The sequence below is a fragment of the Lissotriton helveticus genome, chromosome 3_1 (genome assembly GCF_964261635.1).
Source record: "Lissotriton helveticus chromosome 3_1, aLisHel1.1, whole genome shotgun sequence".
In the NCBI taxonomy this organism is placed as follows: Eukaryota; Metazoa; Chordata; class Amphibia; order Caudata; family Salamandridae; genus Lissotriton; species Lissotriton helveticus.
In genome coordinates this window covers 1204899924-1204972012 of record NC_136061.1, presented here as the reverse complement: position 1 = coordinate 1204972012, position 72089 = coordinate 1204899924, and the positions used below count along the sequence as shown (strand labels likewise).

Below are 72089 nucleotides of genomic sequence, written 5' to 3'. Positions count from 1 at the left end.
ATTTTTAATGCGCACAGCTGCTCCAGCGAAGGAGCGTCCTGGCGCAGAGAAAGGCGGACATAACACAACACTAAAACCAGCAAAAAAGCAGGAATACTTAAAAGATAGAATTAAAACAAATAGGTTTTCAGAGCCCTACGAAAAGATAAAAGGTCATCCAAGAGACGGATTTCCAAGGGGAGTGCATTCCAAAGAATCGCAGCTTTCACCCGAAAGGAGCGCCCACCCATCCGGCAGAGCCTGAAGCGGGGGACGACCACAAGGGATTGACCAAGAGATCTGAGTGAACGGGTGGGAACGTAGGGAGAGATAAGTTTATTGAGAATCTCTGGAGCCGACTCTCGAAGGATTTTAAAAACCAAGCTAAGGGCCTTGAAATGAATTCTCTTTTTGATCGGTAGCCAATGCAAGGACTGCAGAGTGTTAGAAGTAGGACAAGTCCGTGGCAAACCGACCACCGCCCTAGCTGCTGCGTTCTGTACCCGTTGTAAACGAAGGATCTCAGCTTGGTTCGCTCCTAAAAGGAGTGAGCTAGCGTAGTCCAACCGGGAGATGATCATTGCTTGGATGACCAGCTGTCTTGTTGGAGCATCAAAAAATTTAAGCAGAGGTCTTAACCCGCGTAATACCCCAAAGCAGCAAGCCGCCACTCTCTTGGTATGGGTCACAAAGCTCAAAGAGTGGTCGAGCCATACTCCCAAATTCCTGAGCTCCAAGACTGGTGCCGGGGCCGGCCCCAGCTCAGGTGGCCACCATCTGTCCCCCCAATGGTCCGCATCCCTTCCAACGATCATCACCTCGGTTTTTGTTGCGTTCAGCTGGAGACAGTTGTTATTCATCCAGCTGGCCACCTCTCTCAGTCCATTACGGAACCTGGGGGCATCCTGCTCGGCATCCCCGCTGATCGTAACCGCTAGCTGAGTATCGTCGGCATAGGAGACCATGGTTAGGCCCCACTGCCTAGCGACCTCAGCCAGCGGCTGCACGTACAGATTAAAAAGCGTGGGACTCAGCGAGGAGCCCTGGGGAACCCCCAGGTCCAGAGGATGATACTTGGACTGGAAAGGAGGGGTGGCAACGCAGAAGGAGCGATCACTGAGGAAGGAGCGGAACCATTGCAGAGCCGAACCACAGATGCCAATGTCCTCTAAGCGGTGTAGAAGGATGCGATGGGACACGGTGTCAAAGGCAGCGCTAAGATCTAATAGAATAAGCGCTGCCGTATGACCTGCATCCAACACAGTCCGCAAATGTTCAACCATTGCCAGAAGGGCCGTTTCCGTGCTGTGACCAGCACGGAACCCATTCTGCATGGGATCTAGGACATTGGCTCGGTAAGTCCTCCACGCAAGTTATACTAAGTAATGCTTCGCTCACTGAAATAGCCATCAGTACTTTGCTTAATTAGTACCTCTAGGGTACTCTAAGCACAGTAGTCAGTTGAAGTTTGAGTACTGCACCTCGGCAGAAGTTGTACATTACTGGGTGTAGTCTGCTGATGCTTTGCGTGAAGGTGTGTGTTGGGTCTCAGTGGCATGCGCTGGTTCTCCTATGGTGTAGATTAGGGAGCGATAGCAGCAGGGGGGCCCTCCTCATCTCTTGGGCCCTTTCCAAGGGTATGACCTCACGCACCTGGGATAGTCCACACTATTGCTGTAGAGGGATTTCTTCCCGGGGGATATGCTGATTGTTCAGAGGGGCTTTTTGTTCAGTGGGCGTGTCGTGATGCAGGTCAGGATCTTAAGGGGGCACTTGGTTCCAGCCCCAGCAATCCCTTGTTGGTGGTCCTAAGTTATCCTCTCTGACAAGCTATCTTAGAGGTAGCATGGCCTAAGCTGCCTCCAGTATACAACCCGAGAGGGCAGGTGTTGCCTGCTGTTAATACCTGTCAATCCTGTAGTGGCATATGTAAGACATCGCCCAAGTTATATAGTATAATATGTACTGTTCCCTTCATTGTCCCTGTGCTCTCTTGAGTGTAGCTGCACAAGCGTTCATTGTAAGCACACTTTCTCCATGTTATGCGGAGAACGGCGTTACACCAGTAGTGGTAACTTAGCTGGGTATGCCTGTTGACGCTTGTGGTGAAGGGTGGGGTTGAGTTCCAGGGCATGTGCTGTAGCGCCTATTGTTCGATAGCCTAAGCTGCCTCCAGTCTACAACCCGAGAGGGCAGGTGTTGCCTGCTGTTAATACCTGTCAATCCTGTATTGGCATATGTAAGACATCGCCCAAGTTATATGGTATAATATGTGCTGATCCCTTCATTGTCCCTGTGCTCTCTTGAGTATAGCAGCACAAGCGTTCATCGTAAGCATACTTTCTCCATGTTATGCGGAGAACGGCGTTACACCAGTAGTGGTAACTTAGCTGGGTATGCCTGTTGACGCTTGTGGTGAAGGGTGGGGTTGAGTTTCAGGGCATGTGATGTAACGCCTATTGTTCGATACGAAGCGCCTTCAGCTGTAGGGGCCCCCGCTCTTCACTTTGTCATTTACCTGGAAGTATAACTTCATGTAACCGGGTATGGTTACACTATGGTTGTAAAACAATAAAAAGACCCGGGGTATCTGCAGATTAGGGGCAGAGGAGCCTGGGTTTCTTCAGGCATGTAATGTTCATGTCAGGATCAGGTCTCTTCGAGGTGGAAAGGGTCCACCGCTCACCTGTCGTTTTGGTCTTGTTCCTTGGACTGACAAAATGCCCTGCAGAGCAAGGGTTGCAGGTTTCCCTAAAAAGCGAAGTGGTGGGGGGCCCGGACGGCGACGGTGGCCGCCGGCTGGGCTGTGGCGGAGTTATAGGGCAATCCGGAAGCAGAGAGGTGCAACAATGTACTTCAGCGGGCACATAGGGGTGCCAGAGCCTAACCTGGAACCTCATGGGAGGTCCAGGAACTCGTGTCGGCGCCCCAGTTGTGGGCCTGTGCAACCGGGGGTTTGCCTAGATACGCCCCGCAAGGGGCGTGTGTAGTTTTATTACCATAATGGTGCAGCAGTTGGGTGGTTCGCCACTGTGCTGATTGGCTCAACAGGCGGGCAGGTGGCGAGAATGCGGCCTGCCCTTGGATCGTCCGTAAGATAACCCACCGTGATTACATAATGTTGTATGTAATAATAAACCTGCAGCAATTTTTTCCCAATCTTAACACTTGTGTCTGTGTGTTATTTGCGGGATGTTGTATATGTTGGGGCGGGGGGTCCTGTGGCCCTGAAGTGACTGTGCGCCTGCCCGAGGCCACCCTGTGGCCATCAGGAGGGCGGGCCCTTAGTCGCAGAGGGCTGCCCCCGTCCCGTAATATGGTTAGCCACTCCTCCCCAGGGCAGGCGTTGCTCTGTGGGATGTGGGCGGGTCAGGTGACGCGCGTCCGGGGCGGCAGGCAGGGAGAGGGGGGTATATCTCTCCCCCTCGCCATTGCTCAGGCCTCTTTGCCGCTCCGGACGTTGCCCGCTCCACGTCGGGGACACTCTTTTCCCTCCCTACCTCTTACCCAGAGTGTCAGCTTGGGGGAGGCACTCATAAGGGAGTTTTTAATGTGTTCCTTTTTCGTTGCAGGCGGAGTTACAGGGCGATCCGGAAGCAGAGAGGTGCAACAATGTACTTCAGCGGGCACATAGGGGTGCCAGAGCCTAACCTGGAACCTCATGGGAGGTCCAGGAACTCGTGTCGGCGCCCCAGTAGTCCTTCGGGCGGTTGTGGGCCTGTGCAACCGGGGGTTTGCCTAGATACGCCCCGCAAGGGGCGTGTGTAGTTTTATTACCATAATGGTGCAGCAGTTGGGTGGTTCGCCACTGTGCTGATTGGCTCAACAGGCGGGCAGGTGGCGAGAATGCGGCCTGCCCTTGGATCGTCCGTAAGATAACCCACCGTGATTACATAATGTTGTATGTAATAATAAACCTGCAGCAATTTTTTCCCAATCTTAACACTTGTGTCTGTGTGTTATTTGCGGGATGTTGTATATGTTGGGGCGGGGGGTCCTGTGGCCCTGAAGTGACTATGCGCCTGCCCGAGGCCACCCTGTGGCCATCAGGAGGGCGGGCCCTTAGTCGCAGAGGGCTGCCCCCGTCCCGTAATATGGTTAGCCACTCCTCCCCAGGGCAGGCGTTGCTCTGTGGGATGTGGGCGGGTCAGGTGACGCGCGTCCGGGGCGGCAGGCAGGGAGAGGGGGGTATATCTCTCCTCCTCGCCATTGCTCAGGCCTCTTTGCCGCTCCGGACGTTGCGCGCTCCACGTCGGGGACACTCTTTTCCCTCCCTACCTCTTACCCAGAGTGTCAGCTTGGGGGAGGCACTCATAAGGGAGTTTTTAATGTGTTCCTTTTTCGTTGCAGGCGGAGTTACAGGGCGATCCGGAAGCAGAGAGGTGCAACAACGTACTTCAGCGGGCACATAGGGGTGCCAGAGCCTAACCTGGAACCTCATGGGAGGTCCAGGAACTCGTGTCGGCGCCCCAGTAGTCCTTCGGGCGGTTGTGGGCATGTGCAACCGGGGGTTTGCCTAGATACGCCCCGCAAGGGGCGTGTGTAGTTTTATTACCATAATGGTGCAGCAGTTGGGTGGTTCGCCACTGTGCTGATTGGCTCAACAGGCGGGCAGGTGGCGAGAATGCGGCCTGCACTTGGATCGTCCGTAAGATAACCCACCGTGATTACATAATGTTGTATGTAATAATAAACCTGCAGCAATTTTTTCCCAATCTTAACACTTGTGTCTGTGTGTTATTTGCGGGATGTTGTATATGTTGGGGCGGGGGGTCCTGTGGCGCTGAAGTGACTATACCTAAAGAAAATAACAGCACGTGTTATCATGTAGGCACGTGTGTGGTGATGACATCACAGCCCCTACGTTCTTCTCTTTATCCATGCTCCTCTGCATTGGGGATACTCTGCAGCATCCCTAACAACCCGTGGCGAAGCCAATAGACCCCAGAGGCGAGACCTATTGGCTTTGGCAAAGCTTGTTTACGGTGGAGGGAAAGTGCACTTCAAATAAGGACCGCACCAGACTTTCTGTCCAAGATGGAACTACGGCACAAAACATATTTTTGTTGTTAAATATGAAAAAAATTGATATATCATGAACGATTAAATAAATATTTATTCATTTATATAGCAGAGGAACGATTTAATTTTGAGCCTAAACATTGTCTAAAGGCAGTAGTAATGGCGAGGATGGACTCTACTGGAATAGCGATGACTGGAGAGAATCGCAAACACTTCCATCTCATCGGCACGCCTGATTTGCGCAGCCCCACAATGCCCCAATAATTCACATGCCTGAATTAATCTGAGCCTGCATTACCCGAGAGGAAAACCTGCTTCTAGGAGCTAAATGCACGTCGCCATGGGTGCACCTACACTCGGGGCAGTTAACCAGTCCAGTCCTGAAGACTTGGGTCTTCTCACTCTCAGATGTGGTCTGCAGGGCATTAGTGTAAAGCAGCAAGCTGTTGAAGTCGCCTTCTGTTCACCAACCTTTTCCAGCAGGGTTGGGTGCTGAGCGCCAAGATGCTTCCTGGAGCGATAGCAGCGCTATACAAGTGCGATTTTACATTACATTACATTACATTACATTACCAGTGTAAATTAAAGTCAGACGTTCATAAAATGTGCTTTTGCACTCCCACATCAATGTATGCGAACATTGCATTACACCATACACTGTAATTTTATGTGTGAGTAAATGTGCATCCAGGGGCAAAGAGTGAGCATTTTAGAGCAGGAATACATGAAGACAGTCAACAGAGGAGAGGATGTGTCTTAACAGCCAGAGCGACCGACTTGGAAGCTGGGGAACCAGGTTCACAGGTCCAGTTTCTGGTCTTGAAGTGAAAGTTGTGTCCTAGGAGCAGCACATTGCCTAGTTACACTGTGATGTAGGTGCCTGGGACCTCGGTGGGCTGGAGAGCAGAGGGCAGGCTGACCTGAAGAGTCGTGTGCTGTGAGCAGAGAAAGCGGCTGTGTTGATAACCATGACTATTCATAATTATTTCGAATTCTCAGTTAAATATGTGAAACTCCCCGATTAATGACTTTGCACGCATCGCCAACTATTACCACATGTATACAGCAGGGAAAAGTAATTCCCTTTTGACAACCCAAAGTAGAGACCGAATTTATTCACTTCTTACACCAGGTACTAATTGAATTACAGTATGTAAACAAACACACCCTGTGAACTGATCAATAGCGCTGCTGGTTTCACTCAAGACTGTAGACTTTGCCCGAGCCGACTCTATTGTCGGAGCTCAAGTGTGGTGCTAAGGAGAGCAGTGAGTATAAAACACTCGGCTTAGTGCTTCAGTTGTATGATTCACAGTTTCACACACAATTCATGTTTTCTAAAAACGCTAAAGAGGGACTAGAAATAAAATGTAAGAGGTCAACTGGGCAGGTTTGCACACCGGGCTTGGATCGTATTGCACATGCGTGTTTGTTTTTTCATGCTGCATGTCAGGATTAGTTGCGTGTTATGCTCAACAGAGTCAGCGGGCAACTAATCCTTACATGCAGCATAACAAAACAAACACGCATTTGTAATACAATCTCGGCACTCGTGCTTTAGCTGTAACATCTTAAGTTAAAGCGCGGGTGCCTCTGCGCTGGATGTACGGAGAGAGAGGGACAGAGAGGAGGAAAGGTGGGAGGGAACACGGTCTGGGGGAAGCTGGCTGGGGAGGGGGAGGAGAAATCCTGGGGAACAGATGGCTGGGCAGAAATGCGAGTCACGGCCGTGAAGTGTGAAGCAGTGGGCGGGGAGGCAGGAGCAAGCAAATGGTAAGGGGAGCCTTGGAAGAGCAAGGCAGGGGGATAGAAGCGCGTTCACGAGCATGTGCACTTCTACAAATCCGCATCGTGAACTCAGCTTTGTGGTTTGACGGCAATAGGTCTCTCTGCGAGACCTAAAAATAGAGAAAAAGACTAAAGAATTACAAGCATTTGCAATGCAATAGGTCTCGCATTATGAAAGTTTGAGCTATTGGTCTTGTAAATGACAATTTTTTTATTTATGTGTTGGTTTTGATAATAGCTAAATTATTAGCTTTGTCATTTACAATGCCAATAGTTATAACTTTCGCAAATGTGACACCTATAGCATTTGTAATGCACCATGTTTTGTATTTACGTGTCTTAGATGTATTGATATTACAAATAACCACGGCTTTTAATTTTTTTAAATAATTAATACTTAAATAAAAGTGATTGTAATTTATAATGGCAATAGCTTAAACTTTTGTAAATAACTTTTGTGAAGATTATGTTCAGTGTATTTTATTGTGATGAAAATCCAAGAACAGAAGTGAAATATTAACATATTTTTGTGACATTTGTAATAAAGCTTGAAACATTGAGAGAACATAATTGAACCAGTTGTTGTTGAATGGTTGCACAGATTGATGCTGTGATGGCGCCGAGTGAGGTTGTGGTGGCGCCAAGTGATAATGTGGTGGTGCTGAGTGATGCTGTGGTGGTGCTGAGTGATGCTGTGGTGGTGCTGAGTGATGCTGTTGTCGTGCTGAGTGGTGCTGTGGTAGTGCTGAGTGGTGCTGTGGTAGTACTGAGTGATGCTGTGGTGGTGCTGAGTGATGCTCTGGTGGTGCTGAGTGCTGCTGTGGTGGTGCTGAGTGATGCTGTGGTGGTGCTGAGTGATGTTGTGGTGGTGCTGAGGTGTGCTGTGGTGGTGCTGAGTGATAATGTGGTGGTTCTGATTGATAACGTGGTGGTGCTGATTGATGCTGGGGTAACGCTGAGTGATGATGTGGTGATGCTGAGTGGTGCTGGGGTGACGCCGAGTGATGCTGTGGTGGTGCTGAGTGATGTTGTGGTGGTGCTGTGGTGGTGCTGAGTGGTGCTGTGGTGGTGCTCAGTGGTGCTGTGGTGGTGCTGAGTGGTGCTGTGGTGGTGCTGAGTGATGCTGTGGTGGCGCTGAGTGATGCTGTGGTGGCGCTGAGTGATGCTGTGTTGGTGCTGAGTGGTGCTGTGGTGGCGATGAGTGGTGCTGTGGTGGTGCTGAGTGATGCTGTGATGGTGCTGAGCGGTGTTGTGGTGGTGCTAAGTGGTGCTGTGGTGGTGCTGTGGTGGTGCTGAGTGATAATGTAGTGGTGCTGAGTGATAATGTGGTGTGCTGAATGGTGCTGTGGTGGTGCTGAGTGATGCTGTGGTGGTGCTGAGTGGTGGTGTGGTGGTGTTGAGTGGTGGTGTGGTGGTGCTGAGTGATGCTGTGGTGGTGCTGAGTGGTGGTGTGGTGGTGCTGAGTGATGCTGTGGTGGTGCTGGGTGGTGCTGTTGTGGTGCTGAGTGATAATGTGGTGCCGCTGAGTGATAATGTGGTGGTGCTGAGTGGTGCTGTGGTGGTGCTGAGTGATAATGTCGTGTTGCTGAGTGATAATGTGGTGGTGCTCAGTAATAATGTGGTGGTGCTGAGTGATAATGTGGTGGTGCTGAGTGATAATGTGGTGGTGCCGAGTGATACTGGGGTGGTGCTGAGTGATACTGGGGTGGTGCTGAGTGATGCTGGGGTGGTACTGAGTGATGAGGGTGTGTGGGGTGTGAGGGGTGAGGGTGAGTGAGGGTTGTGAGGGTGAGTGAGGGTGAGGGGTGTGAGGGTGTGTGAGGGTGTGTGAGGGTGAGGGGGTGTGAGGGTGGGTGAGGGTGAGGGGATGTGTGAGGGTGAGGGGTGTGGGGGAGTGTGGGGTGTGAGGGTGTGGGGGTGTGAGGGGGTGTGAGGGTGAGGGGGTGTGAGGGGGTGTGATGGTGTGAGGGAGGGTGAGGGGATGTGAGGGAGTGTGAGGGTGAGGGGGTGTGAGGGTGAGGGGTTGTGAGGATGAGTGGATGAGAGGGTGTGTGAGGGTGAAAGGGTGTGTGAGGGTAAGAGGGTGTGTGAGGGTGAGAGGGTAAGTGAGGGTGAGAGGATAAATGAGGGTGAGAGGGTGGGTGATGGTGAGTGGGTGAGAGGGGTGTGAGGGTGACTGAGGGTAAGGGGGTGAGGGGATGTGATGGCGAGGAGGTGTGAGGGTGAGGGGGTGTGAGGGTGAAGATGAGGGGGTGAGAGGGTGTGTGAGGGTGAGAGGGTGTATGAGGGTGAGAGTGTGTAAGGGTGAGAGGGTAAGAGGGTGTATGAGGGTGAGAGGGTGTATGAGGGTGAGAGGGTGTGTGAGGGTGAGAGGGTAAGTGAGGGTGAGAGGGTGGGTGAGGGGTGAGAGGTTGTGTGAGGGTGAGAGGGGGTGTGAGGGTGAGAGGGGGTGTGAGGGTGAGAGGGGGTGTGAGGGTAAGAGGGGGTGTGAGGGTGAAAGGGGGTGAGATTGTGTGTGAGGGTGAGAGGGTGAGAGAGGGTGAGGGTGTGTGAGGGTGTGTGAGGGTGAGGGTAAGGGTGAGGGGGTGTGAGGGTAAGGGTGAGGGGGTGTGAGGGTGAGGGGTGAGGGGGTGAGAGGGTGTGTGAGGGTGAGAGGGTGTATGAGGGTAAGAGAGTGTGTGAGGGTGAGAGAGTTGTGAGGGTGTATGAGGGTGAGAGGGTGTGTGAGGGTGAGAGGGTAAGTGAGGGTGAGGGGTGAGAGGTTGTGTGAGGGTGAGTGGGTGTGTGAGGGGTGAGAGGTTGTGTGAGGGTGAGAGGGGGTGTGAGGGTGAGAGGGGGTGTGAGGGTGAGAGGGGGTGTGAGGGTGAGAGGGGGTGTGAGGGTGAGAGGGGGTGAGAGTGTGTGAGGGTGAGAGAGGGTGAGGGGATGTGAGGGTGAGGGTAAGGGTGAGGGGGTGTGAGGGTAAGGGTGAGGGGGTGTGAGGGTGAGGGGGTGTGTGAGGGGGTGTGAGGGTGTGTGGGGGTGTGAGGGGGTGAGGGGGTGTGAGGGTGAGGGTTTTATGTGGGACTTCGTCAGTTACAAATGGAGGCTTTGCAGAGTGTGCACATTTTCGTGCACTAAACCATGCCAAGGTGTGGAGGCGCAGGCGTGCACAGGATAGAGTCATGAAAGCGGGCCGTGTAAACACCCACAATGTGCATGAACATTTTCAATTTCTTTCCCTCGGTTTCACATATTTTTAAATGTATGCTGGGTTGATCCAGGTGTAAAAAGTGCTGAACGGCGAAAAGCTCGTGTGAAATCCCTGCGCTTTTTAGAAAGGTATGGAGTGGAAGGAAATATTGACTTTGGATGGTAATGAGGAAGGAAAAAAGCGTTGTTTTATATGTAACCTACGCGCACACCTCCACATTTGAAGGATACGGTCTGGCACTCAATAAATATTGTTACTTTCCATTTTTGGAGGTGTTAGTCTATTAAATCGAGATTTGAGACTTTTTATTTGTATTGGGCCCTGTGGCCATATTTTATATCAATTTTTCTTTTCAACGCACGTTCATTCAAGCATGAAAAAACGACCACTAAGGGAGGGTAGTTCATTTATTAATTATGTATTTATTTATTTATGGCTCTTGTGTCACAGAAGCCTTAAATCCCCAGCAACGAAACCAATGAACGGATGGGGAGGAGTTTTAACATTAATCCTCCCCTGAGCAGGTGCTCTGCACCCCAGTGGATAGAGTTTCCAATCGGTGGAAGACTTCAGTTTGCAGAAAGCAACTTTTCATAATACCCAGTTCATGCAAGTGCCTAGAGGTTTGCAGTGTTAATAATACAGCACCTCTCAACATCGTCCATTTAACACAAGCTCCTAGTGGCCGTTCAGGTTGCAGTGTCAATAACTCGGCGCTTCTCACAGCACCCAGCTCAAGCAAGCGCCTAGAGGTCCTTCAGCTTGTTTTGCTGATAACTCTGCATATGGAATGGCCTCTAGGTGCTTGTATGAACACGGTTCTGGTGAGACGTGCTGGTGTATTAGCACCACAGTCTCGTGGTACTGTAGACGCGTTTGTGATAATTGTGTGATGCTGAGAAGTAATTATTAGCGCTGCATAGTGAATGGCCTCTAGGCGCCTGTATGAACAGGGTGCTGGTGAGAAGGGCTGATTTATTAGCAGTGCAGTCTCAACCCGCCGTAGGCATTAGTATGGTAAGCGTATGAAGTACCGAATTATTAGGACTGCATATCGTAAGGCCTCTTAGCGCTCGTGTGAAACACGAGCTACGAGAGGCACCGATTAATTAGCCCTAAAACTGAATGTCCGCTACGGGCAGGGGTGAATTGTGTGTAGGTGATAGGTAGAGACGTGTTTACCAGGCAGAAGCACTGAATGATAGGGAATCTGAAAGGCCTCTAGGAACCTGTAAAAAAATCGGTTGTGGTGACGAGAGGTGCTCAGTTACCAGCAATGCAAACAGAATGAACTCTAGGCGCTTGTTTGAACTGGGCGCTGTGCGATAAATCCGATTGTTACCAAGATAATTTGAACGTGCTTCCTAGATCACACAAGGATGACAGGCTGAGGGAACACAGCAGTAGCCAAGCCTGTGGCCACGGGGCCACACACGTCCCTGCACTGGGGCAGCAAGTAGTCCGGTCATCTGTCCGACCCAAAGGAATGTGCCTGTGGAGCAGAGGTCTTCATCTGTGAGCTGGAGGGGTAACCAAGGGGGGTGAGGCTGTGGCAAAGAGGAGGGGCAGGCGGGTGGTAGGGTTGGGGTTTCTAATGGCACGGCTTTCGCAGTCACTTAACGCCTCTCTCTAAACAAAGAAGTGAGGCAGGGAAGCCCAGGTACAAAAGCCTTCAAGGCAGCGCTAGGAGTGGGGCTGGTAATGAGGAAGGAAAAAAGCGTTGTTTTATATGTAACCTACGCGCACACCTACACATTTGAAGGATACGGTCTGGCACTCAATAAATATTGTTACTTTCCATTTTTGGAGGTGTTAGTCTATTAAATCGAGAGGGGTGAATTGGTGTAGGTGATAGGTAGAGACGTGTTTACCAGGCAGAAGCACTGAATGATAGGGAATCCAAAAGGCCTCTAGGAACCTGTAAAACAAGCTCTTGGCATTGCTGTGGGGAGGGGGAAGGAGAAATGCGGAAGTGTGAAGCAGTGGGCGGGAAAGCCGATCCCTTTGAAGCTGCTGGGCAGAAATGCGAGCTCACGGCCTGGCGGCCGTGAAGTGTGAACCAGTGGGCGGGGAGGCAGGAGCAAATGGTAAGGGGAGCCTTTGAAGAGCAAGGCAGGGGGATAGAAGTGCGGTCACGAGCACGTGCACTTCTACAAATCCGCATCGTAAAAAGTCAGCTTTGTGGTTTGTCTGCAATAGGTCTCTCTGCGAGACCTAAAAAACGAAGGTTCTTTTGCAACAGGCTTATCCTCCTCGTTCTGCTCAGCGTTCATTCCAACAGCCTCCCCAGTTTCAAAGGTTGTTACAGAAACCTGAACACTTTGTTCCGCGACCTTTGCTAGGTCCTAATCAATGTGCCTGTTGTAAAGAGGAAGGTCATTTTAAGAATAGTTGTCCGGTTTTATCGCAGCGTAATGGTGGATTGCCAGGGCCGCGAGGCCGTGGTGGTTTTCAGTCAGCACCCAGGGGTAGAGGGCACGGTGCTTTGTCTCAGGCACAGCGTTCCTTTCCCCCTCAGACTTCTATGAATTATTATGACCAGCAGAATACTCAGTCTGCACAATATTACAATGACGACTACTGTGATGAGAGCGAGACTTAGGCTTTTCACACTAGCTAGGACAGCCATGGACAAAGCAAGGGAGTCGTATCAGTTCCAGTGGATCAGAATGGGCCTTATGTTGAAGTTGTTGCATTGGGTGTTTCAGAGCCTTTTCTTTTGGATACTGGTGCAATGAGAAGTTCTATCATCCACTCCAAACTCCCTGGGGTACCTTTGTCTGGCTTAACAAACGTTTCTGTAAGATTTTATGGCGCCCCAGTTCGTAACCCGGTTTCTTACCCTTTGCCTATCTCAATTGGTCCTTTGGAGGCCCCGCTCATTTTAACGACCGGTTGCGGCGAGAATTTGTTGGGTTTGGACTTATTGAAACGTCTTCATGCAACATTGCACTGTTCCCCCTCTGGGGTACATCTTACTTTAGGTGAGAAATTGGTTTCTCCTATGTATTTATCTAAGGACCAACTCCCACCCGAAATGCATTCCCTTCCTGCTACGCTTTGGGCTACAGGTCCGAATGATGTTGGTCTGCTCCAAATTCCACCTTACGTGGTTACTGTTAAGCCTAATGTTAAATTACCACGCATTCCTCAGTATAACATTTCCAGCGATGGCGAAAGAGCTTTGTTGGCTATCATCTATGATTTAGTTCAGAAGGGTGTGGTTGAAGAAACAAGAGGAAATGTTTGCAATAGTCCTGTTCCACCTGTTCTTAAACGAACTGATTCTTCTCAGCCTCCTGTGTATCGATTTGTGATCGATCTTCAGGAGGTTAACACGATTGTTGTACCCCAGTTTCCTGTCGTCCCAGATATCACTGCCTTGCTCACAATGATACCTGCTTCGGCTGCCTGGTTTTCAGTTATCGATCTCAAGAACGCTTTCTTCAGCATTCCTATTGCTGAGGAGAGTAGAGATCTTTTTGGCTTCTCTCTCGGAGGCCGAAGTTTCCGATTCAAACGTGCACCTCTAGGGTATTGTGAGAGTCCCTCCATTTATAGTCAGGCATTGAAATCTCAACTTGATGCTTTCACTTTACCCCCAGGTGCCACTCTTATTCAGTATGTGGATGATTTGTTGGTTGCTGCTGATTCAGAGGATGTTTGTAAGAATGTGACTGTTTCATTGTTGCGACATTTGTCTGATCTGCATCACAAGGTGTCACCCTCTAAACTACAATATTGCCGCCAAGAGGTTACCTATTTAGGTCATCTCTTGTCGAAGGAGGGAAGGCGATTGACCCCAGAACGTATTCAAGCAATCGCACAAATGTCTGTACCATCCACAAAACGGGAGGTGCGTGCTTTTCTGGGCATTACCTCTTATTGTAGACAGTGGATTCCAAATTTTTCTTTGTTGGCTAAACCTCTGTTGGCACTTACTCTAAAAGACACACCCCAACCTCTTCCTTGGACTGACGAATGTCAGAAAAGTTTTACAGATTTATGTACTGCCTTGTGTTTTGCCCCGGTGTTAGGTATTCCGGATTACAGTAAACCTTTCACACTTTATGTCCATGAGAGAGAAGGTTGTGCCTTGTCAGTTTTAACGCAATAATTTGGAGACAAACAGCGGCCATGTGCCTATTTTTCTGCTACATTGGATCCAGTAGCCAAGGCATTGCCTAGTTGTTTCAAAGCTACAGCAGCAGCAGCGATCTCCATTCGTCAGTCTGCTGGATTGGTACTGGATAACACTCTTGTTGTTATGGTGCCACATGCAGTGGATACTCTTTTGAACCGAACGAAAACACAACATCTCACGAGTGCTCGCTTGTCTGGGTACGAGCTGACGCTCTTGGCTAGTCATATACACATCAAGCGATGTAATACTTTGAATCCAGCAACACTGTTACCCATTCCAGAAGGGACAGACACCCCAGAACAACATGATTGTTTTCTCCGTACAGAGGAGGAAACAAAAGGCAGAATAGATTTAAAAGATACACCACTCGTGGACCCGGATGGGAGCCTATGGGTGGATGGTTCTTGTTTCAAACTTCCAAATGGCGAGACTACTTCAGCCTATGCTGTTACCACCTTGTATACAGTAGTGGAGACAGCACACATTAGACAGAATTCAGCCCAAGCAGCTGAGTTAATTGCCCTGACAAGAGCGTGTGTGTTGGCTAAAGGAAAGAGAGTGAATGTTTACACCGATACTCAATACGGGCCTGGCTCATAGCTTCGGCCCCCTATGGAAGGAAAGAGGATTCTTTACTTCCCATGGGACTAAGATACAACATGGTCAGTTGGTAACTGACCTTCTCGAATCACTTGCTTTGCCTACTCAGATAGCAATTGTGAAGTGTAGTGCACATAAAAGGATCACTGATGATGTGGGTCGCGGGAATGCTTTTGCAGACGAGGTAGCGAAAGAAACAACGAGAGATGCTACAAGTCGCATGTATGTTGCAGGCCCTGCAAGATGGGTCAGAGAAGGAGGAATGTGTGAGGACACAATAGAAAGTGTAAGAATGATTCAAGAAGAGGCTACAGAGAAGGAATTGAGTAAGTGGAGAGAAAGTACGAGAATGTTGGACGCGACAGGGTGTTGGACGGAATTGTCAGAACACCAACGTTGGCTGATACCAGACGCCTATGTATTGGCTGTAGTTACTATGGCGCATGGTCCAGCCCATATCAGTGCGAAAGGGATATGCAAACTTCTGGCTCCAGTATGGCAGAATGAAGGTATCCCTAAATGTGCGGAAAATGTGGTGAAACATTGTATCGTTTGTTTGATGCATAATCCAGGAAAGGAAACCCCAACTCTGGCAGGTCATTTTGCTCCCCCTACGTATCCTTTTGAGGTATAACAAATCGATTACATTCATATGGATAATACTGCTTTGTCCACTGCCAAAGCCCTCTTGAAGGAATTCTTCCAGAGGTTCGGTTTGCCGCGAATTGTCTGGAGTGACAATGGAAGTGAATTTGTAAGCCAAATTATGCAAAAGGTGTGTGCAGGTCTCGGTATTAGGCAGAAATTCCATGCGGCAAACCACCCTCAGTCAGCAGGCTTGGTAGAGTGCTATAATGGCACTCTCAAGCTCAAACTGGCAAAGATTCAGGCCAGCACGGGTCTTGCTTGGCCCGATGCTTTACCTTTGGCACTTCTATCTACGAGAACAGCTGTACACTCTCGCTTGGGACTCAGCCCATTCAAGGTTGTTTTTGGGCGCCCAGCTAACGTCTGGGGAGTCCCTCGACCTAAAAAGTACTCTGATATTCCGTATCCTATGTTGATTGACTACTTCCATGACCTCACCACTAAATTGCGTGTTGTTCATCAGCAGGTTCAAAACGCTTTGCCGGAGGCTTCCACAGACCCAGGCCACTCCATCCAACCCGGGGACTGGGTCTGTCTTAAAAATTTTCAGTGGAAGAAGAATCTAAAACCTCGCTGGGGGCCGCCTCGACAAGTTCTTCTTGTAACACGTACAGCAGTAAAAGTTGTCGGAAAGAAGAACTGGATCCATGGCGTGCACTGCAAAAGGGTACCTTTGCCTTTGCCTTTTGACCAGTGGGTCCGCAAGGGTGTAGGTGATAGTGAGGGCGAAAGGGTCCCTCGGTTGGTACCTTTCAGTAGTGCATGTCTGGACCGGATGAGTTCTTAAAAAGAAGATGACAACGTGTTGCAAGAAGCTGTACCATCACATCTGCAGTTGAACACAACAAACCCAGAGACTTTGTTTCGGGAGCAAACGGTACCTGACAAGACCCGGTACAACCTGAGACCTAGACTGACAAAGAACAATTGAACTTTTTTCCTGGTTACACTTTTAAGAGACATTCTTTTTACTATCCATCAAGTTGCAGGGTCACGGTAGGAGTCTTAGGCTGTGACCTGAGTAGTGACAGTAGGTCTGCAGGACTTGCAGTGTCATAGGACGGCTAATAACCACAACTAAGTGATCTAGGAAGATTACCGTGAGCAACGCCTTAGAGAATGGATATTGAATTTGAAAAGAATGATATAAAACAAGATATGAATAGTAAATATAACTATAAGACATTATTGTTTAATCCATGTGGCGTAACTTTGTGCATTCTAATATGTTCATGTATTTTATTGGCTTGTGTGGGTTGGGTTGTTCACACTATGCAGCAAGCACCCGTTCCTACTTCTGTTTCTTTGTCTTTTTCTACTACTGCCTTTCCGCATCAGTTTTATACACTCCCAGAACACGAACAAATTAGAAGAACAGAATACTTTAACAATTCATTCATCCAACTGTTGCATCAGCATCAACTGGCAGTCAATATTACTGACTGTTGGGTTTGTGGACTCATGCCCCATAACACAGAGAAAGGGATGCCATATTTAGTCCTTCCGTTCTCTTATGACGGTTCCGCTTGGGCCTATTTGGCTATGTTTTCCAATGCATACCAGAATCAACTTCGACATCCTCTTATTGGTCCATATGGTGGTGGAGCAGATTTTAGTCATAGTTCCGTGATATAAGGAATAGTGGCTATGGCTAGAGTTGCCGAAAGTGGTAAAATTCCCGTTGATGAGAAACGAGCGTATGAGGGTTGGAATGTGACTCGCTATGTTACTAGCCTCACAGATAAGGCTAGACGAGGGAGATCACCACCAATTTGGACCATACCTCATCGAGGGAATTTGTGTCTACAGATTAATGGTAAACATATCAAAAATGAACAGGAAAAGAGTGCTTGTTCCCGTACATACATTTATTCATCTCATATTTCTTTACCATTAGTACCATCTCAGGGCATATACTTTGTTTGCCATGATAGAGCCTACACGTGGCTTCCCACCAATTTTTCGGGAACGTGTAATGTGGCTTTTCTTCTCCCTCCGACATACACTGCTCCTTCAGGTCATCACAGAAATAGATATGGCAGAGGGGTTATCGATTCCAAAGACACAGCAGGACAAGAGGGAGGGGACTTTTTCAAAGGGTTCCTTCCTTTCTGGGGCCCGATGTCAAATAGCAGAAACATTAGACAGTTAGTTCGTGTTGTTGAGGCTACCATTAATGTGACTTCCGGAGCCTTGAGTAATTTAACAGCCGAACTTCAGGCGGACCGCCTTATGACTTTGCAGAACCGGATGGTTCTAGACATTGTCCTTGCAGATCGCGGAGGAGTCTGTAAATTGATCGGGTCTAGTTGCTGCATTTACATTCCTGATAATGCCCCTACAGTATACCAAGCCATCTCTAAGTTGCACGTAATTTCCGAGGCGATTCATCAGGACACAGGAGATTGGTCTGTAATGGAATGGTTTTGGGGACTACTGTCCACATGGGGATGGAAGGTATTAACCTTTCTTGAAATGGTTTTGGCCATCATTTTCTCTTGTTGTCTTTGTTTACAGCGTGGCTCTGCCATCTGCGGTTTTTGTGCCACCATGTGTGTCCCTAGGCCTGTGTCACAGAAAACAGAGAACATTAGAATGATGTTGCAGCAACAGCTCGACGACCTCATGGCCATTGATATCGACTCAGACTAACTTGAGTCCTTTATGTTTTGCCTGAGTAATGGCAACAGGAGGGTCTGAGGTTCTTTGGTTTTTTACTTCGTCTCGTATGCGGCCGCCATTTTGTGGCCCGCCGCCATTTAGTGTTGCCCTCACTCAGGCAGCACGGCGAACGGAGTGTTTTTGCCTTTTCCAGCTGCTACGTGTTCCTTCTGTTAAAAAGTAACCCTCTGCCCTTGTTTACGAAACCGATGTCAGGGTCTGGCCGAGTCCACTAATCCATGTCTGGGCTTATTGATCCCTGTCTCAACTGACTGTTGGCTCTCACCATTCTTCCCTTACTTTATCTTATCTGACTGGCCTTCGCTATTCTCCCCTTGTATTCTATTGTTACACAACTATCCTTTGAGGCACACAAATACGTCCTGCCACCTGCAAATTAGATTACAGGCACTAGCACTGATTAACCTGTGGGGAGGGGTGACACACAGGGTCTGAAAGAGGGGCGTATTTGGGACACTTGATAGCTTGTTTTCCAACTTTTCCTATTGGTTAGCCTTGTATGTATTGGGAGTATATGTCGTAAATATGTGTGCTATAAAAGATTATGCGCTACGGATCAAAGTAGCAGTCTCCTGAGAACCTACTTTGTACTTCTGGGACAACTGTGCTTAGCTACAGCTAATAAACCCTGTTTTCTACGCCTAACAGAGTGTCTCGTGTCTCTGTCTGACAAAGCAGGTGAACCCGGAGATTCAAGGCGTGCCCTGCGCCACCAGGCCCATAAGGCCCGGTTCTTCAGTTGATGCAAACAAATATCTACTGACATACATAAACCAATTCCGCCTGGCTTAGGCCTGGTTCCTTCCAGAAGGTGGAGATAGCTTTGTGGAAGGCAGCCACAGTCCATTCAGGGGCAAGTAGCAACTCCTCCCACTACTCTAAATGCAACCAGGTCTATTAAGCCTTGCTATGAATCACCCAGGAAATGCAGGACACACCTCAGCCCCTTTTGTGTCCCGGTCTAGTGTGAATGCACAGACCTGCCCCTGTCAGTCTAAAACCCAGACAGCTAATACACAAACAGGTAGAGGCACATGGATGCTTAGAAAAGGGAATATCCACTTTTTAAAAGAGGTATTTCCAAACACACAATATAAAAATCATCTTTACTGAAAGATGCATTTTTAAATCCTGAGTTCAGGCATTCCAAACTCCACTTTTCTAAAAGCTTCCAATGGCAAGCTACATTTGTAAAAGTGTCACAAAGCAGCTCCCCTGTTAACCTATGAGAGAGATAGCCTTTCAACTGTAAAACTGAAATGCACAGAATTTTACCATCAGGACATTTAACAGACACCAGTACATGTCCTACCTTTCCCTCACAAAGCACCTTGCCCACAGGGGTACCTTGGGCCTACCTTAGGGGTGTCTGATATGTGAAAAAATGGAAGGTTAGGGCCTGGCAGGTGGGTACACTTGGGAGTTCGGCATGGCAGTAGAAACTGCGAACAGACTCTACAGTGGCACGTCTGAAAACCCTTTGAAAGACTGCTCTGTGGGTGGCACAATCAGTGCTGCAGGCCCACTAGCAGCATTTGGTTTACATGCCCTGGACACACACAGTGCACTGTAAATCAAATAAGCCAATCATGGAAACACTAATCTATCACCCAATTTACAGTAGGAACACTTGCACGTTAGTATTGATATGCAGTATTAAAATGTGCAGAAACACTAAACCTGCAAAAACAAGATCCAGAGTACCACCAAAACCAGGAGGTCAGAAGCAAAAAGACAGGGGAAACACGCCAAAAGATGTTAGGTCTAACACCAGGGGAAAAAAGGTCAAAAGTAGAAGGAGTCCTCCAAAAACCCACAAAAATCTGAACAAGGAGGAGGGGCCTGAGCCAACCCAAATTCAAAGGGAGGGCATATCAGGGAAAGAATGGTAGGTTCTTTGATCCCTCAAAGGTGGGTAAGTGCTTTGACTGTAACCAGCCAGGGCACAAAAACGGAGATGCTGCCTGCACCAAGAAGCCCCCCACTAAGGGGCCATCCCCAGGGATTGCCAGTGTAAGTGTGGGTAGAGAGTGCCCCACAGAGGGATCAGCAAGTGGTAGAAGCAACCTTAGTGTCCCTGGGCGGGAAGCAAATTGCAACCCTGGCTGCCTTACCTCCAAACATGGATAAGTACAGGCAGTGGCCTAAAGTTAATAGGGCTGAGCTGAAGGCTATCAGAGACACAGGGGCTAGACTAGCCGGTGCCTCAGGAGAGGTTGCTACCTGGTGAGTTTCACTAGGTAACCTATGCAGACAGCACTACTAAACTCCATCCATCCTATAGCTGTGGTGGATTAGGAATGGGGATGCGTGACAGGCTCTATGAAGGTAGCTGTGCCCCTGTGCTCCCAGTCCAGTGTTTACTGGGCAATGACCTCGAAGCATCTGAGTGATCAGAAGTGGAGAGGGGTCTCCATATGAAAATATTGGAGCTCCCTGACTGGGTATGCGCTGTGACTACGTCACAGTCTATCCAGAAAGGAAAGGCTGGACACTTGGACCCTGGAACAAAGGGCAAAGCATCCAAGGACAAGGGTATTGAGCCTGGTGAGCCAGCCCAGGGAACTCCAGAGGTACAGGAGGGATCTGGCCTATGAGAGAGGGACTCCATCCCTGCCGGGACTGTCAGATTTGGCATAACTGACAGGAGCAGATGGACCCTCCAGAGAGGAGTTTAATAAGGGGCAGAGAGACAGTCCCACCCATGAGAGCTTGTGGAGGATTGCCTCTAAGCAAGAGGATGAAAATGACAGTGGGTTTCACCAAATCTACTGGGAAGATGGACTGCTTTACACTAAGGCCAGAAATCACAAGGAGGGGCCACTAGAAGGTTGGTGGTGCCCCAGAAGTACAGAGAGTTTATCCTGACCTTAGGTCATGATATCACCTTGTCAGATCATTTGGGACAGGCAAAGACTTGGAACCGGTTAGTGAAATATTTCTACTGGCCTCACATGTCTGAAAAGGTAAAGGAGTTTTGCAGCTCGTGTGCCACTTGTCAGGTCAGTGGCAAGGCAGGGGGCAGGACAAAAGCTCCCCTAATACCACTGCCAGTGGTTGGGGTTTGTTTTGAAATTGTGGGGATGGGCATTGTTGGTCCCCTTGACCCATCTACTGCATCAGGGAATAGGTACATCTTGGTGGTAGTGGACTAGGTACCCTGAAGCAATACCTCTGAAAACCATAGATGCTCCTGCAGTGGCTAGAATGCTGCTTGGTGTGTTCTTAAGAGTGGGTTTTCTGAAAGCGGTGGTATCTGATAGGGGCAAAAACTTTCTGTCCAGCTATCTGACTGTGATGTGGGATGAGAATGGTGTCAGCTACAAGTTCACTATCCCCTATCACCTGCAGACAAATGGTCTGGTGGAGAGGTTCAACAAGACCCTAAAGGGCATGATCAATGGGTGTCTGAAAAACTCAGGAGGAGATGGGATGCTATCCTCCCATGCCTACTGTTTGCACAGATTCAACAGAAAGGGGTTGGTTTCAGTTCCGTTGAGTTGTTGTTTGGACACCCTGTGAGGGGGCCAGTGTGCCTGCTGAGTCTTTTGAGAAGCCTCTCAAAGAAGCAAAGGACAATGTGCTTGGCTATGTGCTAGGCCTGAGATCCAGAATGGCAGAGTACATGTAAAAGACAAGCAGAAAACTGGAGGCTAGCCAGGAGCTCATGAAGCACTGGTATGATCAGAAGGCTACTATGCCTAAGTATACTACAGGACAGCTGGTGTGGAAGTTGGAGCCTGTGGCTCCCAGGGCCCTCCATGAAAAGTGGAGTGGGCAGGAACCCTCAAAGGGTCCTGCTTGTGAACAGATTGAAACCCCACCATGACAGGGCAGGTATGACCATGTTACTGGTCACTGATGAGGGAGTGGAGGAGGAAATGGAGCCAGTGCCTGACCTACTCTCCAGTAATGTGCAAGATGGATCAATGAAGGAAGTTATACTCTCTCCCAAATTGACAGACTAGAAACACAAAGACTGCAAGCAGGTGCTGGAGCAGTTTGATGGCCGGTTCTTTCTGACCCTAGGCATTACTGAGTGATGTGTGCACCACATTGACACTGGTGAGAGCCTACCTGTCAAAGCTAAACTGTACAGGTTGCTAAAATGCTGGAGTAGGAGGTAATTGAACCGTCTGACATTCCAGTGGTGCGGGTGCCCAAACCTAATCCCCAGGGGGACCTAAGGAGTTATGGCTCTGTGCGTACTACAGAGCTGAATGCAGTCACAAAGACTGATGCTCACCCTATACCTAGAGCTGATGAGCCGATTACCTGGGTACTTTTGAATTGACTTCAGGCTGCTGGCAGATTTCTATCACCGATGGAGCAAAGAAGATGTCAACATTTTCTACCCCTTAGGGACATTATCCGTTCAAGGTAATGCCCTTTGGCTTAAAGAATGCACCTGCCAAAGGTTGGTGAACAGGGTCTTGTCTGGGTTAGAGCAGTTCAGTGCAGCTTACCTGGATGATATGGCTGTATACAGTTCTGCCTGGGAGGATCACTTAAGCTACCAGAGGGAATTGCATGCAGCAAGCAGTCCTGGCTATTAAGGCAAGTGCCAAATAGGACGCTTTTTAAAAGAAGTATTTCCAAACACACAATATAACAATCATCTTTACTAAAAGATGCATTTTTAGATCCTGAGTTCAGTTATACCAAACTCCACTTTTCTATAAGCTTCCCCTGGCAAGCTAAATTTGTAAAAGTGTTACAAAGCAGCTTCCCTGTTATCCTATGAGAGAGATAGCCTTTCAACTGTAAAACTGAAATGCACAGTATTTCACCATCAGGACATGTAACAGACTATAGTGCATGTCCTACCTTTCCCTCACACTGCACCTTGCCCACAGGAGTACATTGGGCCTACCTTAGGGGCGTCTGATATGTGAAAAAAGGAAAGGTTAGGGACTGGAAGGTGGGTGCACATGCCAGGTCGACATGGCAGTAGAAACTGCGCACATATACTGCAGTGGGAGGTCTGAGAACCCTTTGAAAGACTGCTGGTGTTGGTGGCACAATAAGTGCTGCAGGCCCAATAGCAGCATTTGGTTTACATGCCCTGGACACACACAGTTCACTGTACTGGAAACCAGGTGGCGTACCTGGGCCACCTGGTAGGTGGAGGCTATGTACAGCCTCTCCAGGCCAAGATTCAAACTATTTTAGACTAGACAGCTTCTATTACCTAGACTCAGGTCAGGTCATTCCTCGGACTCACTAGTTACTATAGAAGGTTTGTGCAAAATTATGGGACCATTGTGGGACCCCTACGAGATCTGGAACAGATCTGACTTCTAAGAAGAGGCCTAAAAAGGTGGATTGGACCCCAGAGTGTCAGATAGCTTTTGATACTCTGAAAGCTGTTATGTGTTCATCGCCAGTGCTGATGACCCCTCACTTCACAAAATAATCTGTGGCTTGGACAGATGCTTCAGAACAAGGGATTTGGGCTGTGTTGTCACAGTTAAATGAAGAAGGCCTTGATCAGCCAGTTGCCTTTATTAGCAGATGACTTCTTCCCAGAGATCAGAGGTGGAGGGCTATTGAGAGAGAGGCTTTTGCTGGGGTTTGGTCCCTGACAAAAGCTGAGACCATATCTGTCTGGGACTTACTTTCATGTTCAAACTGACCACAGGCCTCTCAGATGGCTCATGCAGTTGAGAGCGGAGAAGCCGCTCTCAACTGCTAAAGGGTTCCATTTCACTACAGGGAATTGACTTTACACTGGAACACAGACCTGGGGTTGTCCATGCAAATGCTGATGGGCTTTCCAGTTTTTTCCACTTAGCTGGTGAGGACAATCAGGGTGTAGGTTAGTAACTCGTCACCTTTCATTTGGGGGGGTTGCTGCAAAATCATCCTTGTGCCCTGGGCACCCCTCATTTATTTTGCTGACTGGTAATGGTGGCAATTGACTCTGACTGTCCCTGGGCTCTACCTAACCGTGACCAGGGCCAGTGTTATGCTGAAAGCACACTTAGTATACAGTGACAACACCTACAGACACTGTAGGTTAGGGTACCCCTCTGATTGGCATGACCTTCCCTATAAGGCCTTAGTACTTAATAGGGGAGGGGGATCACAACTACCTTTACGTCCTAGTATATAATAGAGCATGGCAGATTAGAGGCCAGCAGCCCCTTCGGTACTTGCATGCGTGCACTGCTGAAGCCTGAGGTCTGTTTAAAAGCAGCCCTGTGTTGCAGGACTGCTTTTAACATGTAAATTGTGCCCAAATGTGATGTTGGTGTCTGGGGCACTTACAAGCTAATACACTACAACATTTTGCATATTAGGTTCCCCCAGGTGCTCCCCTAGGTGTCCCGGTGGTGGGGGGCCATGTACCTATATTGAGGACCCTTAAAAAATAGGTTTTATATACCTTGGGTTTATTGAAATTGCACATTTCACTTCCCACATTGTAGTCAAGTGCTTCCCAAAATCGACTTTTGTGCTAGGAGCACTGTGGAGTGAGGATCTACAATAGTTTTACATATTCAGAACCCCATAAGTCACCCCTATGTGTTCCAGGTGTGGGGGTCCTGTAGATATAGGTAGGGTTCTTATAAAAGATGTTTTATAATCCCCGGTGTTGGAGAAATTGCCCAGTTCATTTTCCACAATCCAGATCCCAAGCCACATAGGATAACACGGCAATAGGTTTTATCCTAAAATGAGCAAACAAGGAGTTACAAGGCATTCTTGTCTATAAGCCAAAATTGTGCCTTCCAGTAATCTGCCTTGATTGGTCAAAATTAAGTGGATTAGCCAGGCTGCTTTGATGAGGTGATAAGAAGCCCCTGGTGTGGAGGAGCCATTCGGGAAGGAGAGGGTTCTGCTACATAGGAATACCAGAGCAAGGGGGAGCTGTCATAAACAATGATCTTCAAATAAAGGAGACAGGCATTAGAGGTCAGTTTCATTTACACCCCTGTTCTTTGACTCCAGCTAGATGGCAGGCTTAAGGAAGGGATGTGCCGGGGGAGGAAGAATATGGAGATGAGAAGAAAACAAGGGAGGTCTCCTTTATACCCAATGTGGGACAGGGGGAATTGAAGTAAAGCAACAATGTCCCTAACACAGACTGAATACAGAAAACCTAACAGTAGGATAGTGTTATGTTTATCAGTTCTGATACACATAACACTATCCTGCTGTTAGAATATCGAGATGAGCCATCCTGGAGGTTGGTTTAGCCTCTCTGCTGAGACTTCAACTATATTGAATTTTGGAGAAATAGTGCTTTCTGGGAGACCATTGTGACACACTTCGGAGGAAATGGTCATGCTCTGGGGTGCTGTCCTGCATCCCATTGGACAGGAGTGCTCTCCTGTGTGACCCCAGAAAACACTGAATAAGTATCTGAAAGGAGCAGTGTCTCTCAGCTCTGCTGCTTGAAACTGGGAGAAGAGGAAGGATTGCCAAGCTGGAAACTTGATTTGCAACATCAGACCCTGCATTCTGGTTGACTGCCCCTGCTGTATTATCTGGAACTACAGCTGTTAGGATGTACCTTGTTTCAAGAGGAATAAAGAGTGGGCTCCTGCAAGCTAAAGGTTAACAGAGCTCGCCTGCATCGAGTCCACCAAGAGTTCCCAGAGAATGAAGAGCGGGGGCAAGCAGACCCCCTGAAAATGTTTGGTTGGGGGGCGCACAGCAATTTTTTGTGAGATTCTATCAATCAGGTGTATCAAGGTTGGGTGCTACATACAGGTGGCACGTCCGTCCGGCGTGCGTCTATAATATAAGTAGTCACTGTGTCACCATATAGCTTGGTGGCATCCCTGTCTTTTGTGCACAACGTAGGTGCTCATACAAACGAGCTTTCAAGTGGTAGGTTGTTGATATACTTTAATCGTGGTTCAACATTAGTTTCAAAAGGTTGCGTTTCTTTACTTCTCTTATTTACATGTTATACATTCTCGAAATGGCTCCAATGCATTTCGGGTAACATACCCTTCGTCTGGGAGCTCCTGAAAACAACAATATGAGATATAGCTGAGTGAGGGTTCATGCTCTAATATATAATGGTCGTAACATGCAGGTGGGGATGGTGGTGGGTGATCGGCTTTAATGGCAGAGTGATCGGGTGAATTTATGGTGATTTTAACCTAATCGCGCAACGGTCGGTACAGCGTAGGAAACACTCACGTGTACCCGCACAGACGCCCCATGATAGCGGGTACACATGAGTGTTTCCTACGCTGTACCGACCGTTGCGCGATTAGACACATAACAGCACAACCGTTCACATTGAAGTTTTGAACGTTGCACCGTTCCACTTTATTTAGACACAACGAGCACGGTTAAAATCACCATGAATTCAGTCAGAGGCGACCAAATATCCAGAAGTGGCACTATTGGTTCCTAAGCACTAGAAAATGTTTAATCTTTAAAAATGACTATCCCTGCTCCCCTACATTAATTTTTTTCTGTTTTGGTGTCTTTTCAAATATAACGATATTTCCTATTTTTATAAATTGATGTTGGACTTTTATTGTGTGTTGTGTCTTAAATGTTTACTGAATTGGTGTTTTTAAATGCTTTACATACCTGTCTTTGAAGTTCAGCCTGCCTGCTTAGAGCCAAGTTACCAAGGGTTCTGAGACCTATTTGAAGCCCTAGATTGTGTTAGTGGCAATATTGCCAGTGAAAGACACATAATTACATCTTCTAATAATCCATTTTCCAACAGTGTGTAAGGACAGTCGGCTACAAGGCACTAGCCCTAAAGAAGAGGAAGCTTGCCAAGCTTCTCAATGATGTGTTGTGCATTTGAAATGATGTGACATGCACTAAGCATGATCAAAGTGATGCTAAGAACTGGCTCATGGAGAACTTTGGGGCATATTGCCAACGTTAAGCGATATTTATCGCTAACGATGCTTAGCAACGAATCTTTTAACGCTAAGCATCGTCAGAAATTATCGCAGATAAACCTTGCTATTATCAAGGTTTATCGCAAATGCGATAAAAAAACGGCCGCAATGCATTAATATCGCTGAAAAGTCAGCGATATTCATGCATTACCGAGCTAATGCTCTTAGCCATGTTATCCACCTCCCATTGGATAACATGGCTAAGAACTGCTCAGGGCAGGTGTTAGTTTTTGGAGATATTCGCGCTTAGCGCGAATATCTCCAAAAGTTGGTAATAGGAGATAGCGATGTTAGCGACTGTTTCCAGTCGCTAACATCTTGGCACGCCCACTTTGCATGTCATTAGTGATAAATATCTCTGACATGCAAAGTGGGGCCCAAGATGGTCGCTATCTCCTACTAGCTGTCGCTAACTGGTGTTAGCAACAGCTAGGTAATAGGGAGATAATTTTATCTCCGCTTTCTTGGCTTTTAAAGCCAAAAAAGCGGAGATAAACCCCCTTGATAATATGTCCCTTTCTTTCTAGGTGATAAGGGAAATAAGGAACATCGGGCGTATTACCAACGTTAAGCGATATTTATCGCTAACGATGCTTAGCAACGAATTTTTTAACGCTAAGCATCGTCAGAAATTATCGCAGATAAACCTTGCTATTATCAAGGTTTATCGCAAATGCGATAAAAAACGGCCGCAATGCATGAATATCGCTGAAAAGTCAGCGATATTCATGCATTACCGAGCTAATGCTCTTAGCCATGTTATCCACCTCCATTGGATAACATGGCTAAGAACTGCTCAGGGCAGGTGTTAGTTTTTGGAGATATTCGCACTTAGCGCGAATATCTCCAAAAGTTGGTAATAGGAGATAGCGATGTTAGCGACTGTTTCCAGTCGCTAACATCTTGGCACGCCCACTTTGCATGTCATTAGTGATAAATATCACTGACATGCAAAGTGGGGCCCAAGATGGTCGCTATCTTCTACTAGCTGTCGCTAACTGGTGTTAGCGACAGCTAGGTAATAGGGAGATAATTTTATCTCCGCTTTCTTGGCTTTTAAAGCCAAAAAAGCGGAGATAAACCCCCTTGATAATATGCCTCATCATTTGTTTGTAACACTATTTCAATCCCCAGTGCTGGCCTGTTCCCCTAGCTTATGTACTTGTATGACTTAGGGTCTCTCTAAAATGTGAATGGCCTGGAGTCTGGAGAAGCTTTCTTTGTTGAAGAAGCTGTACAATTCACCATGCTGCTGCAGCTGTAAACAAGCCCATACCCAGGATGCATTGACTTTGGGGCGCATGCCCCTGAGTAATGTTAAGGACATATCTGGGGTCTTGGGCTCGGTTGAGTAGCTTATCTCCAAGTTAACAAAAAAGGTAGACTTTTTTAAGGCTTTAAGTTTGATGGCATTTTTCAATAACTGCATGTATTCTACACCAAGAAACATCTGTGGAAAGTTATTAGTTCGCTCTGTATTTTAAAGAACAGCCTGAAACATCGGTCAAAAGTGGATAGAATGTTACAGTGGGAAAGGGATCTCCCAATTGAATTTTTGTGAGGTTTGTTGAATATGTTGTGTTTTAATCACATCAGTTCAGTAACATTTGCAAACAATGGCATAGACTTTAAAGGATTTATTTTGAATAACACCAGCAGAGAAAGATTGGTAAAAACTGGATAGTTTAAAAAACAAGTAAAACTAGTTGATGATTCTCTATCAAATGACTTTTCAGGTAAACATGTCAAATTAAGCATTTTTAAGCACATTCAATTATCTGACAGTGTCGTTAATTCAAACAATTTTTCTAGGACTTATTCCTCAAAAAGGGGGGTTCACTATAGGTGAGGTAGGAATTGCCTGTTGGACAAAGTCCCACAGTTTACTCCACAAAGGTAAATAGGGATTATCACTAGATAACCTTGGCACACTTTTGGAAACGTTGCTCGAGCAACAGGGCTGTATGCTGACAGATACTGTATATTGTATATGAATCTCTTAATTTATAGCTAACATGGAGACAAAAACAAACAAACTCATGAGCAAAAGAAATGGAAGTTTAATCAATGAATCATTGAGCATTATTTACTGTTGCAATGTGAAAGTATTATGGGGCATGGCAGGGTGGCTTACCATGTAATACTAGCATAATACACGAAGGCGGACCCTGGGTACTTTCTTGTAAACCTTCCCTCAGTCCTAGAGGTAGAGTGGCAAAGTGCAGACAACCTACTAAGAGGAACATGTGTTAAGCATTGCACATCACCAACATGGATCCTAAGCAATATACATGACTCAAGAGAAATCTGGCACCAATTTATAAAAATAGAGCTGATTTTTACCTAGTTCGAGGTGATTCACTACGCTGAATTCCGTGAACTGGCGAAAAAACTCTGTGGAGTTCTGCAAGTGGGGGGAGTATAGTGCGAACTGCCGTTCGCACTGATCTTCCTGCTGCACGAGTGGAAATTGTACACAAGCGGCAGCTCGCACTTGCCAACTTACCGTTTACAAGCACAAGCGGGCAAAAAACTCTGCTGCTCTACGCGGTGCGGGGTTTCTTGCACTACGCGAGCTCCGAAGAGAGCGGAGTGCAGAGAACTTCACAAATTCCACGAACGGAGCAGAGTTCATACCCCAGGTCTAGTAGGCACCAAAATGAAGTTGATACATAAAGGATAAGCAGAGTCATTGTTAGAAAGGCGGTCCCTGGGGGGGGCAGAAGGTGTCTGACTGACCACCCCGAGACCCACCTCTCCGTATGGAGTTGGCCGAGCGCCGTCGAGAGGCCTCCTGGGTGAGGCTCCTCTCCTAGAATCGTAACAGCAGAGCAATCACACCACTACAAAAGGATACCACACAAGAGGATAACTTCTTAGGATCTTTATCATTCACAGCAATGGTTCTCTTGGTAGTATATACAAACGGATCGAGGGATCCTTGAAAGTCTCGGTAACTGGGGAAAAGGGGGTAGCGGGACAGTCTTAGGACCAGCAAGGTCGGGCCGCGGCAGCGCCAGCAGGCTTCGAAGATGGTTTCAGTGAGGTTGGGCCGCGGCAGCGCCAGCAGGACTCCAAAGATGGTTTCAGCGAGGTTGGGCCGCGGCAGCGCCAGCAGGACTCCAAAGATAGTTTCAGCGAGGTTGGGCCGCGGCAGCGCCAGCAGGACCCAAAGATAGTTTCAGCGAGGTTGGGCCGCGGCAGCGCCAGCAGGACTCCAAAGATGGTTTCAGCGATGTTGGGCCGCGGCAGCGCCAGCAGGACTCCAAAGATGGTTTCAGCGTTCAAGGTGGTGAGTTCTTCTCGGGGTCAGCCGCGACAGTGTCAGCAGGGCTCTCGACTCCAGGATACAACTGCCGATCCATTCCAGAGCGGCCCCAGATATAGGTCTGGAGTCCTTTGATGTCCGGACCCTCACGCCTGGGGGTCAGAGGGGCCGGGATGAGAGCGTCCAGACACCCAGCAGGGGGGTGGAGCCAGCGTCCCGGGAGGCCGGAGGCCGATTGAAACCAGGCGTCCGGGGACGGCTGGAGGGCCATCGAAACTCCCCTCCTCCTTGATCCGTCAAGTGGCCGCTTTACAACCTGGTCGGATCTTGGTGCCTCGATGTCGGGGTTTCGCTGGGGCCGCGGCCGAGGACGGGCAGAGGCCACGTGGTCGGGACGTGGAGGGTCCAAGATGGAGTCGGGGCCTGCGAGGGTGGCCCGGGTAGGGTCTGGACCAGTAGAGTGGGGCGAACAGGGGTCGCCGTGTTCCGAAGGGGGAGAGCCGGAGGTTGCCAGGCGTGGGGGCTCTCGTGAAGGGTAGCTTCGTCGGGGAGGACCGGGGGCATGGCTGTCCTGAGCCCACCATGCGGGGAGGAGCGGGACCGCGCCACGAGGCCGGGTCCAACAGTCATCAATTTTCAAGCTTTAAATAAATCAGTACTTTAAAGTGTAAAACAATTAACACAGTTGTCAATGGAAAAAACACATGCATGCAATCGGTTACTTATAGAATGGGTTTAATGGAACCCACTTAGAGTTAAGTTCTCGGGAGTCCCTAGGCCAGTTCACAACAGCTAACACAATTTTACTTTGCTCAGGGGAACGGGGTTCAGATGTGCATTCTAGCTATCAAACAGAGCTGTCAGTCAGGCTTGTGGTCTCTCAATCGTTACTTTAGTAAAAAGGTACTTGCTGGTGGAGTTGAGCAAAACCTTTTGAAACTTGAGCAAGGAATAGGCCTTGGACCAGGCGTCTCAGGCAGATCGGATCCACCTGGTTCAGAGGACTCGGTGCAGAGGGGCTTCTGGCTATCCGTGGTTCTGAACAGGATCCGCTGAAACCGGTGCTGCCAGGCGGGCCAAGAGAGGGTGAAAACAAATGCATGATCTTCATGATGGGGCCAGAGTAGTGGTTGGTCAACTGTACAGGTGTATCCCTTCTCTTTAGAGTGTCAAATAAAGTTGGTAGTAGTTGGACTGCCTACCCACAAGCCTTGGTTCCTGCAAGCACTGCATTTGAGGAAAACTTCTTCAAGAGGATCAGTGGAACGGTGTGGACAGCTGAACCTTGCTGAGGGTGGGAACTACAGTTCCCAGAAGCCACCTGCCCAGTTACTTTCGAGGGGCCATACCAGACGGCTCAGTGGACAGTGCATCAAGGTCCTGGACTTAGCGGATTGTGCCTTGTTCCTCTAACCCAATGAAGTTCTTGTGAAGTCTGGAGTTTGCAGAGGGGTTCCTCTTCCTTCTGGATCTGGCCTCTTGCCTTGGTTGAGTGTTTAGTGACTTTCTTTCCTGGAATCTTGCCTAGTCCTGGAAATGGGTCTTTTCTGTGTATCACTTCAAATCTATGGTTCTGGTGCCCAGGGCGCCCCTTAAATCCTAGATTTAGGGGGTGTGAGGACTAGTAGCCAATGGGCATCTACTCCTGCAGCTAATCCGCCCCTTTAGTGAACACAGCTTGTGGGTGTATGTCACTAAATCAGTTAGAACCTACTTTTTATACTAAATTCAATATGGTCAAAAGCATCCTTGGCTATACACATCAGCTGCTGCACCCTGGAGGTATGGTCAACCTTGTAGATGTGTACACCCGAATAGATAATCTTCCTGCCTGCTAATGGAAAATAGTGCCTGCCTGTGGCAGGGGGGGCTTTGTCCTCGAGTGGGGAACAAGTTCCTTAGAGGCTCACCGCCGTGATGGCCCATTCAGTAGCCATCCTGTGTGGGCAGAGGTGCGCCTCCTGCACACACAGGTCTATGTCTCTGATCTCTGGGAGTGGCACACATTTCTCAGCATGAGGTCAGAGCTCCGTCTTGGTGGCAGACCTTCAGAAAAGCCTCAAAACACTGGGTTAACTTGGTGGCGACTGTCTAAAGTGCCCCCTAGCTACATGCTGGTTAAACCTGGACACCAGCACGATGTCCGGGATTAAAAGGCACGGTGTTTAATGCCAAACACAACAGAAATCGACTGCTCAATAATGGAGCTCAACATCTGGAGATGTCTAGTGTCCAGCCCATGTTATCCTATAAAGGGTCGGTCACTTGTGATAGAATTACATTTAGAATGCTACCACAGGGCAATATATGCTTGTACATATATTCCCACGCATACAATATAATAAACACTGCCTCCTGGGCTATTGGAGGCCTACCTTAGGGTTGCGTGATATATATTACATGCAGTGAGGTGACCCTGTCACACATGGTGAGTGCAGGGTCAAACTTGAGCAGGCAAGCTACTCATGCAGGCGGTCATAGCAGGCCTGTAGCCTTTGGTTTAACTTGGGTCACTCAGTGTGGCACAATAATTGCTGTAGCCCTGGTACCCCTTTTACATCCCTGCCCTGGGTACCACTCGCACCATATACTAGGGTCTTACAGGGGTATAAAAGTACTTTGCCAATTGGGTGTACAAATTCACAATTACAGTTTAAGGGAAAAAGCACTGGTGCTGGGGCCTGATTGGCAGGGGCCAGCACACTTTCAGAGAAATTACCCACAAAATCTAGCAGTAAAAAGCAGGGGATGACTATCCAGAAAAGGTTCCTTACAACATGACCCCCTCCCCCAGATGAAAGGTGATGAGCACTGATCTCCCTCTTGGTAGTTCTCATAGTCTAAGTGGAAGAACCTGGAAAGGCCATCTACATTGGCATGGTCAGTCCCTGGTCTGTGTTCCACTACACAGTCCATCCCCTGCAGGGAAATGAATTACCTCAACAATGTGGGGATGCCTGTGGTCAGTTTGAACAGGGAAGTGAGTCCCAAACAATTAGGGCCTCAGCTTCTTCAGGGACCAAACCAAAGCAAAGGCTTCCCTCTCAATGGCACTCCAATGCTGCTGTCTCAGGAGAAGTAGCCTGCTACTGTAGGCTACTGGATGATCTCGGCATTCATAGTTGGTCTGTGCTAACACTGCCCCAATCCCATGTTCAGAAGCATCTGTTTGAACACTGAACTGTTTCCCAAGTCAGGCGCTTTTAAGACAGGTGCTGAGCACATGGCTACTTTAATGGTTTCGAATGCATTTTGATAGATTGTGGTCCAAATGACCTTCTTTGGTTGCTTATTTGAGGTTAACTCTGTGAGAGGGTCCACAATGGTACTGTACCCCTTCACAAACCTCCTATTTATCCAGAAAGGCCAAGGGATTCCCTGACCTGAGTCTGTTTCTTGGGAGGCTACCAGTCCAAAATGGGCTGGACCTTGGGTTGGAGAGGTCTAACTTGGCCTCCACCTACAAGGTGGCCCAACTAGACAACAGAACAGAATCTGCCCTATCTGACACTTACTGTCCTTGATAGTGAGGTCTGCCTATTACAGGGCTGCAAAACATCTCTCAGGTGGACCATGTGATACTCCCAGGTAGAGCTAAATACATCTATATCATCCAGATATTCTGCACTAAAGTCATCCAGGCCTGAAAGAACTCTATTCACCAACCTTTGAAAAGTGGCTGGTGCATTCTTTAACCCCAAAGGCATCACTTTGAGCTGAAAGTGGCCCTCCAGAGTGGATCATGCATATCTCTCCTTGGCTCTCTGGGTCAGTCCAGTCTGCCAGTACCCTGATGTTCAATCTAAAGCATTGAGAAATGTGGCTGTCCCTAGCTTATCAAAAAGCTCATCTACTCTTGGAATGGGGTGTGCACCTGTCTTTTTCACTGCATTCAACCCATGGGAGTCCACACAAAATCTCATCTCGACCTTGCCACCCTTTGAGTGAGGTTTGGGGACCAGTACCACAGGGCTAACCCGGGGACTGTCAGAGGGTTCAATTACCCAAAGTTCCAGCAGCTTACTGACTTCAGTTTTAATGCATGATTTGACGTGATCAGGCAGTCTGTGAATCTGGTTCTTGACAGTGAGCCTGTCACTTGTGTCCACATCATGGGTACACCATGTTGTCTGGCCAGGTGTCAAAGAGACGAGCTCTGCAAACCGGCTGAAAACATGTCTGCATTCAGCCTGCTGCTGTAGAGTTAGGATGTCAGAAAGATCAACACCTTCCACTCTATAATCTTGTGGATTTGTGAACAATAAATCAGGGAGAGGTTCACTCATTTCCTCCTGATCTGCATCAGTGACCATGAGCATGGTCATGTGAGCTCTGTCCTGGTGTGGTTTCAGGCGATTCACATGAACTACTCTGCGAGGACTTCTAGGGGTGCCATAATCAACCAAGTAGGTGACTTCCCCTTTCTTTTCCAAAATTTGGATAGGGCCCAGTCCACTTGTCCTGGAGGGACGTAGGAACCAAAGGCTGCAACACCCACACCAACTTTCCCAGTTGGTACTCAACAAAGGATGCTTCCTGGTCATCCCAGTGCTTCACAAGTTCTTAGCTGGCCTGCAAATTGTTTGCTGTTTTCTTCATGTACTCAGCCATACATGAGTATAGGTGAAGCAAATAGTCGACTATGCCTTCCTTGGTTTGCTTGAGAGGTTTCTCCCAAATTTCCCTCACCAGACTTGGAGAACCCCTTACACTTGTCCAAACAAAAGTGAAAAGGGGCAAATTCCCCCTTCTAATGAACCTCCCTGTATGCAAACAGGAGGCATAGCACTAAGAAATCCCATATTTTTCTAAGTTTGTCTGGGAGTCCCATGACCATGCCTTTAATGGTCTTGTTTAATTTGTCCACCAGGCCATTAGTTTGGGGGTGATAGGGGTAGGGAATTTGTAGCTCATACCACATTCATCCCATATAGGTTTTAGGTGTGCACACAAGAAATTGGTTCCCCTGTCGGAGACCATTTCCTTAGTGAACACAATCCTGGTGAAGATACCAAGGGAGGCCTTTGCCTCTGCAGGAGCAATTGCATTCCTAAGAGGGATTGTCCATGGAGACCTAGTAGCATGGCACACTACTACTAGAATAAATCTGTTTCCAGATGCACTAGGTGTGTTAAGGGGATCAGCCACGTCAATTCTAAACCTCTCAAAGGGGGTCCCAACCACAGGTAGTGGGACTAAGATAGCCTTTGGAGATGCACCTGTCTTGCCACTGGCTTAAAGGTTGCACAGGAGTGACAAAACTCCTTCACTTTCTTAGACATTTGGGGCCAATAGAAATGGGCTACTAAATGGTCCCAAGACCTTGACTGACCAAGATGTCCAGCCAGGGGGATGTCATGGGCAAAGTAAGAAGGAATTATCTGCATGTTTGGAGAACTACCACTTTCCTGGCTGTCCCTGGTTTGGGGTCCCAGGCCTCAGCATACAGCGATCCATCCACCCAATAAAACCTGTGTGTGCCACTGGCATCTTCCTCTTTTTGCCTGGCAGCTTGCTGCCTGAGGCTCTCAAGGGTTGGGCATGTCATGTGCTCCTGGCAAAGTTCCGCTCTGGAGGCCCCCCTGCACTGAGAGGCTCTGCCAGGTCAAGCCAGGCTTCCTCAGTTGTATTTCCCTCCTCAGGGCCTACTGTTCGGAAGAGTTCTCCCCCTAATCCTGTGGATCTTTAGAAGCTGGTTTAGCAGTCTTCTTGCCCTTTCTCTTGCTTGTTCTGAAAGAGCATGGCACAGTTTCAGGTTCCAGCTCTTTATCTTTACCCTGATGTACAGCCAGTGCCCTAGTTGTCACACCTACACACACAAACACTCAGGGAGACCCGACATTTCTGAATGAGCCCTCTTTTCAACTTCTGCCCATGCAGAAGTCTCCAGATTGTTGCCTAACAGATGCTGTGCTGGTATGGCAGGAGACACAACCACTTTCTTCTGCCCAGTAACTCCTCCTCACTCTAAGTTCAACAAAGCCACTGAATGAAGCTTAGTTTCATTATCAGTGTTGGTAATTTGGTGACTGATACCAGGCATCATTTGGTCTGGGGAAACCAGCCTTGCCGCTAGCATGGTAACACTGGCACCTGTATCACTCATAGTCCCTACTTCAGTCTCATTGATTCTTGGCCTTTGTCTGTACTTCTGCAGGCTTGGAAGTAAAAGTGCCAAGGCGTCAATGTCCACCCCTCCCAGGGAAACCAATGTTGCCTCAGTGTGTTCAGTGGGTTCTCTGGACCTTCCAGAGTACACTTCTGTTTACCCTTGTCAGTGCTCACCTCCTTCCCCTGTTGGGAAGTTTGAAAACCCTTTTTAGAGTCACCTCCACCTTGAGTCTTGTTCTGGATAACCCTGGATCTGACCCATTATTCTACAATCTTTCGCAGCTCTATAGGAGGAGATAACTCAGAATCTACCAGATGCTGTCTAAATTGCTGTGTGGCATAATTTATTAGAATGTTCTCTTTCATCAATAGATAATACAGCCCTTCATACATTTCCACATCATTACCGATAATCCACCTTTCCAGTGCCTTAACTGAGGAGTCAACAAAATGTACCCACGGTTGGTTTCGTCCTTTATGGGTGTCCCTAAATCTGATTATGTACTCTTTTGTAGTGAGTCCAAAGCCTTCCATTATGGTGCCTTTCATGTGATGACAGACTCAGCTATTTGTTCATCTAGGGTCAGAAGTCTATCCCTTCCCTTAACTGTTAGTAATTCCTACAGCAGTGAGCCCCAGTGTTGGCGACCTACTCTTCTCATGATGCAGGCTCTCCCAAAAGCTGCGAAACATATTGAAATGGCATCTCCATCCTTGTTACTGGGGACTATAAACTTTGGAAATTGAGGGTCACAGGATTCCTCTCTGACCCTATTAACTTTGCTGCCACCATCTTTAGGCTCTAGGCCTAGATTAACCCTTCCCTCATCTAGGGATAGTCTCCTCTCCTCTCCATAGGTTCAAGCTTTCTCTCATCCAAGGAGATTTGTGCACGCTTGTTCTCAGGGTCTCCTACTACCCTACTCACAGGTTTTCCGCTAGTGTGACCTCTCCCACTACCTGCAGGTGAGGGGAGTCTTGGGAAGTTCATGACATCTTGGGTCCCATCTTCTTCACCTACTCACTGAGCCAATATATCCTCCTCTGCATTAGTCTCACTGATGAGAATTTCCCTATTCAATCTGCTTCCTCCTCATACTCTTGGAGCGCCTGTATCTGATCCTCCTTTCTGGCAGTGACTTTGTAGTCAATGCCCTGAAGTTTACAAACAACCCTAAGATCCTGGATCCTTAGAGTTGGGAGAGTGAACACCTCACCCTCTTGCGCACTCTGCATTGTGCTTAATCATATAGAAAGTGAGTAACTCAGTAACATTTCTAAAACTTTTAAGATGATTTGACCTACTTTCTAAAACATTTTAAACATTTTACTCTTTAGTTTACTATTGCAATAGGGATGTAAAACAGGGCCCTGGCAATTGAAATTAAAACCAGATTTTTTTTTTTATCTGCAAAAATACACTTCTGGCGTCTAAAGTCAATTGAGGATTTCTCGTGCACAAAAGATATACTTATGCCTAAGAGGTGAAACGAAACACAAGTTCTGGAATCCCACCGCTGAATCCCCAATGTTACTAGGTGAAAGTATTATGTGATATGTATGGCGGGGGGCCTTACCATGTAATACTAGCATAGATGGACCCCGGGTACTCTCTTTTACACCTTCTCTCAGTCCTGGGAGAATGGCAAAGTGCAGACAGGCTACTTAGAGGAACACGTGTTAAGCATTTCACATTACCAATATGGACGATAAGCAATTGACACAACTTGATAGTAATCTGACAAGAATTTGTAAAAATAGAGATCATTTTTGCCTGGGCGTACATGCATGTAAATCGAGAAGATAATTGAATAATTGAACTCTTGAAAGTGTACCTAGGGACCATATATGTACCCCGTTGAGCTAAGTCTAAACAAAACAACACATAAATCCTGTAAAGGATAAAACCTGAGGAAACAGGAACATCATAAAATGTGCAACAAGCCCAAACATAGATGCATAAGGTAAAACAGGCTAAAACTACCATTAGTATAAAACATGTGATTTGAAGAGAGTTACAACTATGTGTGTATGTGTCACCGTATACATATGACACACACACCAATGTGGAAGGACAGGTAAATGTCGTAGGAAGGAAAACAGTGGCATAGATATAAATGACGTGACATTGAATGAGACTCCCACACTTGAGTTGTGCTGCTGTAAACAGACAATAGAACACTGCCCCCATAAGAAACATGCTAAATAAAAGTCACTAAAAACACCAAATGCGAATGATGAATACATGTATAAGGTGAGCGTGTCGCCATTCTTGATTTGTAACACGCCAAATTCTTTCCTGATGTGCGTGTCACCGCTGACCAATACCTTAAAACAATAGAGTTGTGGAATCCTCCTGAATTGAACTTTGAAGAAACTAAGGCCAACGTGAGTCTTTAGCATGTAACAGCTAAAAAGGAGAGTCAACTGCACCACTGGTGCGACGCAGCATAAACAATAAAATGCTGACTCCCATGTGGCACAAACTGATAGGGAGCTAAGATGGTGATTCCCGGATCCAGGGAACTGAAGGATATTTTCTCGTCATTTCTCACTTCCCTCAAGATGGTGGCATACATATGACATTGTGCCGTGTGGCAAAAGGCGTGACCATGGATGGGGCTTAGGTTCGTTCACAGGTTTATGATAGATCTTGGACACCCAGATTATTATACAAACCCTAGCTCTATAGCTGGAATCTCTTGAAAAACTTTGAAGAAAGAGGACCTTGCTATGTTGGGATTATTAAGAGTAGCCAATGAAGCCGTTAAACCGACAGTTATGCAACATCAGTTAAGGCTCACTTCTCTGACTATGGAACCTTATTTAAGCTTTGTCCCTAGTGGATATCATAGAATGCTTTTGACCAGATTTAGACTAAGCACCGTACACAGACTAGTGACTACACCCAAGATGAATGACTGGTCAAGACCTCTACCCCGTGTGTGTGCGACTCAGAGCAGTCCACTGTTCACTTATTCCTTTTTTGTACGCTGTTTTTTTAATTAAGGAAAGTATGGTTACTACCTCTTCTAAGACAGCAAGGCCTTAGGCAATACCGCCCAGCTCTTGTTCGCTTACAATTACTAGAGAATGAGCATGTCGCGTGGAGTGTCTCCAAGTTCTTGAAAAAGGTCATGTGGCATAGGAAAAGCATGCTATTTGAGGCCTTGGAGGCCTCTTTCTAGGTGGAATAGTGGGATCTGAAATGCTGTTGTATACTATTTGATGTAACTTTTTAAACGTGAGCTTTGTATTTTATTTCTCCTAATCTATGTATTGTAACAATCCTTTTTAACTTTAATTTTACTCATTGTGTGATGTGCTTTTATGACTGTGAATATTATGGTCGAATAAAGCTAAATATTGAATTGAATTGAATTGATTCCTGGATCCAGGGAACTGAAGGATATTTTCTTGTCATTGCTCACTTCGCTCAAGATGGCGGCATACATATGACGTTGTGCTGTGTGGCGAAAAGCGTGACCATGCACCAAGACATCCATCAGCAGCATACAATGATGGGCAAAGAGGTGTCCGGAGACTAACGCATGAGTGATAACAAAGGTAAGAACGCGCGTGCACTGTTAGTCTCGCGGCAACTTAAAAAAAAAATGTCATAATAGAGGTTGAACTGTCAAATGTCCAGGTGAAGCAAGGTACTAAATAAAACACAAAATAGACATACCTCCACAATCCCATTAAAGCACGTGTGGTAAATGACTGAGAGACGATCATCAACCAAACAGCCTTCACCAGACCGACATCAATTGCAGTACAAACATTGAAATTACCAAAGTTAACAGTACATATGTGAATTCCAAGAGTTAGATGTGCAGGCCATAGATGTAGGTATCACCGCTCCAGCAAAGATAGGAAACATCTCATAGACGCTAAGGAGAACATAAAACATTGTATAGACTACTCCCTTATAGGATAAACAAAAGCAAGTAGACAAAGTTGGTGCAGGAAAAATATCCATGTAATTACAAAGTGTGACATACTGTACTTGAAGGTGCTGTTGTTGTTGATGTAGTCACATGACACAGATTATAGCACGCTTAAATTGCTTTGCTAAGGAAAGGCGCTTGTTAAGAAACTGTCAAGCCACACTGTACCTGTGGGACTTGCGTGAAGTGGGATCCGGCACGCAGAGGTTGGGGGCAATCGGTGTAGTGGTCACTGGTGGGGCTCGGGGTGCCAGAGTCCTTGTTCCAATTGAAGTTTGATGTTTGTTCTCAACTTCTTGACTTCCTTGACATTGACTTCTTTTGTTGAGCACGTAGAACGAGGGTAAGATCAGATCGTCGCCTTAAAAATGTAGTAATGAAGTCCAGACAGATTGTTGAGTTCAAGATGATTTATTGTAGATATGTAGATGACTCCCACCAGGAGCAGCCAGCATGTGCTGCTCAGCCCCATCACAACTGTGGCTTTTCTTGACAGACACCCAACATTCTGTAATGCATCATTATACTGTAACATTCCAATAGCAGAGCATGTGGTGGAAAATGGCATACATAAGCATAGACAGTAAACTAGGATACTACACTTAAATCCTGGATTTAGGGGGTGTTAGTGGGTGTGAGAACTATTTAGCCAATGGGCATCTACTCTTGTGGCTAATCCTCCCCTTTAGTGACCACATCCTCTAGGTGTATGTCACTAAACCAGTAAGAACCTACTTTTAAGGCTAAATTCCATATGGCCAAAGCCATCCTCGACTATGCACATCAGCTGCATCACCCTAGAGCTGTTGTCAGCCTTGTGGGTGTGTACGCCTCCTGAATAGCTAATTTACCCACCAGCCCACGAAAAACACTGCATGGGGTAGGGAGAGGCATTGAACTCGATAGGGACAAAGTTCCATTGTCCAGAAGCGCTGGTGAGTCCTTGGAGGCTCACTGCCATGATAGCCCATTGACTAGACATCCTGTGTGGGTGGAGGTGTCACCTTCTGCACAGACAGGTCTTTATCTCTGACCTCTGGGAGCAGCACACATTCCATAGCATGAAGTCAGATCTGTGTCTTGGCGGAAAACCTTGGGAAAGCAGCCAAGGCACAAGAACACTGGGTTAACTTGGTGGGCACTGTCTAAAGTGCCACCTAGGTACATGCTGATTAAACCTTGACACCACTATTGTGTCTGGGGTTAAAAAGCAGTGTGCTTGACACCAAACACAAAAGGAATTGACAGTTCCATAATGGAGTTGGACATCTGTGTCCAGCCCATGTTATCCTATGGAGGGTCGGTCACTTGCGGGTAATTGCACTCAGAATGCTACCAAAGGGAAATATATACTTGCACATATATTTCCACACATACCAAATAATGCACTCTGCCTCTTGGGCTAAAGGGAGGCCTACTCTAGGGGTGACTGACATTTATTACATGCAGTGAGGTGACCCAGTTGCGCATGGTGTGAGCAGGGTCGAACTCGAGCAGGCAAGCTGCTTGTGCTTGTGCAGGGCTCACATGCCAGTTCTGCAGCCTTTGGTTTCACTTAGGACCCTCAGGGTGACACCCTAAGTGCTGCAACCCAGGCACCCCTTTTACATCCCTGCCCTGGGTATCACTGGTACCTTATACTAGGGCCTTACAGGGGTGTTAAAGTACTTTGCCAATTGGGTGTACCAATTCACAGTTACAATTTAAGGGAAAAAGCACTGTTGCCGGGGCCTGGTTTGCAATTACCACAGCATCTAGCATCAGTAGGCTGGGAGTGACCATTACACTTTACATTGACACCCTCGTCTAGCCCTCCAGAAGTATCTTAGTTGTAAATACCTCCTCCCACCCACCCCACCTCTCTGAAAACAAGCCAAACTAGTAGATTAACTGGTATTTTGGCTTGGGTCACCAAAGCCTTTCTTCTATTGTACTTTTTCGTAACTGGAGATCCAGAGTTACCAAGGAAAGGGCCTGGTGGATGTTCCCACCTGGGCATGACCTTCCCCTCTTTACCCCAGCTCGCCACGTGGTCATTCGATTCCCAAAAGGCCTTACTGGTGTACCCGTCGCCCCCCATCCCTCAGTCTCACCTCTGACTTCATGTGACCCACCCTCCAAGATACATTGTCTGCTCATTGCAGCCTGCCCTCTCTGCCCTCTGACGTCACAGACTACAAAGTAATACTGTCTAACTTTACGGGGAAAAGATAACCCTGTTATTGTATATTTTGTTTTGAAACTCATGCTTTCCCTACAGCGCCTCTTCTGGTCGCTATGTGCAGCAATCTATTGCTCCAACTGCTGGAACGGCACTTCAAAAACGACTGTAGATAAAATTGAATGAGGTGAGCCCTGGAAGAGGGTCGAGCTCTCACTTTGCGCTCGATTGTTGAAATGTGGGACGTCTGCGCCACATGTTACCATCCGCTGTTGGTTTGCAGTCCAGTCATGATGATTAATGCCCTGCGCGTCACCTGCTGAGGGCACCAACGAGGGCTCCAGCATCACCAGCAGATAAGGCACCGTCCAGAGGTGACACGTCTGCCAGGTCTAAAGTCCAGGACGGCGCCTTCTGGTCTTCCTCTGGGCGCTATACCCAGAGAAGAGGGTGTGTGCTCTCGTATAAATACCAGCGAGGCACAAGGGGCTGGTACCGGCAGAGGCCAGCCAGCAGCTGTAGAGTCCAGAGGTGAGTTGTGGAAGAGGGGCTTGCGAGGGTCCGGTGAATGCCAGAGACCCAGATGTTATGGTGGGGGGCTATTCGTGTCCATGGAGGTGCACATCTGCACTCCAGGTACAGGATAGGTGAGGCCCGCTGCTTTAAGGGGGTGGAGGCACAGAACCGGAAGTGGCACTTCCCTGATAGGGGCTTCTGACTTGGCGGCCGGTGGAGTATGGGGCAGCGAAGCTACAGACACAATTCAGTGCTGGAGCGAGGTTTCTAGCTGAGCAGGTTGTGAAAGTCGACATCTGGGCTGTGAGATCCGACACTGTAGACTGGGGCTCTAGGGAGCTGAGTAGGGGTGCGGGGGCCTGCCCTGAGCTCCGGGGACACGTCAGTGAGTCGGGGTGCTGGCTGAGACACGAGAGCTCCCCATACACCGCAGTGATGAGCGAGGCTTCCTGAGGGGTGTGTGTATGAAATCATAGTCGCTTCAGGGCCACAGGAACACCCCGCCCCCAACATAACCATCATCCCGCAAATAACACAAAGACACGATGTTAAGATTGGGAAAATTGGCTGCAGGTTTATTGTTACATACAACAATATGTAATCACGGTGGGTTATCTTACGGGCAATCCAAGGGCAGGCCGCATTCTCGCCACCTGCCCGCCTGCTGAGCCAATCAGCGCCGTGGCGAACCACCCAGCTGCTGACCATTATGGTAAAACTACTCACGCCCCTTGCGGGGCGTATCTAAGCAAACCCCCGGTTGCACAGGCCCACAACCGCCCGAAGGACTACTGGGGCGCCGACTCGGATTCCTAGACCTCCCATGAGGTTCTAGGTTAGTCTCTGGCACCCCTATGTGCCCGCTGAAGTACAGTGTTGCACCTCTCTGGTTCCGGATTGCCCTGTAACTCCGCCACAGCCCATGCGATGGTCCCCGCTCCCGCATGGGCCCCCCACCAGCGCTATAGCTTTACCTGCAACCTTTGCTCTGCAGAGCCTCTTTTAAATCCAGGAGGAATAAATCTAAGCCCACAGGCGTCAGATGAATTCCATCGGCCTCATAATAACCTTTGACTTTGTCCTGAATCGTTTCATGTTTGAAGAAACCCAGACCCCTCTGATGGGTAGATTTTTTCATGGCGCTGTGCTTTTCTTCCAACAATTGCTTGGCACAACTTAGCGCCCCACCAGTGACCTGATCCTGACTTGACAATACATGCCTGAGGAAACCCAGGCCCTTCTGCCACTAATCTGCAGATACCCCCGGGGTCTTATTCCTTTACAACATTAGTGTAACCATCCCCGGTTCGTGAAGTCATACTACCAGGAAATGACAAAGTGAAGAGGGGCCCCTGCTGCTGAAGGCGTTTTGTATCAAATAATAGGTGTACCAGCACCAGCACTGACACTTAAACACCCTTCACGACAAGCGACGGCAGGCTACACACAGCTAAGTTACAACTACTGCTGTAACGCCACTCTCCGCATAACATAGCGACAGTGTGCTTGCGAAAACGCTTGTGCTGCTATACTCGAAAGAGCACAGAGGCATAGAAGGGATAAATACATATCATACTAAAAACTAGGACGATGTCCTTGCATGTGCCAATACCGGATTGGAAATGTATGAACAGCAGGCATCACCCACCCTCTCGGCTTTTAGTCTGGAAGCAGCTAGGCCATGCTACCTCTATGATAGCTTGTCTGTAAGGTGACTTACGACCACCACAAAGGGATTGCAGGGACTGAAACAAAGTGCCCCCTTACGATCCCGACCTGTATCATGACACGCCTGCTGAAACCAAAAGCCCTTCTGACACTAATGAGCATATACCCCCGGGAACAAACGCTCTACAGCAATAGTGTTGACTATCCCAGGTTCGTGAGGTCATACCCCTGGAAAGAGCCCCAGAGAGGGGGCCTCCCCTGCTGATATCGCTCCCTAATCTATACAATAGGAGAACCAGCACATGCCACTGAGACCCCACCACACACCTCCACCCAAAGCATCAGCAGACTACACCCAGTAATGTAACTTCTGCAGAAACTCAGTTCTCTAAGTTCCACTGTAACTGTGCTTTGTGTACGCTTGTGCAACTATACTCAGCAAAGTACAGAGGGATATTTCAGTGCGCAAAGCACAATTTAGTATCACTTGCGGGTGGACTTACATTTTGTACACAGGATTGCAAAGGTAAACAGCTGGTATCACATGCCCCCTAGAACCTGGAGGCTGCTCAACCATACTACCTCAAGCCTCAGGCCAACTACTCACCTTGGGAGGAGCACAAAGGAAACTAGAGGTTACTCAGGATCAACACGAGGCTGTTCTACGCAAGCCGGGGGAGCCCTACCACGCTAACCCTGAACGAGAAGCCGCGAGTGCATGCCACTGAGACCCAACACTCATCTTTACGCAAGGCATCAGCAAACTGAACCCAGAAATGTACAACTTCTGCAGAGGTGCAGTACTCAAACTACAACAGACTACTGTGCTTAGTGTACGCTAGAGCTACTAATACAAGCAAAGTACTGGTGGCTATTACAGTGTGCGAAGCTTAATTTAGTAACTTGCGTGGTGCACTTCCATTTCATATACCGGATTGTAGAGGAAAACAGCTGGTAAAACATGCCCCCTAGAAACCAAGGGCCGCTTAAACCAAGTTACTTCAAGAATAGCTTCTCTATAAAGTTGCCTAACCCCTCGCGGCTGGAACAAGGAGCTCCCAATGATGGCGATATGAAACCTCGGGTCAACTTCTCACCTTGGGAGGTGCACGAGGAAGCTAAAGGATACCCAGGTTCAACACGAAGCTGATCCAATGCAAACCAGGGGAGCCCAACCACACTAACCCTGAACACAAGCTGTGTGTCAAAATCCTGATGAAGCCCATCGTACCCAGCCACCCCCAAAATCGTGAAAACGAAGAACGGGGGGGGGGTAGGAATACCAGATAGACATTCTGAGTTTCCAAGCAGATGCCACTTCACTTCTTGCACAAACAATACAGAGTTTTCTATGTGCCCACTTTTTCAATTATGTGGCAAGTGCTTGCGTGCCTACAGCGCCTGCTGCCTAAGTAAGTGAAGGCGTAGGCCTAATACTAACCAACAAGATCTCCCCTTACTTACATTTCTTAGTAATTCTACTTGCCTCGGGTGTGAGTGAGATCTTGTTGTGAGAGTCTGACAACTTGTCAAGAGATCTTCTACCAGTGTAATAACTCAAAGTGACATACACTTATAACTAACCTCTTGAAACCGCTAAGTGCTACCAGGAAATGTGCTTAGGAAAATTAGCAACTCATATGCATAAGACTCCTCTTAGACAAGTAAACGGGGGCATGCGCGCTAAGCTATATCCCGCCACTACTGCGCTACTCCCTGGTGCAGCCTAGCCCAGTTAGTTAAGGTAGCTATTCTGTAGTACTATGTTATATTGGTTATTAGGTTGACCGTGCTGTCAATGGCGAAGGATTAACTGTATGGAGCTTTATCTAGGCCGTGCTAAAATTAGGATAATTGAGCAAATATAGGTCTTGCCCTTTGCCAATAGGATCCAAAATAACCCCAAGCGCATTTCAATCTCCTGGGGCCTTAACCAAGAGGTGCAGTAGAATCTTGTTCTATGAACAAGCCCGGGACCTGCACTATTGTTAACTTAAAGTATAGGAAGAAAAGGTCACATGACACTAGTCAATTCGCTCTTCCAAATACTTCTGTTGTCTGTCTGTTGTCCAAGCTCTGGAATCTGGAAAGCAGCCCAACTGCTGTGCCATCTGTATAGGAGCACGTGCTGCCACTCAGTAGAATGTAGGGTCTACAGCCTGCAATGTTAACTTATTTCACATACAAGAGGAGGAACTGTTGCAACTGCCAATAAAATACCTGACGAAGTAGATCCCTGAAAGACTGACAATACAAAATTGCTCGGAAGTGATTCACAGCCGTCAAGAGAACCAGGAGTAATTCTCTTGCAGGGGCTGTAATACGCCCCGTTTATAGATGGTCACCAAAAGTATTTTTTTTCATGCAGGAGCGCTGGGCCTGATATACCTCAGCTACCTCAAACACACTTTAAAATATAAATTACTGGAGGAACTGTTGCAACCTCAGCCTGAGCCTGGACTGCCAATAAAATACCTGACGAAGTAGATCCCTAAAAGACTGACAATACAAATTGCTCGGAAGTGATTCGCAGCCGTCAAGAGAACCAGGTGTAATTCTCTTGCAGGGGCTGGAATCCGCCCCGTTTATTGATGGTCACCAAAAGTATTTTTTCATGCAGGAGCGCTGGGCCTGATATACCTCAGCTACCTCAAACACACTTTAAAATATGAATTACTGGTGTACATCTAAACAGATGAGGATACCAACCAGGATTATATTACCCATTTTTAAATTGACACTATGCTACAGGTGCGCAATACTTGCCGAAAAATATGATGCCATCGACAAACAATATGTGGTACAACCGTGGAAGAGTATATCAAAGGTATGCAAGTGAGCCGTGCTAGTGCGCTCCTTAACACGAAGTCTCGAATAATGGGATCAAACTAATACTCTGTAAAGCTTGAGGGTATGCCAAATATTCAGGGTACAGGATAGGTCATAGAGACTGAAAGTATTGATTATACGAACTAGAAGCAGGGATCAAAGGAAAGGATCGCTTTCAATGTATAAGTCTAAAATGACCAACTCGCACCCTCCATCGCAGACAGTGTACCCGTTCTGCTACATCGATAACGTTTTAAGGCTCGTGCACCCACGCCTGTTCCTGGAGACTAGAAAAAGGAGGCACAACCGATATGGGGTGACATTTCTAAGGAGTGACAGGTATTAAGGTTAGCACTGTCACAGCAGACCCTCCCAATAAGCATCAGTAGCGCTCTGTCGTCCCTCACTCAAAATCGTATTGTGCCTTTCTTTAAAATTGCTTGTCATTTTCAAAACACAGGTACATGGGCAATAACCAGGAAAAGTTTTCAACAAACCGGTATTACCACTTCCAAAAATTCTGCACTCGGTCTCGACACATTAGCGCAAAGCATATTAAACCCCCCAAGTGCTCACGGAAAGGTACTAAGGACTCCCTGTTAATTAACGTTAATTAAATCAAAACCGATATAGGAGTGTCATTACCTTATATCATAAAGCGATATAGGAGTGCATAGTGTACTTTGGAACTCGATGACAATGCCCTGGAGCTGCCAAATTTGGCGAAACGCCAGGCAAATGGAAAACGTCAAAACATATACTCAGGCCTAATTGGCGCGGCCTAAGGTGCCTCAGCCCTGACAGAATTATCCAGCATGTGAATCGGCGCGCGTGCCACTATGCCACATACGCCAGGTAAGGGCAGAACAATGCTTTGAGCACCAGTTCATACTAAACAGTCCATGAGGGCGGCCCCCCCATTAAGCAGACCGCATATATCCTAAGAATAGCGTCAAACGGCAGCTCCGCGAGGCTGCCACGTAGCCGACACAAGGACGACAGAAAGAGAAGGCCGCGTTCGTAGGCCAACACCCACATGCGTCGTGCCAAGAGAAACTGCTGCCCAAGAAAATGGCCGCACCCTGCCGCCATTGACCACGTGCGCCATGAATTGCGAAACATGCTGCCCAAGCAGCTGGCCGCACGCAGCCGCCAATACCCACGTGCGCCAACCATTAAGAAACATGCCGACCTTGTAATACTACCCAGGACGCCATTACCCTCGTGCGCCGGACAGGGACACGCACACTGCCTACGTAATTGGCCACACAGACGCCAATACCAAAATGCCCGGACCATTAATGTCCCCCACGAACAAAGCGGAGGCCATATCCTGCCAAAGATGACCGACCAGCCACATGTAAACGAATCTCGCAATCAACGAAATCTGCTCTAGGCATAAGCACGGCGCACAGGCCACAATAAATTTAACCTACAGGCCTCACGCACGCTTAAGCCACTGGGCCCCACAGCTGAGGCAAAACCACGCCCCGTACCTACAATCGAGTGCATGGGGCACTGAACATAGCATATGCTTAGAGGGGGGGTGGGGTGGTCTAGCAAAACATTCCGATACGAGCCGAGCCCTCCCGCGGGGCCCGGAGAAGTGGCAGACGCAGCCTAGATATCATGCTGCGATAGACCCTCGAGGATGGAGGAACCAGGATGGAGGAGCCAAGCAGTTGCCCCAAGAGAAAACCCGGCCTAATGGGGGAAGCGTGGCGCCCTGCGCCAAGTGAGCAATAGCCACTGAAACACCACGTTCCCTCTAGATAAAGGAGGGGGGGGACACCAAGAGATTAGACCAATATTAGAAGCAACCGCGTGGCAACGCCGCAAGAAAACCCCCACGTCAATGCCGGCAGCCGCTCTACACAATCAATCAGAGGCAACATATGCGGGCTGCAAGGCCACCGGGAGCGAACAGGGTCCTACCACCAGCACAAGCTCAAATCAAAGGCTGAACTAGAACACGATTTGCCCCGAATCACATGATACCAGGCGACGATGCCGAGAAAAGAACCCGGGACTCCAGCTCCCTGTTCGAAAGCTCCAGCCGCCCGGCCGCATACTCTCCCCCCGATAGAGCCTCGAAATTGAGTCATTATACACAGGTTATTAACAGCACACCCAAGTCAGTCTTATCCATGGTATTCGCGCCGGACAGTCTGCGACATACTGCTTAGGAAAAGCCAGCTGACTAAAGGGCATTGTAGTCTCTATTTCTAGCATGCTGAGAATAAACCTTTCATTCACCTTAAACGATAAAACCAGGCTCCGCAATAAAACAATGCAGGCATGAATAGACCCTCGCTGAAAACATAGCGTCATCAAGAAACACATGTGCGCGACATAAAACAATGCAGGCATGAATAGACCCTCGCAGAAAACATAGCATCATCAAGAAACATAATAACCAAACCTTAAGCATGTACACACAAAACATTAGTGCGCCTGACACCGCCAAATCTTTTAAGCATGTAGAAACATAACATTAGCGCGCATGAAACCGCTGCTCAAGCAAAATGAACCACGCGCCAAGGATGGAAGGAGGGGACAGTACGGCCTCCAGCACCCCGCCTAACGCCCAGGGATGGTGCATGCCGCGACACATTCCTTGAATACCTGCCCTCCTACCTCGCGGCGGGTCCCAACAACAGGGACACCAAACAACATCGGGACTGGAAGGGCCGAGAGCGGGCCCCTTCCGCACCCGCCAAGGCCCAGGGGGCCCAACGCTTGGCCACGCGGCCCCCGCCCGAGTCAGCGGACAGCGAGGCTGCCTCCGCTCACAGCCTCACGGACACCAGAGATGCGGAGAATGCAGACGCACCCGGCCCATGGACACGGCCCTCCGGTACTCCTCCGAAAGCTCGAAACAACTCGGAACAAGGAATAGCCGGGCGGGCCGGCGCCTCCCGGACACAGCCGAGGCCAGGACCCTGACCCAGAAGCACGAGGGCCCAGCCGAAGTCTGCGGGCACCAAGGGGGCTGCCGCCCTCTGAGCCGCCAGGACCACGGAGATGCGGAGCGTGGCGGCAACGCACCCCCGTCCAAGGCCGCAAACCCGCCTACAAACCCCCACCTCCACAGCGGCCCGACGCTAAGCGGGCCGCCTGGCCAAAACTCGGAACCTCCGCAGGGAGGGAGTAGGCGGAGGGGGGTAATGCCCGAAGGCAGCCCGTAGGACACTCACCGAAGAGAAAGAGTGTCCTGAAGTGTCCACGCGACGTCCGGGGCGGCAAAGAGACCACCGAGGTGGCCCGAGGGAGAGATATACCCTCTTCCTACCTGCCGCCCCCCGGACGTGCGTCACTGGTCCGCCCACCTCCACCAGGCAACTCTGCCCTGAGGGGGGGTGGCTGACCCTTGCTGGCTAGGGGCGGGGCGGCCCTCCGCGACTAAGGGCCCGCCCTCCTGATGGCCACCGGGTGGCCTCAGGCAGGCGCAGATATTGCAGGTATGGGAGAGGCTCTGCTTCGGGCATCTTCCAGTCCTGGTGATATCAGGTGGGGGGGGGTCTGACACAGAGGGGCGTAGGTTCACTGAGCCACACCCTTCAGTTATGTTACGTTAATGGATACTTGATATAGCGCAGCAAATCGCCCCTGAAGGGCCATCTGGACGCTGAAGCAACAAACAGAGAAGCAGCCCGTTTCTACCATTAGGCAAGCCTAGGCGGCTGCCTAGGGCGGCAAAAGGGGGAGAGCGGCAAAAAACACAAGTTTGGGAATCCCCTTAATAACAATCAATAGCTAGGGATTCGGAAAGAATAACTCTGGAGTAATGAATGAAAAAAAGACCAAAACAGTATCTGTCCTCCTCTGTGAAAAAACGAGTGGAATGTACACCTTTCATTTCCGTCTGCTCGCACTCTTCCGATAGCCTCACATTTCAGGATAGTTTACTGCCAATTTGAAGGCTTGCCGTCTGTGCCACACATAGACAGTTTTTAAATCAAAATATCGGATTCACCAAGAAATAACACCTAAATAGAGAGTTCCTAATTAGAAAACAAACATGAAGAGATGAGGCGATGTGAGGCCTACACAAATGTCCACACCGATTTATTAATCTCTAAATTCCAGGGGATCTTCGCCCATCCCGCTCGCTGCAATTTCAAATGCTGACCCAAGGGAGTGTTGATAGTGGAGGGGAGGGGAGGCTGAGAGTGAAAATTGCTGGTGTGCAATTCATAAGCAGACCCTATGGCCGGAGATAAGTAAACATGACAAAATTGCAGAGAAAGGGACCAAAATTTCAGAGGGGGATACGTCTGCCCAGCCCCTCACACTGTAAAAGAGGCCTTATTTACAAGGCAGCGTTAAGTGGCTTAACGCTGCCTTGTAAATAAGGCGAAGCCCCTATCGCCACAGGAACGTCATAAAAAGTGACGTGCCTGTGGCAATAGGGGCTTGTAAATATGCCCCATGGTTTTCTAAATATTGTGGTAGAAGATTTCAACGTAATACCGTGGCTCTGATGCGGATAGATCAGATAGGGAGCTCCCATAGTTGAAAGATTCAAATGAATACTTGTGAGTGTGATACTGCAATAACAAAGAATCGTACCAATCCGAGGTAAAACTACTACCATATGTGGGTCAGGTAAAGAAAGCAGTTTGGCAGTATGCAATTCTCTTTGTCACTTAGATGCTTAAACAGCTGAGAATCTAGGGCATTCTATTACTATTTGGTTAATAAATTAAATCACCTGCTCTCACCTTGCACCTCTCACATGTTTCGTCTTCTCAGGAGACGCCATAATTTTACATCGGACATTCTCCTTATCACCCCTCAGTTGGAATGTCCAAAAAATGATAACATCCTGAAAAATCCTGATGAGGAAGGAGGACTCCACACGAAGAGGTGATGTTGAATAAGGTTTATTCATAGGTTAAGTAGGAGACATCAGGAACCCACGCCAACCGCTGCACAGGACAGGACGGAATCCCCGACTAGAGATTCCAAGTTCCAATGCATGCGGCGGGCGTGCACGAGATAGCACACGAGGATACTACACATCCCCCTTACTAGAAAAGAAAAAGAAAAACATAACAACCAAGATATATACAAGCTACATAAGGAATAAAACAACTTTACATTTTGATACAGTGAAAACTTATTTGCCAACATTGTAATCTTTATGCCACACAGGTGGTTTCTTTAGGCGGGGAGTATACAATCTGCAGGAGGACCTGGGAACAGGAAGTTGCGGATGAGAGGTTGAAGGTATGTGGCATTTGTCGGGTAAGTGAGAGGTTCCGGTATGGTTGGGGGAGGAAATGTCAATAGGAGAAGACGGTCTCACACAAAGGGACGGAACCCTAACGACTTTGGAAAGACTCCAAACATTACCGTCTGATAGTTCCACAACTTGTCTGCCCACTCTAATAACTAACATGGGATCGGAAAAGCGTGACATACCCGAACTGATAAAACCAGACTTCCTCACTCGTACCCAATCACCAACCTTGCAGGGATTGTTGGAATAGTTACGAATCACTGAAGTATCATGTTTCCTGAACTTGCCATCGACAAGATCTCTCATCCAGGGCTGACTCATGTTACACACACCCTTCCTCCCTCGCATCTTTTCAAAAGGAGATAAATCCCCCACAGACCTTGGAGTATTTCTGTAACTCCACAATAGTTTCCTGACCGCATCATAACAATTCACACCATTGCATACTGCAAGTTGTAAAGCTTCTTTGAGCACCCTAATCCACCTCTCAACCATTCCGTTGCCTTGAGGATAATACACAGAAGAGCGTTTGTGTAAAATGCCATGGTTGAAACAAAAGGATTTCATCTCTACGGAGGTGAACTGGGTGCCATTATCCGATAGCATGGAAGTTGGAAAACCCTCCTTTTCGAAAATGGAATTTAGGAAGTCAATAATGACTCTGGAAGATACATGAGGAACAAATCTTACTTCAGGCCAACTAGAGAATTGGTCTATTAGGACAATAGCATAGACAGGGCTACGACCTAAAGACATTGGACCAGCAATGTCAATGGAAACACACTCCCAGGGTTTAGAGGGCCTCGAGATGGAGTCATGCTGATATTTTATAGGTTTCTGTGATTTGTCACTCACGCAGCATTCGATACAAGATCTAACCTTTCTTTCAATACACCTGTCGACACCGGGCCACCAAAATTCGTTTCTTATCCTTCTTTTCATACCGGACATGCCCGGGTGACCCTCATGAGCCATATCTAACACAGTGTCTCTTATATCATGAGGTACAACCAAAAGCAAACCCCTCAATAAAGTATCACCTTGGACAGAAAGTTCTTGTGCAACATGAAAGTATGGCAAAATGCTAGAAGATAGACTGTTCTTTGAAGGCCAACCATTTTTGACAAAAGATAAAACGTCTAAATAATCACGATCATTACTACAAGCCAGAACCCAATCATCTTCTCGGATGCAACCATTGGATACCTCACATATTGACACAACTTTGTCAGGGTCATTATCAGGGGCAACATGATTGTCATCTTCAACAGGTAACCTGGAAAGGAAATCGGCAAGGACATTTTTGGCACCAGGGATATATTCGACTGAGAAATGAAAATCTTGTAACTTATACTGCCATCTCGCAATCCTGGAAGTGGCTTTGTTACAACCTTTGGTCGTAAAAAGATCAACTAGGGGACGATGATCAGAGCGCACAATAAAATCAGTGCCATACACATACCTACGAAAATATTCGATCCCCCACCAACAAGCCAAAGCTTCTTTTTCTAGGGTGGAATACTTAGTTTCAGCACCACGTAACGGTCTTGATGCAAAAGCAATGGTGACAAAACCAGAATTTTGCTTCTGCATTAGCACCGCACCAAGGCCAACATTGCTTGCATCAGTGACGATAAATGATTTGCAGTTGGTGTCAAAAGGTGATAATGCAGGGCGGAAATAATACATTTCTTTATAAAATCAAATTGAGCCTTGCAATTGTCATCCCAAATAAATTGTTGTTGGTTTTTCATTAACTTTCGTAAGTGCGAGGTCTTATCTGAGAAGGTAGGAATGAACTTTGCATAATACTCGGCCAAACCGAGGAAGGATCTGAGCTGATCCTTGTTGGTTGGCTCGGGAGCATTCTCAATGGCTTTAACTAGACTCAACTTGGGGGAAATACCCTCTTTGCTGATGGAATGGCCTAAATAGTCTACAGAAGCTTTTTCAAATTTACACTTCTCCTTGGTGAGGGTTAGACCATTGTCTTGAAGAATGGACAAAACCTTGAATAGAATTTCAGAGTGTTCACATTCATTTTTGCCGAAAACTAATATGTCGTCCTGAAAATATAATACATTTGGGAAATTTTTAAATAAATTGTGCATGACACGCTGAAACACTGAGGATGCAGACACCAAGCCAAAGGGCATTCTCTTGTACCTGTAAGCACCCTCAGTGGTAATGAACGATGTCAGATGTTTACTGTTTTCATGAAGGGCTATCTGATGATATGCGTTGGACAAATCTAATGTGGTGAAGATAGATGCATCCTTCAGTTTAGAGAACATCTCTCCGATGTTAGGTAGAGTATGTCTATCAACCCACACATTGGAGTTTAGATCGCGCATATCCACACAAAGACGAATTTTCCCATTGGGTTTATGGGCGACAACTACAGGTGAAAGCCACTCAGAGGATTCAATTTCCTCGATTACATCCAAATCACATAATCTTTGAAGCTCTTTTTTAACTGACTCTCTTAAGGCCAAAGGGATGTTGCGTACCTTGTGTACCTTGGGAATGGCGTTGTGTTTAAGAACGATTTTGTGACTAAAATTTTTTAGTAAACCCAAGTTAGAGGAAAAGACCTGCGGAAAAACAGTTTCCCATTTGTTGTCTGAAGACACATCAACAGAATTGATAAAATCTGAATACCCTAGAACTTGATCAGGATGATTGGGATCAAGTTTCATCATTAACTCTCTTTGTTGTGGCCAGCCTAACAAGCATGACCCATCTTTTGCAACATACACTTTAGCTGGAATTGACTTGCCCTTAAATGATAGAGTGGAGTGAAAGTACCCAAATACCTCGATGGGTTTTTTACCATAACCCCTTAGTTTTATGTCAGAGGGAAATAAAGACATAACTTCAGGAAATTCTCTTAACAAAACATCGTCACCAATCAATGTGTACTTTGCACCAGAATCTGCCATAACTTTTATGGACTTGGACCCTATTTGAAGCATACAGTACGGTGAGTCTTTTTTCTCTTCTCCGACTTCATAAACGGTGCAAATGTCATCATTGACATCGTCATCAACTGGATCTGAGAGAATCTGGGACGTCTGGAATCAGAAGAAAAATTCTTTGATCTGTTGCGACTCTTGCACATTCTGGCAAAATGACCTCTGGATTTACAATAATTGCAAAATTGACCAATGGCGGGACATCTCTTGTCAGTTGCGACGTGGCCAGGAAAACCGCATTTGAAACAAACTACATCTTTTTTGAGACCTTGATACGACGAAGAAGGAAAGGTAGGTTTGTTGTGAAAATATTCGTTTGGATTCTTCTTGACGGTTTGAACCACAGAAACATTGGGTTTTTCTAAAGAAGATTCTTTTGGTTTTTTTTCGGATAGCTCCTTGATGCCTAACTTCATATCTTCGAATCGGTGTGCAATGTCAAGGGCTTTTGAAAGGGACAAATCCTTCGCATCAAGTAGCTTCTCTTGAAGTTTTACATCGGAGACATTATGCACCAGCTGGTCTCTGATCATCTGATCTTGAAACTGTTGATAATTACATTTGGCAGCGAGAATTCTCAAATCCTTGACAAAGGAATCAATGGGTTCAATAGAAAGTTGTTGTCTGCTAAGAAACTTGTGGCGAGCAACAACTTCGTTGACTTTTTTGATGAATTGCTTATCTAATTGCATGATGGCAATTTCGTAAACATCACCTTCTTCCTCTGATGAGTTATCCAAAGTAAGAGAAGGAAGGTGAGAGAGGACTTGTCTTCCTTCTGCACCTAAAGAATGCTTGAGAATAGCGAGTTTTCGTTTGTCAGTGTAATTCTCTCCACCTATAGCTTCCAGATAGGCTTCAAAACCTTCACGCCATTGTTTCCACTCCAGGGGGGGTTCACCTGGACTAGCTAAGAAGGGTGGAGGTGCATTAAAACTTTCCATTGTTGGCAAAAGAAATTATGTGTGTGAGAGATATGATGTCATAAACAACTTGAAATTAGGTTGGAAAAGATATTAGACACTTTCAAGGAAAGACAATGTTAGTTCTTTTCTCTGTAGAGAAATCCAACCTACAGGAACAGTATTGTGATGTCACAAAGGCGAGTGGCTAGAAAGAACAAAGTTCACGTGTGCTGACTCTGTCTTTGTGATGCAATAAGAACGTAGAATGTGGAGCTTGCTTGTGCTGGCGCTGCCTCTGTTTCAGAGCTGTCTCTGTGACGACACGAAGAGCGAGAAACTCATGCGCATGCGCCGTGATGCTGGAAACGAGATGCGCGAGATGGCCAATGAGCACAAGCTGAATTGTTCCAGCGCGAGGGGACGCGCATGCGTTAGTTTAAATGGCAGGCGAAAAGGCTAAAATATTTTTAAATGAATAAAAGTCTCACCACAGCAGCTGAAAATACGGGATCTTCAGGATGATGTTGATAAGAGGATAGGGAGACTTCGACAGAGTGCGAGGAGCAAGTAGCAGGTTCAAAGTCATCAACGGTAATCTTATCCGGAAGATCCGGGGCTGTGGGCTCCAGTAATCGCTTGGGTGCGTTTCCTCGTCGTCGCCAGTGAAAAATCCTGATGAGGAAGGAGGACTCCACACGAAGAGGTGATGTTGAATAAGGTTAATTCATAGGTTAAGTAGGAGACATCAGGAACCCACGCCAACCGCTGCACAGGACAGGACGGAATCCCCGACTAGAGATTCCAAGTTCCAATGCATGCGGCGGGCGTGCACGAGATAGCACACGAGGATACTACACATCCTTGAACCGAAAGACAATGTGAGCCTTTAAAATATTGTGTGTCCCCGGTGAAATTAATTTGTGGTCCCAGCGTGTCCCCGTGGGTACACGTTCACATGCCACCGCCATACCAGAGTTTGTCACAATGTGGCCCCATTTTTAGACTCTCTCTCAGAGGCCAAGCGGCTAGGGAAATGAAGGGCTGCGTGGAGCTGAAGCAATGGAATTTATACAGAGCTTGCATATGTCTGAAGAAAAAAATCCCATTATACATATGTAAACCTGTTCTACTTCAATACTATTGTTGATGTGTTTTATTGTTTAATGTTGAATATAAGTTCTTTCTATATCTAATGCATTTATTCTTCTAACCTGGATGACAGTGGGAGACAGTGATGGTTGTAAAAGGGAGGGGAGCATTTTTCTATTCTTGCCTAGGGCGGCAAAACACCTAGAAACGGCCCAGCAGCCATTGGAACAACCAGATCTTAAGATGTTTTTTTAAACCTGAAAACTCTGTGCATGCCCTAACGAACAAGGGAAGCTTGTTCTTGTGGTAGAGGCCAGATAAGAAAAAGCTGGTCCACCAAACCTAGACGTAGGAATACGCAGAGGAGAGAGAAGAACTTGACTCCTTGATCTAAGATTTCATATAGGAAGATATGGAATCAGTTTGTCCTGTTGATATTTGGGTTCATTGCCTGACAAAGCTTTATATCTCAGGCAGATGAGTTTGAAAATTGTTCTTTTCCTTATGGGAGCCGTGGTCAGTGGTAAAGGCCGGTTGTAAAGGGCTGACCTGTGAGCACACTGAAGATGGGGAACACTTGGATGGAGTGAGCAGCATGGCTGGGGCGCCTGAGATACTGCAGCGATAGCAGCTGACTCCTGACAGGCCAGGATGGGTCCGGCCACTAAAGCCCACAGCGACACTGCGCTGTACTGCAGGGGCCTCAGACAGCGAATTCCTAGTCATGCGTGGGTTGGTGTTTCAGCAGACTGAGGTGTTTGATGGAGGGGTCTGTGGCTATGTTGTTGGGCTCTCGACATAAAGGGAGCCCTCTTCCACCAGTGTGCTGCAGCCTTTTGGACTCTAAGCCCCTCCTCTCCACTTTTATACTAAGCTCAATATTTTCCCTCCAGGTTCCACCCCCGAAGCTCCTTTCGAAGCTGAAGATGTTTCTGAGATCCATTGGCGTCGTGTTGGCCTTGCTGGCCATTACAGGTAGAGCAGAATCTTTGGCTTCTGACGTCATCTTTATTTGCTGAGCTCTTAACCAGGGTTGGATTGAGATCACAAATAGGCCTGGACACGCTAAAAAAGTGGCCCACATTTGCATATTGCCTTTCCACAAAACACTGCTTTGGCAACATTTTATAAAAACACGGGGGAGGAGGGTGGTCTCCTACAGAGACAAGTTTTCTTAACTTCACTTAGATCAAAATAAATACAGGGATTAGTTCACATTGGTGAAACACACCTGAAAACAAGTGAGACCACTTCTGCTCAGGCCCCCTGCCCCCCTCAATCTGCATACACTAATGGTCTAGCCCAGCAAGAGAAAGGGAGTGACACCTCTACCCGCTGGGCTGCTGGAGGCATCCAAACAACGCAGACATCGCTCAAAATGGACCCCCAGGCTGCCCAAAAAAGCGGCCCACAGCTGGAACTGTGCCCGACTGCCCGCCTTACCAATCCAACCCTGCTTTAACACTACTGAGCAACCGCTCTAGCACCAGGGGATGGTGGTTTACACATGGTCACTCCAAGAGGGGAAGTCTTACCGGGAGCACTTGTTTTCTGGTTTCATGTTCCACACCCCTTAAATGCTGGTCCATCTCACCCTCTTTCTAAAGGGAGGAGCAGGGCGTTAAGTGGGCGGGTTCCTGCCAGTGTTCAGCACCGTCAGTTCTAAAAAGCAGGTGCTGAGACGGGTCCCTATCGGGCTCTCCATTTCTACCATGTTATGTTATGTTATGTTAGGGATTGCTTGTATAGCGCCTATCACCGCCGGTCTCTAAGCGCTTAACCAGAAAGAAACATAACACACTAATGACCCTAGAACCTCAGTTGTTTCACCTCCTATGATGTCATGAAGGCCTTTCTGAAAAGATAAGTTTTTAGTTTCTTTCTGAAAGGTAGAAGTTGCGATTCCGCTTTCAAGGTAGATGGAAGCTCGTTCCACAGTTGTGGAAGGAGCACGGACAGGGCCCTGCCTCCTTTGGTCTTTAATTTGAACCTAGGTTGAAACAGGTTGGGAGTTGTTCCTGAGCGCAGTAGCCTCCCCGGAGTGTACCTCTTTAGACGGTGCTTAATGTACTCTGGGGCTTTCCCAAAGAGTGCCTTATGGGCCACACAGAGACATTTGAACTGCACTCGGAATTTCACTGGGAGCCAGTGCAGCTTCTGAAGCAGTGGGGTTACATGCGCGTTTCTAGGCAAAGAATGGATCAGCCTGGCCGCATCGTTTTGTATTACCTGCAGCTTCCTCAACAGCTTCTGTGGTAGGCCTAGGTATAAGGCATTACCATAATCAAGTCTCGAAATGACTGTGGCGGATACGATCGATTGCAGGGTGGAGGCAGATAAGATGGGGACTAGCTTTCGCAATTGCCTCAACACACCTATGCAGGATCTTGCCACAGCAGAAACTTGAGGGGCCATTGAGAGGTCTGCATCGATCCTTAACCCCAAGCTTTTTACCACAGAGCCAGGAGACGGAGTGGTTCCTAGCTCGGGGGGCCAGTACAGGTCACTCCAGGGATCCTCTTTGTTGCTAATCACCAGCACCTCCGTCTTATCAGCATTCACTTTCAACAGATTGTTAGTCATCCAGTTGACTGTGAATGAGAGCAGATTCCTCACTGAATCCTGGGCCTCTTTGGTGTTGTCCAGCCAGACTAAGAGCTGAGTATCATCTGCGTAATTAAAGATTTCGCAGTTCATACGCATAAGCTCCTCCACCAGTGGTTGTAAATAGATATTAAAAAGCAGGGGGGATAACGCCGACCCCTGGGGCATCCCCCAGGTCACGTCGCAGATCTCAGACAGTTGGTCTCCTAGCTGCACTCTCTGGGTTCGACCTGACAGGAAGGATTCTAGCCACTTTAGCACCTGGCCTGTGATCCCCAATTTTGCGACACGGTCCAGCAAGATGGTGTGGCTGACCGTGTCGAAAGCTGCCGATAAGTCTAATAGAATCAAGGCACAGGGCTGTTTGTTATCTGCCCTGACTCTCAACTCATCGGCGACCGAGGCCATGACTAATTCTGTGCTATGTTGGGGCCGGAACCCAGCCTGCCTGGTATGAAGGAGATGGTGTTCTTCCAGATGGCCGGCTAGAGTGCTGAGAACGTGCTTTTCTAGGATCTTGCTTAGAAAAGGCAGCTGCGAAATGGGCCTGTAATTTTTTAAGGATGTCGTGTCTGTTCCTGCTTTCTTCAGAAGTGGGGAAACCCTGGCTTCTTTCATCTGAATCGGCAGATAGCCTGAGTTAAGTGAGTTATTCAGTAGACTCAGTACCTGAGGCTGAATGCCTGGCAGAGCCATTTTAAAGATTCTGGGGGGACATGGATCTATGCTAGAGCCTGATTTAGTTTGAGCGACCAGTTGCGCTAAGCACTTGTCGTTGATGGGAGGGAAGCTATCCAAAGTCATGGATGGCACCTGAACATTCTGGCTAGGCAGCATGGTTGTGACTGTCCGTGCATTGATGTCAGTGATGATATCCTGTACCTTCTGGAGGAAGAAGGATTGAAAGGAGTCACCGTCAGGTTGGTCACCCACTGAAATTTTCCCTTCACGTTGTGTAAGTTCCCTTAGAATGGTAAATGTCTCTCGCTGAATGTTAGTAGCCTCCCTAATTCTTCCCTCATAGAAAGCAGCCTTTCTTTCCAAGATGTCTGCCTTGTATTTTGAGAGCAGGGTTTTGAAATTTTCGGCGTCTGATTGAGTATAGTGGAGTCTCCACCTTCTCTCTGCCTTACGAAGGGCTTGCTTCTTTTGTTTCAGGGAGGCGTCAAACCAGGCGCTCCTCTCCCTTTGGTTCTAGTGCTCTCCAACTGCTCAGGGACAAGTTTGTCCAGGGCGGCGAGGATCCAGGTATTTAAGATCCTAACATCCTGGTCCAGATCTATGCCATTCATATCGGGGGGGTGAGGGAAAGCAGGGTTGAAATTAGGAGGTTTGATTCCATCTTACTCCAGGATCTAATTTTCCTCCGTGACTTGTTAGGGGCAGCCCTCACAGGGTCGCCTGGAACCCAGCACTTTATCATAAAATGATCTGACCAGATGCAAGGGATTGTTTCCGTGATTTCGGTGTTGGGTAAAGAAGACCAAACAAGGTCCAATGTATGGCCTTTCACGTGAGTAGGACCCACCACTAGCTGTCGCAAATTAAGCAGCGAGAGATTAGCCTCAAACTCAGTCTCTGTGGGGCCTCTGGGTACCTTGTCCCAGTGGTAATTGAAATCACCAACCACCAAGAGGGACTTATATCTGGTGGCCAAGTCCGTTAGAAGCTCAAACAGGACGTCATTGAAATCCGGGGAGCTTTGTGGCGGGCGGTAAACTACAATTATTGTAATACATGAGGATTTGAATGAGACTTATATCCCTAACAGCTCTGCACTGGCACAGTTTTGTGCTATGATCTCTTTCACTATGAGACATTTTTTAAACAAAAAGGCCACACCCCCTCCTTTACAATCATTTGGGCGGTTATGCCAGATAGCGTCATAACCTGGAGGTAGAGCGGCCAAAATGTCAGGCAGGGAGGCAGAGCTCAGCCATGTCTCAGAAAGTGCAAGGATGTCAATATCTCCATCAAGCAGTAGAGAGAAGACTTCCAGATGGTGCTTTTGTAAGGAACGCGTATTAAGTATCACTAATCTGAGGCCATGTGATTGCTGGCTAGCAACAGTGGGACGAGTCCTGGGGCCTGTACCTAAATTCTCCACAAGAACTTCAGCTGGCAGATTGACCAAGGTACTTTTATCCAAACGGATAGAGTCTGTCTTTAATGCCCACAGAGATTCGGGCGAATATGTGCAAATTGGACCAAAGTTTCTAGCCCCTAACCCCGTCCTGGCCCGGACGGGCACAGACGGGCTTTCCTCTGGCGCTCCTCCGGCGCAATGCTGCGCGCGATCGCTGCGCGCTTGCATTCTGGCTATTAATTATAGGGTGTGGCTGGGGCACTTCCCAAGACTAGCACGCTAACACACAGAGTGTGGTGTCTCTAGCTCACCTCCAAGATGGCGGGCGGCGTGAGGCAGTAAAGAAATCACCAAAGTGGTGAAGTGTGCTTTTAATTCCGATAGTTCTTTCCTATTGTAGTGCTTGCAATGTGAAAGACAGGGGGAGCGTGGTGTCACAGTGAAATACTAGAGCAGAAAAAACGAAATTCGATCTCCAAAATAAATTTCGAGCAGCAATAAGTTTTTACTAGATTACAATTTTAAAAAAGGAGCAGGGCTCCAAACAGGTTAAACAATTTAAAACAGTAGCGATTTTTCGAGTGCATCAGCACAATGTCATTCTGGATCTCTCACCCTCAGGGTGATAAAAAAAAGCTTAACTCTGCAGCACTACCACCCTTCACTGCCTGTGATGTATCTTCCAAGAGCCTCTTTATAGTTATTTCACAGGCTCATCATTTCAGAACTGAAGGATTTTCAATATTATATACTATGAAGCCATAGTTGTTGATTATTTCTCTTATGCAACTAACAACCATTGACAAAGCCAATTGGCCTAGCTTGTTGTAAGTGTAATGTTACTTGTTGTATTATATATCTGGATCTAACGAAGCAGCAAACTACCACTCGGGCGGCACACTATGCTAATCACAGAATTTAAGTTGACGTGTTTTTCAGCCATGCCATTAAATACATTGGTCATGCCCCTTTAAGAGTTCCTCCCAGTTTTTTCTTCGACTTAAAGCCCTGGGGGAGGAGGATAGCAAAGGACTAGATTTCAGTCCATGGGTGGGCTTTGCGGATGCAGAAAACACAGCCAGCTGTAATCTAAGGTCTTAGCTGTGTGATTCCTGGGCGCCTTCACATACCACACACCAGGGGTGGCATTTAGTTTGCTCTGTTCCCTGGCAAGGGCAGTTAAGATCCATTTCTATGGATATTCCAAAGGTTGATAGTTTTCAGGTTGTTCAACCAGCTTCCAAAGCTCCCTGTAGATGCAAGCGACGTCAATGGGTATCCCACATGCATAACCCGCTTCGTCAAGTACAGCACATCCTTCATGCATATAAACTATTCAGCACTAATCCTTGATACGTAATTATAGATGTTGGCCTGAAATTCAGCAGAAAGTGCAACATTTGATGTGGTGAAGGGGAGCCATAGGTAAAATGATATTCTGCCTTGTGGGTGCACCCATGCCCATGCAGTAAGGCTTGTTTTAGCCCATTGAATGTAACTTATGCTGTCTTGTGCCGTTCATTATGGATCCACAGGTCAGCCTTTGTAGCAGCCTTATTGTAGAACTGTCCCTTTGTGAAGTGTACTCCAAAAAGAACAGTAGACTGGTGGTCCTCATAAAACAGATAATGTATGGATCTATTCTCAAGTGCCTTGTTCCTGTTTATTGTTCCCACAGGGTCCTGCACAGATGTGGGCACTGATGAGGTGGAAGATGGCTTCTGGGATAACTTAAAAGAACTAAGCAGCAGCGCGAAGCGGGCAGCGCAACAGATCCAGGAATCGCAAATCAGCAAACAGTTCAAGTAAGCATTGTCTGACAGTACGAACAAAAAAATCCACCTTTATCAATGACCAGTCACTATCCCTCGTGCAAGTTCTATTGCTAATAATCATTAATCCAAGCCCAATTGTTATTAATCCTTACTATACTCCGTATTGTTGTAGATCCTTACACTACAGATTTTTTAATACAGATTTTTACGATAAGCTGCATTGTGACAAATCCTCACATTAAGACCCATGGTTCACGATTCTTAAAGCCCCATGGTTAAATATTTTTAAATAAACCCTAACCATTGAAATCTCCACATTGGCTTTATTTTTACCGATCCATTAGCCAGGTCCCCAAGCTCAACTTCTTACGACCAAGACAAGTTGTCATATATGGCACCAACAAGCCCCTTTGTTGTATGTCCCTCAACCGGGTCCTGTTCCATAACTCTTTCAACCTAGTCAAATTGCTAGGAATCCATACACAAAACTGTCCTGTGCAGACATACCGCCTGGCCCCTTTCTAGATGTCCCCCAGTCAAGCACAGTTATTGGAAATCGTTCCAAAGAGCAGGGATGCTGGAATTCCTATTAACTGCAGGTTTTCCACCAAGCGAGGTTCATTAGGTCTCATTGTTGAATGTCCTTCAGTCCAACCCTATCATCTTTCTTTGTGGTCCATTGTTAGACATCTTTCTAGTAATGCCTCTTCTTTGGAAACCGTCCAAGAAGACCCCTGTTGAAAACAAATACATCTTTTCATTGTGGATATGCCCCATTCAAACCCAATTCATATTTTTAATGTAACGTGCAGTCATTATTTAACGTCATCGTTAGATGTCCCTTTTTTAAGCCCATGTGTTTAGAAATGCCTTTGCAAAGCTCAGTTGATAGACATGCATAGGCTAATCTTTATTATTAAAACTCCATGCTTGAATGTTATCCACCCTGTCTTTCTTGTTAGGGATTAGAAAGTCGATTTTAGTTGAAGCTTTCATGAGCACTGCTTTCCTGCTTTAGGTTAGGTAGTGTCTTCAAAGTCTCATACCCCGACTCACATCCTCAAGAGCCTTAATTAGGTTCTAATTTGTCCTTTGTCTGCCATTTAAATCTTTTTCTTTTTTAGTTATTTTTTATTAAACAGTTGCTCAGTGCTACAGTAAGCATAATTGGGTTATCATGTACAGAAAAGACATAAAAGAACAAAGTACAGTACGAGTGACATAACCACTAGGATACATAAGGATAAGAATTGTGCATACAGTTGTTAGCAATGCTATATGATGGAATTTCGACAGTGACCCCAGTTCCACCCTCACAGTATGGTTAACCCCTCTTTTAAAGGCTCCCTCTATTCCCTGTATATACAGTCAAAGGGATTTGGAGCACCCTGCTGACACGTCACAGCTGAATTACCTCATGCATCATGGTCGATGTGGTTCAGTGTTACTCGCTTCACACACGGTTCTCACAGTTTGTTGGCCAGTGCCAGTACCAGTATTCTTTTCAAGTGTATCCCCAGCACGTCCAGCGACCTATGAACATTTTCCCCACTGATGAAAGAGGAATCTAGAAACACGTGTCTGGGGATACACTTGAAAAGAATACTGGTACTGGCACTGGCCAACAAACTGTGAGAACTGTGTGTGAAGCGAGCAACATTGAACCACATCGACCATGATGCATGAGGTAATTCAGCTGTGACGTGTCAGCAGGGTGCTCCAAATCCCTTTGACTGTTTAAGATGGCTCCCGTGGGCCGTGAGCTGACGAGCTCTGTGAGCACCTGCGTGCTGAGAGTGGCACTAACCCTGAGGAAACTGCGGCAGCACGTCCAGCGACCTATGAACATTTTCCCCACTGATGAAAGAGGAATCTAGAAACACGTGTCTGGGGATACACTTGAAAAGAATACTGGTACTGGCACTGGCCAACAAACTGTGAGAACTGTGTGTGAAGCGAGCAACATTGAACCACATCGACCATGATGCATGAGGTAATTCAGCTGTGACGTGTCAGCAGGGTGCTCCAAATCCCTTCGACTGTTTAAGATGGCTCCCGTGGGCCGTGAGCTGACGAGCTCTGTGAGCACCTGCGTGCTGAGAGTGGCACTAACCCTGAGGAAACTGCGGCAGCACGTCCAGCGACCTATGAACATTTTCCCCACTGCTGAAAGAGGAATCTAGAAACACGTGTCTGGGGATACACTTGAAAAGAATACTGGTACTGGCACTGGCCAACAAACTGTGAGAACTGTGTGTGAAGCGAGCAACATTGAACCACATCGACCATGATGCATGAGGTAATTCAGCTGTGACGTGTCAGCAGGGTGCTCCAAATCCCTTTGACTGTTTAAGATGGCTCCCGTGGGCCGTGAGGTGACGAGCTCTGTGAGCACCTGCGTGCTGAGAGTGGCACTAACCCTGAGGAAACTGCGGCAGCACGTCCAGCGACCTATGAACATTTTCCCCACTGATGAAAGAGGAATCTAGAAACACGTGTCTGGGGATACACTTGAAAAGAATACTGGTACTGGCACTGGCCAACAAACTGTGAGAACTGTGTGTGAAGCGAGCAACATTGAACCACATCGACCATGATGCATGAGGTAATTCAGCTGTGACGTGTCAGCAGGGTGCTCCAAATCCCTTTGACTGTTTAAGATGGCTCCCGTGGGCCGTGAGCTGACGAGCTCTGTGAGCACCTGCGTGCTGAGAGTGGCACTAACCCTGAGGAAACTGCGGCAGCACGTCCAGCGACCTATGAACATTTTCCCCACTGATGAAAGAGGAATCTAGAAACACGTGTCTGGGGATACACTTGAAAAGAATACTGGTACTGGTACTGGCACTGGCCAACAAACTGTGAGAACTGTGTGTGAAGCGAGCAACATTGAACCACATCGACCATGATGCATGAGGTAATTCAGCTGTGACGTGTCAGCAGGGTGCTCCAAATCCCTTCGTCTATTCCCTGTATATACACTAACTGTCCCAGACTTTCTCCCATTTTTTGGGCTGCCCTGACTCTGGTACACCACATGTTCAGCCCTTTGGCACCATTCCCCGCCAGCTTCCCATTCCGAAAAAGCGTATCATCCCACTCGCCCCCCTGACCAGAGCTAAAGTTCTCTTGGCAATCCTAGAGGCCAACGTAAGCCATATTTTTGGGTATTTAGGCCACTCCTCTCCACCACTTATATATAGGAGGTGCCACCTGGCCGTCAGTGGCATGTTGAATCCAGTGGCTTTGGCCATAATTTGAACCACCCCCCTCCAGTACCGTTGTATGTCCGGACATTCCCAGAGTATGTAAAAAAGAAACCTGTCTCACCACAACCCCTAGCACATAGGCGATGCAGAAGCGTCTTGGAATAGTATGATCTATGGAGTATTCACAATTCAATGAGGTGGCACATAGCCCGTATGGCCATCTCTCTGGGACTTTGTACAGCCTCCAACCAATCCTCCTCTTCTATAAGTCCAAGGTCTCCCTCCCCTGCTTCCTGCAGCTTCAGCAGAGGGTCAGGGGAATTATTCCTCATGTTCTTTTCGGTTAAGGATACTGCCCTCTCTGTCATGGGGTTCAAGAGGAGCCGATCCTCTAAAGGGGCCAACTTTGGTAATTGCTCCATCTCCAGTACATGCTGCCTAAGAGCGTGACCCAATTGTAAATATTTAAAACTTATGATTCAGCAATCTCATACTGCTGCTGTAGAGCCTCAAATGTGAGTAGTGTTTGCCCTCTTCACACATCCCCCAGTAGTTAGAATGCCTATTAGTTTCTGTTTGGAAAACCCCTTCAGATCCCGAACCTCTCGCAGAAGGTCTCTGTCTGTCAGTTTGTTGTCCCATCCCAGGAATCTAGTGGCTTCTCACCATGTCCTTACCATCAGTTGTGTAGGGAATGGAAGGGCGCCCTCATGTCCTTTTCGATAACGCAGTGAGGAGCAGCCCGAGTACTGAGCCTGCACTGTCCGAGAACACCCAGTCATTTATTAGTATTTACTATCAATTGTGCCACCCAGTAATATCTACGTATATCTTGGGCCGCCAGACCCTCTTCATATACCCCTCTCTGGAGCTTGCAGAGTGCGATTTCTTGAACTGCCCACATCCCACAGGAGTTGCCGTAGTGAGCCATCAACTTTCTTAAAGAAGTCAGGAGAGATTTCGGGGTATTCTGTAAAACATGGAGCAATTTTGGGAGGGTCATCATCTTAAAGAACCCCTGCCTGCCCATCAGGGAGATCGGAAGCATTCACCAGTGGGCAACATCACTTCAAAGGCGGTCCAGCTGCGTGAAGTGGTTCCTTTTAAAAAATTCTTCTGCGTCTCGCGTAATGTAGATGCCCAAGTATCAGAAGCCATCTTGCACTGTTGAAGCTATACATCTCGAAGTCAGTCTGAGGATACCGCCCTTTATGGGAAGAATTAGGGACTTTTCCTAGTTAATTTCATATTCAGGGTATCCCTTAAAGAGTTGAAAGATGTGCAAGGTGCTATCTACTGTGGAGCAGGGCAGTGTGGCATATAACAGGATATCATCAGCATATAGAGAGACCCTCTCTTCCCAGTCCCGGCCTCTGCTGATATCTTGTATAAGGAGGTCCTGGTGAAACCATGCCGCTAGAGGCTCAAGTGCAAATATCATTGGGGCAGTGAGCAGGCCTGCCTTGTGCCCTTATGAAAAACAAAGGGCTGTAACAGTTCATTATTGAACCAAACCTGTTCCAGTGGGTCTTGCTATAGAAGCTGGATCCATTTACAATATCGAGGTCGAAAGTCTAACTTTACCCGAGCAGCAAAGTGATAGCTCCATTCAATGCTATTAAATGCCATCTGAGCATACAATGAGAGCAATACGGCCTGTTCAGCTTGTGTAGCCTCAGTCATATGAAGTACTCCTAAGAGAGACCTCAGGTTTAATTGGATACCCCTGTGTGGCATAAAGCCAGACTGATCTGGATTCATCACTGTAGTTATACCTGGCTGCAGTCTGCTAGCCAGGGTCTTGGCCAGGAACTTTGCCTATCAATTTAACAACCAGGTTGGTCTGTAGAAGCTACAGGCTACAGCTGGCTTTTCTTTTTTGGGGATAACCACTATGTTAGCGGTTCTTTGATCTTCCGGCAGGCAACCCACCTCCTGGGCCTCCTTGAACATATTTAGCATGTGTCCTGCTACATTATTCGCCATGCACTCATATAGTTCCATTGGTAGGCTGTTAGGCCCTGCCTCCATTCCTGACTGCAGGTCTCGGATTGCCTGTTTAACTTCGTTTGCACTTAGCTCTTTCCCCAATGTTGCTCTATCTTTGCCTCAGAGAGCCGGAAGGGGGAGGTGTTTTAGAAGGTCAACGCAATCTTCCCCCACCCTAACAGTCACAGACGTACATATATATCTTCATAATATGTAGCAAACGACACTGCTATTTTTGCACCTGCACAAACACAATCATCACCTCAGAGCAGGCACACTTGCAAAATGATGCAAAGATGTCTGTGCTGCTGCATGGCGGATCTTTATACGCAGGCACGGGCGCAAGGACAGGAATCCCCAGTATCTTGTAGATACAGTGTATTACTGCCCTTTATTTTGATGCATGGCAGTGCAGCGGAAATGCTAGCTTCGCTGCTATGCGTCAGAATATTGTAAATTAGGCCCTTAGAGTCTCTATCTAGTGCTGGGCCCATTGTCGCATTGGAGTCCCCTCCTAATATCAGGATCCCAGGGGCACTTCCATCAGGATAGCCCTAGGGCGGGAAAATTGTCTGGGTGATACCTCTGCTTCTATTATCTGCATATCTCAGCAGTGACAGGGAGCTTTCAGCTATATCACAATTCTCTAACCTCAAGTGCTGCCCACACTAGCTTTGAGGCTTTGGTTTTGACATACAGTCCTAGCTTAACAGTTGGTCCATTTCCTTGAACAGCCTGCATAAGATCACTGGGTTCCGGGGCCCCACAGATAGTGAATTTTTCATTTTTATCAATGCTCTTACCCAAGCCATGCCCTCGCACACTGCCCTCTATTCCATGACTCTATTGAGTAACCCACCCGTTTGTTGTACTTACTGAGTAAGTGATATAAGTAAAATGCGTGTATAGTTCAACCTTAGAGAATTGAGCTAGTTGAGAAACTTCCGAGACCATTTTGGATTTTGTGGTTCAATAGAAGAAATTTTACGATGCAGATATTGAAGGAAAAGAAGAAAGGAAAGAGGAGAAAAAAGGGTCAGTTGTTATATACTAGAAATATAGAATATTTCATCTGAATTAGTAATATTGATCTATTTTTACATTATTTTTCCTTAGCACCCTCCTCCAGGAAAACCTCCAAGCTGTTCCTCTTTATGCTGCACACCTACAACGCCAGCTAGTTCCTTTCACCACCCAGCTCCATGCACGGCTCTCCCAAGACTCAGAGAAACTAAAGGAGCAGATACGCCTGGAGCTCGAGGAGTTACGATTGAAGGTGTCACCATATGCAGATGATATCCACAAGCAGCTTAACAAGAACATCGAGGAGCTACAGCTGAGGCTGACTCCATACGCTGAGGAGTTTGCCAGTCGGGTACAGGAAAATGCAGGGGAGATTCGTCAGGCGCTCACCCCATATGCTGAGGAACTTGGCACTCGTGTCCAGAAAAATGCGGAGGAGCTTCGTCTCCAGCTCACCCCATACACTGAGAAGCTTCAAGCTAGACTTAAGGAAAATATGGATAACTTCCAGGCAGCATTCATTCCGTATGCGGAGGAGCTTGAGGTCAGACTTCAGGAAAATGTTGACCACCTCCAAGCAGTGATCAAGCCATACACTGAGGATCTTGAGGCCAAACTCCAGGAAAAGATGAACAGCCTCCAGACTGAACTCTCACCATATGCCGAACAGCTTCAAGCCAAACTGCAAGAAAATGTGGGCAATCTGCATTTGGCCCTTAGCCCGTATGCTGAGGAACTTCAAGGAAAGATCTGTGAAAAAGCACAGCAGATGAAGAAGAACCTGAGCCCTTACAGTGATGAGGTCCTGGCGAAGATTGAGCAGAACATTGAGGAGCTGCAGAAGCATTTGACACCGTACGCACAGAATGTCCAAGAAAACCTCAACCAAAAGATTGAGATCATGGCCTTCCAGATGCAGAAAAACATAGAAGATATGAGAACCAAGTTCTCTGTCAATGTAGAAGACATGAGACAGCAAATACTCTCCTCCACCAACCAAATCAAAGAGAAACTTCACTTGGACGACATTGGGCAGAATTTATTACCGTACTTGGAAGACTTTAACAAGAAAGTGAACCAGAGGATCGAGGAGTTCAGCCGGTCAGCTACTCGATATGGAGAGGATCTAAAAACAATAATCATCCAGAGAGCTGAAGACATGAAGAGGAATCTGGATCCATACACTAGTCAAATCCAGGATGAGTTGGACATGCTTGAAGGGGGCGTAAGGGATAAGATCACCTCCTTCCTGAACAGGTATGAACAGGCTGAGAACTGATGGGCCCATCGACCAGCACCAATATTCTGAAGAACCCACTGTTATTTAACAGACAACACATCCATTCTCATTAGCAGATTTAATAATAAGGCTGTGCAGAAACTCCAAACTCCATTCCTGAGAATATTTGCAAAATAAAATAATGAAACATCCTCTTCAAAGCTGCACATGACCAATAAAATAGATTTTGGGAACCACAGTTCAAGCCTGGTTAATGTGTCTACTGTTGAATTGTTTCTCTTGTTGAATAGCTGGAATGTGCCCCCCTGACATTATCCTATATACATTTGTTTAGTTCGAGGCTGAGGTCAGGGGCTATGGTATGTAGTTGTGATGAGGGTTTGGAATAGGGTCTTTGGGACTGGGTTAGAATAAGTTAATATTTATGTTGGGGTAGAAGGTTGGGAATCAGGACTAAGGCTGGTGTTAGATGGTTAGGGTTAGAGTTAGGGTTTTAATTAGGGGT

General features: G+C 47.4%; 1 protein-coding gene across 1 annotated transcript; it reads left to right on the top strand.

The window, feature by feature from the left end:
• Positions 1 to 42910: 42910 nt before the first annotated feature.
• LOC144823395 (uncharacterized) lies at positions 42911 to 71822 on the top strand. Its single transcript, XM_078681862.1, has 4 exons — positions 42911 to 42962; positions 58552 to 58633; positions 64027 to 64153; positions 70438 to 71822. The coding sequence occupies exons 2-4, from the start codon at positions 58585 to 58587 to the stop codon at positions 71621 to 71623; spliced, it is 1362 nt and encodes a 453-aa protein (XP_078537988.1). The 5' UTR covers positions 42911 to 42962; positions 58552 to 58584; the 3' UTR covers positions 71624 to 71822.
• The last annotated feature ends 267 nt before the right edge of the window (positions 71823 to 72089 follow it).

Bases quoted from the DNA above. Each gene is read 5' to 3' on its own strand.
- LOC144823395 (XM_078681862.1), top strand. From the start codon at position 58,585: ATGTTTCTGAGATCCATTGGCGTCGTGTTGGCCTTGCTGGCCATTACA. The intron at 58,634-64,026 runs GTAGAGCAGAAT...TTGTTCCCACAG, and splicing joins GGCCTTGCTGGCCATTACAG to GGTCCTGCACAGATGTGGGC. The intron at 64,154-70,437 runs GTAAGCATTGTC...ATTTTTCCTTAG, and splicing joins CAAATCAGCAAACAGTTCAA to CACCCTCCTCCAGGAAAACC.